The 72,089-nt window shown below is 40.2% G+C and overlaps 2 protein-coding genes across 3 annotated transcripts; one reads left to right on the top strand and one right to left on the bottom strand.

Annotated features, from left to right (window-relative positions):
• Window positions 1–32,045: 32,045 nt before the first annotated feature.
• On the top strand, window positions 32,046–43,375 carry lrpap1 (low density lipoprotein receptor-related protein associated protein 1). Its single transcript, XM_083928699.1, has 8 exons — window positions 32,046–32,280; window positions 32,860–33,004; window positions 36,316–36,446; window positions 38,952–39,072; window positions 40,297–40,452; window positions 41,182–41,264; window positions 42,275–42,451; window positions 43,251–43,375. Exons 1-8 carry the CDS (start codon window positions 32,119–32,121, stop codon window positions 43,317–43,319), a joined length of 1,044 nt encoding a protein of 347 aa, XP_083784825.1. The 5' UTR covers window positions 32,046–32,118; the 3' UTR covers window positions 43,320–43,375.
• A 1,861-nt stretch (window positions 43,376–45,236) lies between these two features.
• On the bottom strand, window positions 45,237–70,686 carry LOC310957915 (protein Dok-7-like). Of its 2 annotated transcripts, none has more exons than XM_083928664.1 (13): window positions 70,613–70,686; window positions 70,463–70,508; window positions 67,956–68,044; window positions 67,389–67,539; window positions 65,437–65,637; window positions 56,779–56,898; window positions 53,828–53,938; window positions 51,371–52,287; window positions 48,085–48,156; window positions 47,072–47,117; window positions 46,446–46,595; window positions 46,151–46,315; window positions 45,237–45,372 (listed from the first exon to the last, which is right to left on the bottom strand). In XM_083928664.1, the coding sequence occupies exons 1-13, from the start codon at window positions 70,664–70,666 to the stop codon at window positions 45,239–45,241; spliced, it is 2,256 nt and encodes a 751-aa protein (XP_083784790.1). In that variant the 5' UTR covers window positions 70,667–70,686; the 3' UTR covers window positions 45,237–45,238. The 2 variants fall into 2 exon arrangements, with proteins under 2 accessions (XP_083784790.1, XP_083784791.1); XM_083928665.1 differs by having other exon boundaries at window positions 45,237–45,369.
• Between the last annotated feature and the right edge of the window lie 1,403 nt (window positions 70,687–72,089).

The raw sequence follows: 72,089 nt of genomic DNA, 5'->3' as shown, positions 1-72,089 counted from the left end.
TTCAGAGAGAGAGCACAGTAACTTCAGTTACGTAACACATTTATTATAGATTTATTTTATTATACCATGATCTTTTCCTAAACCTAACCAAATACCTTTGATGCCTTTCTGCTCGTGTAAAAAGGTTTTTAAAGATCTGTGGTGTGCAATCTTTTCAAATATTTAATACATTAGGGCCACTGTTATAGAAATGTAACTATGACCTCAGTATTGCATTAACAAAAATTTCTCCAGCCTCTCAGTCAAGTTTTAAGTTCTCCTGTCAGCAGAATCTGAGAGCTGACAACAGTGATCCTGATTCAGACAGTTCCTCCATTTTGCCAGCTGGAAGCTTGTGCACGGTCACATTTGGAGCTAGACTACATGTAAAGTTAAGCCCCATTTTACTGCTTGCGGCAATAATTACATTTTTCTGCAGCTGAGAGCCGTGTTCGTGTTTCAAGCGGGAAGAAATTCTTTAACAGGTAAACAAGTCACATGAGTCACAGGACTCTGTTACTAATTGGATTTGGGTAATATTTGGCTGCACCACCACTAAAAGTTAAACTATCCCCAACTTTTAGTTTGGCCGCAGACTACAGCTCACTGAGCTCGGAGTGGCCGCCGTAGTAGATATTGCGTGGACGCTTGTCACAGGCTACACTTAGCCACTGTTGGGTGTGTTTTGGGCATAAATCTAAATTGCTGTTAATGCATCAAAGTGTAGGTCACAAGTATAGACCATTTCACATTCCCGCTCAAATCTTGCCCTGTTTCAAAGCTTTTGCGGTGAAAAAATCTGTCCACAGACAGACGGATAATGGGTACGCTTACATTGACATGAATATCCCGTTTATGATTGGGTTATTGGAGTGTCCAATTTATGAGTTTAATCATGTAAACACAATATCCCGTTTTCAGTTAATCTGGATAGACCCTTATCCTGTTTATGAGAAACCCAAATATGCTACCTGGAGTACTCCAAAAGACTACTGCAGAATAATGCTGCAGACTATCTACACAGCTGCGGCTTCAGCCAAGTGACTAAACGTAACAGAAATACAAACAATTGTCTTGCGGAAACGAAAATGGTTGTATCTTCATCCACCTTCCCTACTTGGTGCTATTGACAGGGGCAGGCTGGCACCAGTGCGCAGGGTGTTATAGTACATAAAACCCCCTCTGTGATAGTGCTACAGTAGGTGTCTCCAGGACCACGTTTTGTCATGGTTTCACACACCCACACAGAATCACAAGATAAAAAAAAACACCGACAATTAATGGAACTATGTAAATTTCACAATGCATTTTAGGATAGGCTACGAGGGTTGTGTTGGAATTCATCTGAAAAAAATACAGTAAATGTGTACCGTTTATTTTTTGTGTAAGCCATCTGTTACTGTACTTTATCTCAATAACATTTGAAACGCACCCTGTGGTGGGTCTGGCTACACGTGCAGCTCTGCCCAACACAAGAAAACTGCAGCAACTACAGCAAGTGAAGCACATGCACGTCCCTGCTGCCTGTCATATACTGTAAATGGACAAAGATCCTTTTTCACAGTTTGTGCATCATTTTTTGACTCATCACTGACTCATCAGTGACCCTCTATTTCTGAGCACAGTAACATGTATTTTACTCGAGCAAAGCTCTCCCTTCTCCAATCACCTCACGGCTTCCTCTTCCTCTGCCTTTTGCAGGCACATTCAAAACTAGAGTGGCACTCCAGAAACATCCAGAATAGTCCTGTGTCTGAGGATGAATACTTTACAGCATGGAGGTTGTTGTTTTTTTTTAAAAGCACCACCTGCAGACCGTTTCCTTTTTTTCTCACTATATAAAGCTGATGGAGTGCACGGCTGCTGAGAAAATTGGATCATGGGGGGAAAATAAACACACTGATGTTTCCCATGAAGAAGCCACATTTGTGCATCGCATTTCTGCAACCAAGCATTTCCTCTGATGAATCCCCGTTTTCTGTTACTGTTTGACCATTTCAGTTTCAAGATGAATGCAGTGAATTCTAAAAATGGGATTGGGTTGATGGATCCTTTTTTCTAGTAATGTCTTTATTTGAATTCCAGATTTCAGCCCCATGATGTGATTATGTTAAGATGCTTTTATTGCATCAGTCTCTGATGCATATGATTACATAGTATGGTCAGAGAACAGTGAGGATGGAAATATACAATACACAGTGGAGCTGTTTGATACGCTGCACATGCAAATTTATTTCCAGGATTACACATGCACACCCACACAAAGGATATTACAGGCCATACATGAAATGACAAAAGGCAATAAAGGAGTGTGACTTGAATGCAAGGTTTCTCGTGGGAAATACACACACACATTTGCATACATAATGAATTACTGTTGAATTCAGCAGAGTTGACAAAACAAGGTAGGGTTGATTGCTGTAAATGAGCAGTGAGGGAAAAGTGTTAAATTAGTTTGCATCATCTATAGCCAGGGGAATTGAATGACAAAGTAGGTAACGACAGGGGAATTTAGTACAAAGAGGAGAGCTGCTCCTTTCCTTCCTGCTCTTTTCTTTTTTTGCCTCTTATTCGCTTCTTGCATTCTGAATCCATTCCTCCGTCTCTCAAAACTTCATCCAATTTTGTTGTTATTTCTGGTTTCATGCTTCTTGAGCTCAGTGTCAGAGATTCATCCATCCATCACTTACAAATGCACAATTCCACACAAAACACATAACTTTAGCGGATCAGCAAATGCTTTCTGTGCACTCAGCAAGAATAAAGTTCAGTAGACACCAGGGAGAGTAGAAGAAGAGAACTATAAGCTGAGAAATGAGAGTCAGAAACATTTGTTTAATATTAAAGATTCCATATTGTAAAAGGTGCGATTTACATGTTTTTTCTAATTATAAAGCAGGTCGAGGTGCTGTATAAATACTGTGATAGTATCAGATATTAATCCACAGAGAAATGCACACAGCCTGTATTCAGAAACTGTCTTTATAAGAGCCCTCAGGACTTCTGTACAGAAGTCTACCTTTATATAAAAGTAGAAAGTGCTGCTACATACATAGTGCTGCTACGTAGGGGTGGAGGGGGGAAATCGATTCTTAGAAAATCGCAATGCGGATGTGGGAGATTCTGAATCAATTCCAAAATTTCCAAAATTGATTATATAAATGTGAATTGATAAAGAATTGTTGAACGCTAAAGGCCGAACTCGTAAATTCGGAAGTGGAGCGTCGTACAATCTGTGGCTTTGCAAGTGACAGAGGCACGGCACAGAAATCCAACATGTGTGACAGATTAACTGTTTTTTTCATTTACTGGCTACAGAAATTAAAATTACTTTAAAGTTATGTTTGAAATTATTTTTTAACGACACATAAGTACAGGGAAAACGTTTTTACATTGCTGAAAAGTTTCGGTTGCAGCTGCAGCTTCCTCAGAGCGTCATCTGCCGTGTGATGACGTGTCGATCTTTATCAGGTGACCTGTCTGACAGAATCTGACAGTTCATAAAAATATGAGTATGGAAATAGCATTCAATGTAGCGTTAGTTAGGTGTAACTGCTCTCTCTCCATTTCATAGCTTTTGCGAATCGCCCATTCATTTTCTTTGGTCATTTTCATATGTGTCATTTCATTTGATAGCCTATTATAATTTTTGTAAATAGGTATATATATTTACATTTTCGTAGTAAATTGAATAACCAAAACCAAGCTGTGTCTGTGAATATTTCATTTTAATTGCAAAGAGTCTTGTGGTCAATGAGACATCAGAACAAGCGTTTTCAGATTGAGATCGATAAGAAAAATTGATAGAAAACTGTTGTTTTTAAATGACAGAGACAAGCTTCTTTAGGTCTTGCAGGTTATTAGGTTACCTCCGGACTCTGTCAACATTTTCTTTTTTTAAGCTATGGTGGTGGTATGGTCTCTCTCTCTCTCTCTCTCTCTCTCTCTCTCTCTCTTTCTCTCTCTCTCTCTCTCTCTCTCTCTCTAACTCTCTCTCTCTCTCTCTCTCTTACACCCCTGTCTCATCTCAGATTTGTGCAGGGCTTGCCTTTGGGGCATAAAATGCACTTGATTCTCCACCTTGTTAAAATCCGATCAAAAGACCTGGGACAGTTTGGCGAGTTCAAGTAGAGGACATGTTCATCATAATGTCTCACTGAAGGACTGCAGCTGTCATCTACTGTACAACTTACCTGACATGACACCTGCCCATAGACCATTTATACAGTCTATGCACCTGCCTCAAGCAAGTACCAGCCAAGCTTTAACAGACTAAAACACTAGACCATTAAAATCAAACCATTAAAAGTACATTCAGAAATCAGCATTAGTTGTTGATGAAATCTGACTTGCGTGTTCACAAAAAATAATCATGTTCAATTGTGATCGTGTGGGTTTTTGTCCACAAGCATAACTCAGCCAGGTAACCATGTTGGGTTGGCAAGCAAAGAGTAGGCTGCCATGTTCTACCTGTATGGCCCGGAGAGAGAGAACAGCAGGTACAGATGGCCAGTGGGAGTACATGGCACCATGCTGCTGATAGAAACAAATGAAAGCATGCGCACAGACCATAGGACATTAAGCTCCCCACAGCAATTTTTCCAGATTAATACTCAATCCCAGCTCTACTGTATAATGACATTGTGCACAGGGATACATCAAGCTAGAGGTAATAAACATGTGAATCACGGTGTCTACCTTTTTAATATAATGTGTAGATTGTGACCGAAGCCGATATGTGTGCTTATGTCTTTACATGCCCTGAATCTTACAACATGCTGAGCTAGCGGCATGAATTTCCTGGTGTAAAATGAAAAATATACATAATATTAAGTGGCAAAGACACACAGAAAGATATAAACTGCTGAATTACAAAAATTATAACGTCATAACACATGTCATTCACATTACATAAAATGATAAAAGAGAATCATAATGATCTCAGTGCTTTATGCACTGAGCTTTTATACACAGGCCGTCTCCGCCCACCCACAGTCATCTCACTCAAGTTGAGTGAACTTTAAAGAATCATCAAAGGGGACGGCATCATCAAAACATACTGTGCAAGGAGCCACGTTACATTCAAGTGTGAAAACTGATGAAGAGAAGACCTTGCCAGGCCTCTAGCCTGCTCATCATCTCTGCTTGAAACTAGAGGCTTGAGGCTGCATTAGGTTATTAGCCTTGGATTGTGGGTAATGTCAGTGCCAGGTTTTTTACACAGCTTAGTATCACCAAGGCATATGATTAATATTCCAATTTCAGGTCATTTTGCATGTTATCACTACACATATTTTGGTTTTGTGTCATTTCACGCCGTTAACTCTCTTCTGCCTTATTTAATGACATAGTATAAAGAGCAAGAAAGTCTGTGTAGGGAGGAGGTCAGGGTGGACGGATGCTGTTCATGTCCAGTGTGAAACCAAAAGTCAAAACTGACTTATTAAGGTTGAATATTTAACCAATATTATCGTACCAATATTTAACATACCTTTATATGACTTCACGTTGTTAACCACATGCTCATAACTGATGAGTTGGTAATAAGAATGGAGAGTTAAATGACACAGGAAAAGTGTAAAATGCATTAACATAACAATGTTGTAATGTCCTTAAAAGTGACATGCTTTTGAAACACCTTCACTTGGGATCATATTGTATGACAAGCAAGGGGAATGCTGCTTTTAAAACTGTCCATCATGAGGCCAACAATATTATACTGTAGTATTCAATGCTAAATTGGTAGAGCACTCTTTAAAGAAACTCATCTTTTAAGTATATAAGTTACTTTCAAGGGTGGAAATCCTACTTGGTGAGAGTGAGCAGACACATAGGGCGCACTCACACTGTCCGTCCGTACCGTGTCCCGTGCTTTAGGGTACTTGTCCACCCTCCCTCTCCCCCCGTGGCCCAGGCCCGTTTGTACTCACACTGCCTGGGCCTCTGCGGAATGCTTCTTGCCTGCCTATACGTCATCACGCCGTAACACGTCACACGCATTCATCGCTTTGACGCAAAACCTCCGAGTTTTTGTGCGTCTTGTCTAACTGTTTTTGAATATATTCATACGACACCTGAGAAAATTCTGGGTATCCCCTCAAATTCTGAGGAATCATTTCTCCTGCACCATCAAGAGCATCCTTACGAGGAACATCACAGCATGGTACCAAACAAAAGCACACCATGCAAAGAGTGGTTTGTTCAGCTGAACATACAAAAAATGGTGCCCTACCATGCCTAATGGATATTTACACCAGGCACTGCAGGAATAAGGCAGAATCATTAAACCTCCCTAACAGCCTTTTCTACCTTCAGGTTACTCGGATCCTACAAAATTAATTGTAAATGAGGCTGTTCCTCTCAGGATAAGTGCATCTAATTACCATTATTAGGGAAAGTAACCCATTGTGCCTTGTGCTAAACAGATTAAAAATGTGTATAAATGCAGGAATAGGGAACGAGTCCTTACCCCAAGTGAAGGAGTTCATGTACCTTGGGATCATGTTCAAGAGTGAGGGGACGATGGAGCGTGAGTTTGGCTGGAGAATCGGAGCAGTGGGGGCGGTGTTACAGTCACTCTACCGCACCGTTATGACGAAAAGAGAGCTGAGCCGGAAGTCAATCTTCGTTCCTACCCTCTCCTGTGGTCATGGAAGCTGGGTCATGACTGAAAAAACGAGGTCGCGGGTACAAGCGGCCGAAATGGGTTTTCTCAGGAGGGTGGCTGGAGTCTCCCTTAGAGATAGGGTGTGAAGTTCAGCCATCCGTGAGGAACTCGGAGTAGAGCTGCTGCTCCTTTGCGTTGAAAGGAGCCAGTTGAGGTGGTTCGGGCATCTAGTAAGGATGCCCCCTGGGCGCCTCCCTAGGGAGGTTTTCCAGGCACGTCCAGCTGGGAGGAGGCCTCGGGGAAGACCCAGGACTAGGTAGAGAAATTATATCTCCACACTGGCCTGGGAACGCCTTGGGATCCCCCAGTTAGAGCTGGTTAATGTGGCCCGGGAAAGAGAAGTTTGGGGTCCCCTGCTAAAGCTGCTGCTCCCGCGACCCGACCCCGGATAAACAGTTGAAGATGAGATGAGATGAGATAAATGCAGGAAATTGTGTTCCCATTGCTGTTTTTGTTTATTTATTTTTTTAAATTTATTTTTTATGTTCTTATTAAGGCCCTCCATCTCTGAGACCAGACCTACATGTTTGGTTATTTGACCAACAAATCATTTAGCTTGCCGGAGGCAAAATCTCTGAATAGCCTCACTATATTCATGTAGCTGAACCGTGAGGACTCCCTTCCTTAATTACCATAATTATTAATTATTTCCAATTGTTTTCCCCTGTGACCATTAAACTGCTTAATCAAAGCGTGGCTGGATAAATTCACTGAATGAATTACTATGGGGGTGACACTTGCTGACTAATTCGACATGGTTGTTTGGCAATGTGAGCTGCCATTTGATTTTGTTGTATTATTAACCCTGATAAGATGTTAATGAGGTCTCCTGTTGTTTGAGTTAAAGATCAGACTGTTTTAATCTGCTTTAGTTGGATCTCTGACATATAATCTGATCACTTTTGGCAGCAGCTACATTCATAGGTAGAGTAATGATACATGTATCTGAATCATGGAAATATATTCACAGTAAACAGTGTAGTTGACGGTGTATGTGATTCAAAAGTCCTAAAAAAAACAGAAGAAAGATAAAGAGACGGCTTTTTTCCACAATATTCAATCACTTAACTATCTCTTGTTAACTTCCTCAATCTGGTACAGTTTTGTACTCCGACCTTTGCCAGAGTACCCTCTCCTCTTTATCAAGTAGCAGGCTGTCTCATATACCGTATATGAGCAGAACACCAAATGGCTTATTTAAAGGTGCCCTAGCCTCTGTGAAAAATTCAGTTCATCTAAATATGAAATAACCTCAAACGTCACCCCCAGTCTTACATCAGTGAGAGTAAGTGCACATCTCCTCTCTCTTTAATCAGCCCTTCACTTTTCTTTCTCGCCTTCTCTGTCACTCTGTTTATTTATGACACTGGGAGATCTTAATGTCTACTACTACTCATTTTGACCAACATGTGGTGGGTGTTTTTTATACTCTACTACTCTATAGTCTCTTTGCATTAACTTATTTATTTACAAAACACTGCAGTAAAAAATGAAAACAAAACTCTGGAAACGGAACACTCAGTTAAGGGCGCTTTCGCACCAGCCTGATTTAGGTCAGTTGAATCAAACAGTGCGTTTCCTTACTTGCTACGGTTCGTTTGTGCAGGTGTGAATGCAGCGATTGTACACTGGTGCGGACCAAGACCTGGTAGAAGAGGTGGTCTCGGTCCGCTTCCAAACGAACTTTGGTGCGGTCCGTTTGTGGTGAGAACGTGATCTGACCTGGGTCCGCACTTAGTGCAGAAAGCACTGCGCATTTTTGGACCAACCCAGCTTCTGTTGGCAGCTACGGGATTTTCGTGATGATTAAGTACCTCCCCTGTCATCACAACAACAGCAACACGCAAACATTACATAGTAATGTAATAACCGAGGACCACCTCCAAAATCAACCCCTGCAGTTTATTCTCCATTGAGACATTACTTGTGGTGGGTGCTCATCACTCTGCCAGCATGGCAATTCTGACCAATTGGAAAGCAGTTCAGACCCCAGACAAATTTGACGAATGAGTGAAGTGCTTTTTTTCCTGTTATTGAGCCGAGGTGCAGTTACATATTGGTTCACTTCAGCACGTCATCAACTGATTCGGACCATATCAAATGAATAGGTGTGAAAGTGAACCAGACCAGCAGGAAAAAAACATGTTTATTTTTGCATCTGGTGCACACCAGGGAAGTCGACTAGAAACAGGTGTGAAAGCGCTCTTCCTTCTCTCAAGAGGCCAACTGTTAACCTTCTGTTGTATAGGCTCTCTCTCTCTCTCTCTCTCTCTCTCTCTCTCTCTCTCTCTCTCTCTCTCTCTCTCTCTCTCTCTCTCTCTCTCTCTCTCTCCCTCTCTGTCTCTCTCTCTCTCTCTCTCTCTCTCTCTATCTCTCTCTCTCTCTCTCTCTCTCTCTCTCTCTCTCTCTCTCTCAAACACATACACTACTCTGAGTTGATCAACCTAACGCAAATCTGCTGTTCTGGAACTGAAAACTCAGAGTTTCCTATCGCAGAGTAGATCAACTCAGAGTTCAGGGTTAGACTCAGAGTTTGTTGAACCTGCTTTGTGAAACAGACCCCTGCTCTGTGAGGCTTAGGCACAGTGTTGCGTGGAGCTCAATGCCAACATCAGTATGCTAACATGCAGGTGTTTCATTTAATAAGTTAAAATCTTGACCTGATGATGTTACTAGATAAAAGTTAAAAATCACCATCTGGGAACCATTAATGTTGAGATATTTCTGCGTGATCTAAAGTGGTGGGCAGACTGACTCACTGAACAACAGACATTGCCCTCCCTGGAGCCAATGCCACTAGCTTGGCAAAATGTTGTGTTTTCTTATACAAAAGCACATATGGTTTTGCCGTATTGGCACAAGATATTGACTGGATCAAAGTATGCCGATAATCAGGGACAATGGTAAGAGTGACTGTTTTGTCAGAATGCAGATAATGCAGCTTCTACTATCTCAGTCAAATTCATATCATAATAGTATTTCTATCTCATTAAACAAGACTTGCATGCATAGTTAAATAAGAAGGTTTATTAAATTATGGTTTGCTACTTCTCTTCTTAGTATTTTCAATATATTTGAGTTTAAAAACCACATCACATCACTATGACCCTAGAGGCTGCTGATCAACAAAGTCTCACAAAGCAATTTATATCAAAGGTGTTTTTTTATCATAAGAATCCAGCAAGAATATGCTGTTCAGTAAAGTGCAATGAATGCAAGGTCTGAACAAGTTTGAAGGTTTTTAAAAAGAATTTTCACTTTTAAAGAAATAAAACACAATAGAAACAAGGTCTATTGTAGGTCTTGTATACTCTATACAAGTGGAATTATTGTTTATTGACAATAATTTGCAAGTTTGTATCCACGGCATGCAATGAGGCCAATGGTGGAGAAAAGTAACAGTAGATACAGGACAGCTAGTGATGTCTTCTAAGAATTTTCCCTTTTAGCTAAGATAGATCAGCGTCTTATCCCTTAAGAGTGCAGGGTCAGGAATGGCTGCTGTTGATGAGGTCCCCAGATCACATCTTATGCTGAGACTATCAAAACAAAGGACTACAACACACTGGGGGGGGGGGGGGGGGCGACTTCATTTTCTGCTCAGGACGCCATTACTCCTCTGTAGTTTTACACTGCAAATATTTGTTTTCTGCAATATTAAACGTCTTCCTAGACAAATAACCAAGTCCAGTTGCTTTTGACAGAAATTGCTTTGAGGATAACGATGACCTGGACAAATGAGAATATTCACAGGCTTCCTGCAATATTAATTTTCTGATTGTCATGTACAGCCCCTTTGAATTAATATATCTATTAAAGAGAGCATTTTGAGTGACATTATTTCAAGTTTGGATGTCTTGCTGGTATTATCTAAATGATTTGATGGCTGCCAAACATTTGTTTTTAGTTGATTTGATGAAATACTGAGCACCACTGAACATTTGCTTTCATAAATATAAATATAAATATAAATATAAATGATTTTAATAAATGTGGGACTTCTGGCAGATATTTGCAGAAGAAGTGACATTAATCATATGAGCCAAGGACACAGAATCTTCACTGTGATTCACTCATCTGTCTGGTGTATATGCCAGTATCAATATATCTTCAGTTATGTGTTTGTCCAAAGGTTTAATGTTGAGGGAATGTATTGTGGGTTCAGTCTTCTTCATCTGCTTTTATTGTAAAACATATCAGTTTGCCTATGCTGTGAGGCAGGACCCAACTGTGTGCTTTTATGTAATTCTCAGAAGGCTTTTCATAGCTTCAGGGCTAACCAATGGCTACATTACAGAGCATCTGTGGCAGAGTCGCAGTGGTGTGTTCATTAGACTCAGCATGTACACTCGCCGAGGTTTAACAAGAAAGAACACAAATGATTACAGACACAGGCTGTGGGTGGAATATTGTCTTGTTAAATATGTAAATGCAGACACACATTGCAGGCTGAACATTTGATTGTATTTCCACAAGAATAACAAATCTAGTTGGTGATAAAGTGCTGCTATAAATACATCTACAGACATTGTTTGATTTTATTTTAGAAAAAAATTAAATATATGTAGTAATTTCATGTATTCACATGTTAAGGGTACTTTTTTTGTTTCACACTATAAACTACACAATAAAGTAAGAGAGCATGCAAAAGACAAATTTAAAAAGGCAGAGATAGTCTTTCATTCCCTAGATTGAGTAAATCTGTCCACAAGGGTGTGCTTTAGTACATGTGACGTAAATGCTGTCATCCTCCCATATCCGCAAGGACCCGTGCAGACCCCTATGCCTAAAATGTGTGACAATAAGCACAGCAAGCCCGCCACTATGCTCCATCTCTTGTTTCACACTCTAGTACAGGTTTCTGATTTCTATTTCTGATTCTGATTCTGATATCATTTGTTCTTAAAGGAATACAAAGTCAGCCAAATGACAACTTTTGGGAGAGATGAAAACAAACAATGTTATGATGCATTACTACCACTACCTGGAATCAGGAAATGCACATCCGTGGAACACGAGACCAATGCAGAAAATATGAATGGGGTGCGTCCACACGACCGATAAGTCTTTATATGTCTGAGCCTTAGAGTGTAATTCAGGCTCAAAATCATCCCATGGTCTTTATCAACACTTAAATACATCAAACAAGCCATTGAGACAGTTTTTTTTTCGTGTCTAAACTATTGATGGAAAAATCCGGTAGAATCGCTAACAGTCTGATGTGGCTAACACTGATTAGATTGGGGTAGTACGGTAAGGGCATTAAAACGGCTTTTTTAACCACTAATACTGCTCAAAATAACATCAAACCTCTGCATTAGCATGATAAGTGTCCCTACACAGAAAATGAAGCATCAATGGGCTCCTTCCTTTTGCATTGTATTTGGAAAATGACTTGAATGGACTTTACTACGAGAGGAGCTGATACCGGGGCCAGTAGGTAAGTCTTTCAAAACACTCTTTTAATAAACTGAGGGTTCACTAAGTACATTGTTGGTGATTCATTTTATGTGTCAGGACTCTTCTCATGCTGCTGCAGAGGTTTGGTGTTATTTTGAGCAGTATTAGTGGTTAAAAAAGCCGTTTTAATGCCTTCACCGGACTGCCCCGAGCTAATCAGTCTTAGCCATGTCCAGCAGTTAGCGACTCTACCGGATATTTCCGTTGATAGTTATTACACGAAAAAAAAAAGTCTTGATGGCTTATTTGATGTGTGTTAGTGCCGAAAAAGACTACGGGATGATTTTACACCAGAATAACACTTTAATGCAGGTTTTCAATTATACTTGTATAGTCTCTAAGGACAAGGAGTGATAACCTGATCTCTCAGACTCAATATTATACAAGTGTTTTCACAAGCTCTGTGTTGCTCCTGATGATGAGTAAAGTTAGCTTTAAAAGTTGGGTATACTGCACAGATACAACTGTACCTTCGAATAAGTCCCTTATCCAACACATGACAGTCTGACTATCCTCTCTTTGAGCAAAGTCAGCCACTGCTGAGCTCTCTTCATTTTTCCCTCCTTTTTTTTCACCCTTGTTGTTTGTCTCTCTCAGTCTCTGTCTCTTTGAAACATTATGTTCAGTGATGGTCCTGCTCCTTATGTATTAAACATACCAGCAACCACTCACTCTAACTTTAGTCTGCTCGCTCTTTGACATCTCCCAAAATATTTTATGAGAACTCGCACACTTTCTATAAAAATGTAATTCTCTCTACACCTTAGCATCTAAATGATAATGTCACCACCGTCAGTAGATGGGTAACTGAAACATTTCTAATGAAACATTCTCAAGAAATAAATCAGGAAATTGAACGGCGTGGGCTTTAGAAAGTTTTTTGTTTTTTTTGCAAACGCAGGCTGCATACAAGCTCAGTAGAGCAGATGGATCAGGTACATGAATACTTTGAGTTTGACTTCAAAATTGAATGTCGTGATATGTTTTTCAATAAGATCTGTGTTCGGACTGAGAGTTGTGAAAGGATTGGATTCCTTTCAAATGCACAACTCTGTCTTGCTGTTTCCATCACTTTCAACTTTACCTCCGCTCTCTCCCTCTTACTGCTATCCAGATACATTTATCATATTCATGTTGAGATTACAACTCAACAGCAATGTATGATTAATTCAGAGAAAGAAAAAGTAAATGCCTTCCATACAATCTCTTCCCCCGATACATCTATCAAAAATTTGATTTCAAATGAAATACCATCCCTTCTTAATACCTGAAAATGCCATGTCCTGTAGCTGTATGACATATGCATAATACTTTGTCTGGTATTATAAAGCTTGATCTTTCCTCTTTTTTAATTCCAAGCCCACCTTGGATCTCACAGTCTTTGGTTCTCAGTGACAGACTTCCCAGAGGCATTTCACAGCTTCTATCCTTTGTTTATCTGGCACCTGGCTGCTCACCAGGACCCAGGGGCTTTCATGCTCTTTTTGAATGCCAAGGGCTGGTGTATGGTAGAGCTCCATTCATTCGCATGCATTAGTAAATGTGATTTTGTACAAGAGATATGTGGTGTACCATGCATTTTAAAATGGTTAAATAAAAATGTAATTTCTTGAATTCTAATGCAATTCTACAACAATCATTTTAACATGGTCTAAACAAACTAAAGTACAATAAGAGACTGTTGCATGAATCCCAAAATGACCATTGGCTTCAAAGGGTAAAATGTCAACAAACTGTTTTGGTGTCTTATGTATTTTTTTAGTGCAATGTGTAAGAACCAAAACAATCAACCAAAGTTCCAATAACATGTCTGAATCCTGACTATTGAAAACCCAGCAGTTTAAGAACGTGTTTCACGTCTGCTTACAACTTGTATTTCGTTCTAAAAGATGACCAACTATGACAGATAACAGTCACGGTTTTTTAGCCAGGGAAACCAGCATATCAACATTATCGGGCTTTAGAGTTTCCCTTTTAAACAGTCTTCGACAACACACGGTGAAAGTCTGCTGCTACTGGTCTCGGCCCCTGCTGTCAGGTTAGGAGCTCTCCATCTCCTGCTTGAGCTCCGCCTGCATGTTTTCCTATGCTGTGCCAGCAGCCGAAGCTCCAGCGAGTGACTGAAAGCACCAGACTGCAGTGGCTCATTGTCCACCGGTCCCCACTGATGAGTCACTGCTCTTGGGCGCCAACACTGACACCCCGCTGCTCAAGGCAGAGTTTCCATTTGACTGACTTTAAACTTCAGAAACTAACCAGTGTAGCATAAGAATGATGGCATCATAGATTATTATGTTTACTGTATGTATATCCACTGTATGTGGTGGAATTAGCAAGGTGGCTAGGCAGCTAGCCTGCCACCCTTGCACAGTAGGTGGAACACGGGTGGGGAAAAATAATACTATTGGAACAGATTTGAATTGCAATTGATAGAATATACACTGTAGCGCAGATCGTAGAGACATTTTAATGGTTCACGATCTAATATCATCATATAGCACACCACGAGCTGGGAACAGATAGAAAAACATGCAACAGTGCTCTATGAATAACTGTTTTATGTTTTTCTATCCTCAGCATTTATCAGACAAAAGACTCATTTATATTCCACAGATACGGCTGATTCTAATTTCAGTCACTACATTGCACGTCAAATATTGTGCAAGGCTTGTGTTTGCTGATGTTATTAGAAAAAACATCTTGCAGGTGCCTTATGCAATTGGAAGCACGCTTAAGAGGAGCATGTAAGATTATTCATCCATCCTTATTAAATTCATAAATGGCTTTTTTTTCTAATTTATGTAATTCTCCAATGGTACGCTTTAAGTAATTCATGAAAGCAAGCATTCAGCCAACTGCAATTAAGAAGGAAATAATGCGAGTTGTTTCCTCTAGGCTACCAGTATCTATAAATTATCCAAATGTGCTAAAAGACCCAGGATGATTTTTTAATTGAAAATCTTTTCCAAAAATCAGCCTTTACCTTGAGGCTTCAGTTTGATTAAATTGATTATCCTTGGATTTACTATTGAGCATTTACCATGATTACATCTTTAATGCAAGAGAAAGTTCACGCTGACAGCAGTGTGAGCAAAGAAATCTAACTATAACTCCATGATGCAACACCCAAAGTGAAAATCCAGGGGGAGGACTCAAGATAATAACACCTGTCTAATGTAATCTTATTATGTTGTGAGGTGTTTTGGTATTTTGTCAAGGTGTTAGGTTGAGTGTTTGAGGGTGTGTGTGCTTAACATGATTTATTAAAGAAGCTTTGATCCATTTCCTCCACAAATCATGTGACCCAGGCTGGAGCAGATCCTGGCAGAGTGCTCTTCAGGAGAGTGTCTGAGCCATGAACAGACTTAGATTTGATTACACACATCTCCTACTCTGTCTCTTTTATTTACAAAGTAGCCGGATATCACCAAACCAAAATGCAAATGTAATTTAGCCTGGAACCTCTCAGTTCATTTTCGATTTCCAAGGGGCTTTCTCAATGGTGCAGACCAAAATGGACGCACTTGGATAGACCTACAACCCATCAAAGCAATGAAACATCATGTGACGTAGCGCTGAGTGATGGACAAATGTAAACCGACTACAGTGTGCAGAGATGAGCTGTGATGGAGTAGTATCAACGTGTGTGTGTGAACGAGCGTTGCTGTTTTAGCCATTAGAATTTAATCATGTGATCTTAGCTTCAAGTTAAACCAGTGAGGCGATTGACTGATATCCTTTTTAAAAGAATGGGTCTGTTTGGCTGCACTCTTAAATACATACCAGTTTCTTTTTTGTTGTACTTCTGAGTTACTCAACAAGGATTTCCTGTATTATAAAACTGCACTTGCTGTTACTATGTTAACTGGTGTTGCCCAATCCGCCATGACTGAAATCTTAAGGATTATAACTTTAAAGACTTCCAGTTCACGTTGGCTCACAAAACCGGAGCATTTATGACATGTTTAGTATTTGGATTGGATTATGTGAGCGTTCATGTAGTTATATATGGAAAACTACCGGTACATACGTGGTGCAGTAAAAGTTATTGTATGTCCAGTCTGTCTACAATAGGAACACAATGATCAACAAAAGCAAGTCCCGACTGCCTGTTTGCCTCAGTTTCTATGCTGGATTCAGGTCAAGACAAGCAGCGGGTTCTGCAAGGTAACAAGAGAAACCAGATTTTAACCTGTTGGGCGTGTGGAGTCAGCCCCGGGCCTCTGCTGGCCTTTGAGTAATAGATTTTTGTGGACAAAGATGCTCTTTCGGGGAAAACGGTCACGCTGAGTTTGTTCGTGCTTGCTTTGTCATAGAAACTCTGAAAACAGCCCTCTGCCCACGGCAGTCAAGGTATTTGGCTCTGGTCAGTGAGCATCTTGGCATTTCGTTATGAGTTAAGTACACACACACACACACACACACACACACACACACACACACACACACACACACACACACACACCAAGCACAAGGCCTCATTTTCACCTTCAAAGGGACACTGTTGAACAAAAATCAACATCTGCTAAATGCTTTTAAAAATAGCCTCTGTCCCTTCATCCATAAAGGTGTCCCATCATAACAACATTTCAAAGCTTCAGATAGTCGTGCATTTCATGACAAATTGCTTCATGCATGAGTGAATTCCAGTCTCATATTAATGGACGAGAACTGAAACACCTGTCAACAGTATACGTATCATCATTCTAACAGTAAACACTGTTTTACTTTTCCATCCCAGGTGACTGTGCTGTGCATTCAACCACTTCAATTGTCTCAGTTAAACAACTTTATTATAATCCTCCTCTATATTCTTGTTATTTAGGATCTTCTTTCAACTTTTACTACTTTCCAGCTCAAATAAAAGTATCTTCTGCAGTAAAGTTGAATAACTAAATCGGTACATCTGCACACTCAAGGATCATGTCAGAGCACAAATGACCGTATTCTTCCTTCTCCCACTCTCCAAATGACAGGTTTATAAGAGGATTCTGCTGCAACAAAAGGGTTATTTAACCGCCCCTTCTGTCTTTCTCTACCCAGTCCACCATCATCAGTCTCATCTCAGCTGATCTATATTGTTTCCTCTCCTCTAAACAAAGCAATACCTCCAGGGAATAAATCTGTAACTGAAGGTTTGCTTTGAAAATTAGCGTCTCTTATTGAATCAAATGAAGCATGGAGAGAGGGGGGAAAGAAAAGGTCAGCAGACTGAGAACATTTAATGAATATTGAATCCACCACACTCTCACACACTCTCTCTCCCCCCCCCCCCTCTCTCTCTCTCTCTCGCGCGCGCTCTCTCTCTCTCTCTCGCACACGCACGCACACACACACACACACACACACACACACACACACACACAAACACACACACACAGGCAAGAGAACAAATGTTTTAATCAGAAGAAATTCCCCTTTATCCCATGAATATGTCTTGAAACATATATACATAAAATCAATAGATAAATGTGCTTTCCCACTCGAATTGGAAAGGGCTAAAAGTAGAATAATAACAACTCTTGTTGAAGTCGAAAGTGGAATTATTGATTTCTTTTGAGACCATAAAGAGTATGTTTTGTGTTTTTTGTATTATTTACTCATTGTTGCCTATACAGGAGAATGATCTGTTTTAGTTGAATGTATCTGCAAACGATTTAAATGTAAGATTTATTTTAGAAAAGATTGTTTTTCAGTGTAAGGAAATAATTATTTTTAGTGTCTTTTACACTACAGTTCATCTTGTCTGGATTAGTTTATTGATGATAAAATGTCCATTAACAATGATATAATAATGACTGAATTAATAGTTTAATAATAATATTAATAATTATTATTATTATAATTACCGGGTGTCTCTGCAGTTCCCCTCAGCTTTACGTAGCGTTATCTTTATGCTCATTGCCAAGGTTTCTCGTCCTGCAACGTTTTGGTTTTGGTTCACTCTCGCTGCTCTCATCGGTGTTGTTTCCAGTCACAGCAGCTGTTTTCAGACAAAAAGCTCTAAAAATCGTGGTGGAGACCAAAAACAGAGAGTGAATATTGCACTTAGAACTTCAGAGATGACCAGAAACACAACAGCAAATTAATTCTTACATTGCTCTGAAAATGTTATATTTACTCTTTGCTGACTCATTCACCTTATGGACCCAAAATCAGATCATGTGACAGTGTTGTGTCATAATTTCTTTGACTGAGTAGAGGTCCACAGGCTTTGAAAACTACTGTTGTCATGTTATAACATAAATAATGTTTATGTTTGAGTGCCGAGGTTGTTTGGCAGTTTCTGGTTACATCATAATCACAGTCATAACTTCATGAATAAAATAACTCACATACAACACATAGTTCCAATAGTTCCAAGATCTCTGATGAGTCAATGTTTTCATTCCTCAGCACATTTGCCCCTTGTCCCAGTTCCCAGTTTGTACATGCCTGATTCCTCTTCTTGATTCCTCTCCTCGTGTCGCAACACTACCTCGAAGGATGTGTATCCTTGCTTACAGCTCCTCCAGAAAGCCTCCTTAATCCTCCAGGATCCTACTTCTCCTTGAGGTGCATTCAAGGAAGTGGGATGTCCTCAAAGATGAAGCGCTGAGAACGATTTCCGGGAAACAAGCCAGCGGATTGTAGCCTCGTAGCCTACACTATGTTTCCATCTTGAGTCTGACATTCCCTGTGCTCTACTTGATTTCCAAAGGGAAAGGGATTTGATATCCATTAACTAATCACTTCCAAGTTGGCGAACTTGAATAGGGGTAAAATAATTAAATCATGTGACTCTTCTAGACTTTTCCAATATGTTATCGGCACGTATGAGTCAGATTCAGATCATGCAATGAGTCATTTCGTAGAGGTTGTGACGCTCCAAACTATTTATTCAGTATTTTACAGCCTCATCAGCAACCATAGAAAGTCCTAGATTGTAGCATTGAACTAGACAACAAAGTAGGCTACGAAGTAGTCTACAAAGTAGGCAACAGAGTGGGCAACAAAGTAGGCTACGAAGTAGGTAATAAAGTAGGCTACTAAGTAGGCTACAAAGTAGGCTACGAAGTACGCAACAAAGTAGGAGCACAGTGAAGCCTATGATGTAAGCATGTTTAACTAAATTGGATGTGATGGACCAGTGAGTGCTGTCTATGTAAACACACACCTACGCTGGTGTTATTTGCCGACCGGTTAGTCATCAGTCCCCCCCGAGCATTAGCTTGCCTGTGTTTTAACCAAAAAACCACAGTTCCGTGTCATGATGGCAGACGAATCAGACAGTTCTGTGGAGTGGGCAGATTTGGATTCTAATGTCTGGATCCAGGCAAGGAGATTGAGGAGCTGTGAAAAAAACTAAAAGGGACGGCTTAAGTCTCCATCCACATACATTTAAACAGGACTGCACGGTGGTGTAGTGGTTAGCACTGTCGCCTCACAGCCAGAAGGTTCCAGGTTTGCATCCTGGCCTGGGCCTTTCTGTGTGGAGTCTGCATGTTCTCCCCGTGTCTGCGTGGGTTTCCTCCGGTTTCCCCACACAATCCAAAGACATGCACGTGTTAGGTTAATTGATGACTCTACAAAATTGCCATTAGGTGTGAATGGTTGCCCTGCGATAGACTGGCGTCCTGTCCAGGGTGGACCCCCGCCTCCAGCTCCCCCGGCCCCGACCCCGGGATAAGCGGTGGAAGGTGAATGAATGAATAAATGTTGACACTGAGGTAAAGCTGTGAAAATATTCTTAAATAAACATATTTTTTTCCGCTAGTTTTTTTTACTACTGTTTTGGGGGGGATGGGTTTTTTACGGTGGCTTAATTAGATTTATCTGCAGTTTAGCCCCCATCCACAGCAGTACATTAGCTTCTTTGTTGGTAATCCTGTCCATGGATAGGTACCTCATATAACTCTACTTCAAAACATCCGAACTATCCCTTAAACTTCATGTTATCCTTGAAATGTAATTAAATTACCATTAATGTCCACTGTGCACAGAGAATAAGACAGTCAGTAAGCTGAATGCATTTCACCACCACAAAAGCATTAAGTGGAGGAGACATGACTACAACAGGCCATACTTTGACATTTAAATAGCACAATGTAACATAATGCCAGGCTGGCCTTGTAGCTGTCCATATCCATCTCACCTCAAATGTTTTGCTTATTTACCTTTACTAAAACTTTGCCTATGACCTTTACTAAATGGTTTTATGTCCATTGCCTTAACTTTTCTTTCTTAACTCTTACTCCACTTTAATCTTTGTGATCACCTGAACTTAACCACTAACAGAAGTCCTTTATCTAATCAATGTTATTGTCAGTCACGTAGCCTAATCAATTTCTGAGAAACAATCTTCACATTACCTGTGTTGATAGCAATTAAGTTTGTTTCCGTATTTGAGCTGCTTCCATGTCAAAGAAGGTACATTTTAATTCACTTGTTACAATACAATGTCAAATGTAGTGCTAAGAAATTGACATTTGGAATGTGAGAAATATATTGATGAATGGATTGATAAATACATAAAACAAATAACTCAATTAGAGAAAAAAAATTAAAGGTCCTATACTGAAAAAAATTAAGATTTCCATCTCTTTTTTTTTTTTTTTTACTATAAAGCAGGTTGAGGTGCTATATAAATACAGTCAAAGTGTCATAATCCTCAATCCACAGAAAACTACACACAGCCGTGTATTCTGAAACTGTGCCTTTAAAAGAGCGGTCAGGACTTCTGTAAGGTTGTGATGTCACAACTGGGCTAGTAAGACCTGCCCCTGTAATAAGGCTAAGGCGGTAGACCCCATAGGACCCCATGGGATCTCAGCTCCCGAAAAATGTACATTGATGTCTATTAAGATGGAACAGTTATGCTGCTTTCTTCCACCGTGACTTTAAAGTGGTTTTACACAACATCTTTTGCAGTTAGTGTACACAGCTTGGTTAGAACAGTTTAGGGCTAACCACATTGCCACACCAACTCAGTGAGCAAGGCGGGGCAGCTGTCTTGTATTAATTAATTAGAAGCAACAAATCCCTTGTGCAAAGCCTGATGGGATTATGGGCTTCTGGGTTTTATGTGTGAATAGTGAGGTAATAGTTAGTAATGTAAAAATAGCTGAAAGATAGGAATGTAGAGCTGGAGCTGTCAGAGAAATTCAAAAAGGAGAAGTATATTTAGAATCAATGTGTCTGCTGGTGTGGGTGAAATGAGTGATTCTCTTCGACGGCAGTCAAGCTGGGTGTAAGGCACACTGCACATGATATTACTCATGCTATTAGGGACAAATCAACCATAGCCACTCGCCATTAAAAATGAATTGCCTTTCCATGTCAGGAAGTTTTATAATAGAAATCATGTAGCTGAAAGACTGACAGGAAATCTGGGTCGCCAACTTTGTAAAAGAACAAAAGTACTTGCAGTGCGGCTGAAAAAATGTCATCATACCCCATAATAATACAGTAGTCATATTTGTAATAGCATACTGCATGAGAATGGCTGCATAATATTAAAGTAATGTACTATGTGCTGATCTTCAATGTCAGATGTCATTTATCACTTAGATTAGCGTTCAAAGCACATTTTTATTATTGTTGACCCAGACTTAAACATCGTATATATTTTGTGTTTTCATTTCTTGACATTAGCCATGTAGGTTTTATATAATGTAAATCCTTGAATGAATTATTTTAAGCCCCTCACAAATCGACAAAATCATATCACTTGGCTTTTGGCAAAAAAAAAAATACCCAACTCAATTTCACGCTAACGTTCCAGGCTGGAAACTGCATCAAAGATGTCAGAAGTTTAAAAGCCCCCACTGCTGACGGACAGAAAAATGAATTGATCATTTTGAAATGCTCAAAAATGAGGACAGGCAAACCTGCACACATCAGGGACAACTCCTTACTGCAGGGATGCGAAAATAGAAACTCTTGTTTTTAAACTCTAAAATCAGCACATTTTATTCAAGCATTACTTGCATACATTTTGTAAAGCATCTAAGGCATCATTAGAAGCAGCATAGCATTGCTTAGGTCAGCTCTATTGAATGATTATTATTATAGCTAGAAAGCTATTGCTAACAACAAGCAACTATATAAATTAATAATAAAATGATCAGTAACATAAACATAAGGTGATGATGACACAAATGTGAGAATCCAATTCACAGTTATTGAAATATGTAATGGTCCAAAATGTAAAGTGTTACAGGTGTACAGAATCCCTACTTCATCCATACTGTGGCCCCTGGCACTACATCAGCTTAGCTGCAGCTGCCTCCCAGGATGGCTCTGTCCCCTGCTGAGCTGTACTGACAGAGCAGGAATGGTCTGTCCAACAGCATTTCGAACATGAGCCAGCTCAGTGACATATTAGGACTAGATGTGGCTTATAGAACAGAGACTATAGCTGCAGTAAAGGTCAACTAAGTTTTTTCTCTTCTTTTTTAAGAGACTTCTGAGATATCTTCCTCATCTTTTTCAAAGGTCCTGGCTGGGCTGCTGCAGAGAGAGACAGATGAAAGAGATTGACTTTAAAATAACACAAAAAATATGCATCTGCAGTGTCGTATTATGTAACATCATATACCTGCAAAAAACATCCCTTACTTTTTGCTATAGTTCTGTAACTGACATAAAGTCCATATAATGCTAAATTAACTTTAACCAAATATGTTTAGCAAGTCCTCTAACCTGATAGACCACAGGTTGTTTGTTTATGCAACAAAACTATTTGGTTAGGTTTAGGAAAAAGATTGTGTTCTGGGTTCAATTAAGTGCATTCGTTACATCACTTCAGTTACAAATGTAACATGGTTACATAGCGTAATATACATAAAGCAACGGCTCTTATCACTAGTCCTAACTGTGAGCTCAACACCAGAGAGAGTAAGCTGGGGTAGTTCTGCTTACCAGGTAGCAAGCCTGTTGCTTGATTAGTGTTAGTTTATCTCTACGACACAGAGCCAGTGCTGATCTCAGCTCTTGTGAGTGGCAAACTCTGTTGTGTTACTTCAGTTGAGTCTAGGGGTGACCCCAATTAGTCGACTATTTGATGATTCGCTCGGAGGAGCCTGATTCACTGCGAATCTCATAGTCTAATTGTCGCAAAATGCGCAAAATGTGGTAATGAAACAATGGATTATTCCATTCTGGCTCTGGGGTGCTGAATGTCTGATTTTACATATAGATGTAGGCTTTAAATCTATCTGGGCCCAGAAATAGAACAGTCTGCTCCTGTTTAATCATCAGCATCATTTCATTTGAATATTTTCCCATTTGTTGTTTTTCATTAGAGACGTTCAATCCGACACAGTCTGACACAGCACTGTGAAAGTGAAACTATGGTTCTAAATATACCGTCAGCTATTGTCAAAGAAAGATACAAACAAAACACATTTATGTTATAACAACAATACTTTTAATAAGATAATCCTATCAGAAATCAGAAATCAGAAATCACATCTCTCAGTAACCCACTGCCTGACACGTATGACCACGCAGCGGTGGGCTCACGTGCACCCCTGCTGTCTGCTTCATGTCCAAAAAAACAACTGATTTGACCAATAATCAGATTCGACTATGAAAATTTTTCCCGGTTGTGAAAGATGAAAGACTGAAAGAAATCCGAAAATTGAATATAGGGAAAAAGGAAAACGGCACATATAGTTGCACACCCTACGACTCGGACAGGCTAAAGCCAGAACAAGCATACACCCATATTTCTGGTATTTTGATTGGTGAAATAGCTGCATTCATCCAGCTATAGTACACACCCACACACAGTGAAATATCACTGGTGGATAGGTGAACCAAAGGTGTTCTTGTAAGTGTTACTGTAATCATCTATGTTATATGTTATTTAACGATGGATTTATATGTGTATTTATTATTTATAATGCGTGTGATAAAGCAGATCTGTTTGTCTGTCAGCCACAGCTATTGCTAACATTATTAGCAGCGCTGCAACTAACAACTGTTTAGTACTACTCTACGGTACACAGTTGTCACTCTTGCTCCTTAGAGGTAGTTGGTAACTTGTCATTAAATAAAACTTTATTATAAAAATATTCATCAGGAACTTGTGGCAGCCTGTCACGGTCACTGATGACCAGTGATGCCACTCACACGTTAGCCTACTTAGTAACTCTACTCTAATCTGACTCCTTTTTTTCAGTAACCAGTAGGCTAGTCTAACACGTTACTATTTCCAAATCAGTAGTCAGATTAAAGTCACTTATCTAAGTCCCCTTTTGTTACTGCCCGTGACAGACCCACCTCTTCATTGGGTATGTTCCTGAGCTGAGTGAGTTGTATGGACCTTTTCAAAGATATAAACATAAACACTCTAAATCTGTCCTAGTTTATATCCTGTTGCAGTGTGTGTGAATGGCATCAACTGACGGGAAGTGAACAAGGACCAAGGCTGTTGCCTAGCAATGGAATTCCATTAAACATGTTTATACGCTCTGACCAGACGTCTTCCTCCAGTCACATTAGCAGGGTTCAAATGTTTAAAGCTAAACAATCTTTAGAATAATATTAATAAAGTGAATAACAATAAGTCAGAGTCAGTCAAACTGAACTCTACCTCGAACAGCAGACTGTCTGTGGGGACAGGGGGAAGTGAGCCTACGGAGTAGGAAACCCCCTGCTGCCAGACGCTCACAGCTGCCCCAGTAAACATCATCTCAGCTCAGACCCTTTCACCAGATTCACAAACAACATGATTTTCAAGCCGCATCTCATATCTACGGTAGCAGATATGATTGTGTAAGTGCGCAGTATGTGGGGGGATTAGCCCACTAGCAGCCACTCTTGTCACAGCTCTCTGGGAGTAGTATCTAGAATCGATTGCTCTTCCTTGGATCCCCGGATGTCTACATTGAATTTCATTCATTGTATTTTGCAGCTGAATTTGGCAGATCAAAATCTGAAATTCTGATTCAAAATACAAATCTGAATTTGGTATACTGAAATGTTTAACCTTGAATTTCTTTGCCTTTAACGACACATTCTTTAAACTTGAATTTGTCGATATTAAAAAATAAAGAGTTAAATTCAGAGTCAAAACACTCAGATACATATTTCCAGTGCATAAATATTCAGTGCTAAAAATTCAACAGCTTTTTTATTTCAAAATCCGATGACAGATTTACTTCCATACTTCTATCATACTATAAAGTTAATGGGCTTCCCGTTAGCTAGTTAGTTAGCTATTGAGTAATGATACACATACAGACAGTAGCACCGTGGCTTTAAAATCAACACATATGGCACAACAGCTAGCTTCTCTCACTCCAGTTCAAACAGTGGACAGTGGTTGATTGACAACCTAACATTAGCTAGCTATAATAAAAAAAAGTCAGCTAACTCCTCCCTAACAACATAAAGAGTGATTTGTGATTCAGTGCAGCAAAAATTAAGACTGGTGATGATGATGATTATAATGTGTTGGTATTGAGTGGTAAAAATAAACAAATGGGTAACACATCATTGTTTGAGCTCTTCACGCTAGCTACTGCGAAGCTTCAGGTGAGCGGGGAAGGTGGGAGAGAGAAATGGGATTGTACCATGACGGGGGTAGGGGGTGTCCGTTTAATTTCGATGGTTAAAATATTGAGTTTTAGCCAAGTACTGTCTATGGTTTTGACCATTTTAAACTTGTCAAACAAAGGCTGAAAAAAATATATACTACTCTTTATTTATTTATTTAGGGCTTCAGCGACCCTAAAAACTGACTAGACATGCCATTGTGATAAGTGTAGATAAAATCTACGAATTTCCCAAAATTAAAGGAGTGGCTTACACATTTTTTGACTTGTGAACCCTACGAAAAAGACCATTTTTAATAGGGTCCCTTGTCACGTTTAAGATGTGTTTGAGTTGTTAATAGTTCTTCTAGCACATTACCCCTCTAGATTTCATTTAGACAAAAATTCCAGAGAATTAAAACAAATTAGTTTTTTCTTTCCTGCCTTATAAGTCATCTCACAACCCACAGATTTATCTTATGAGCCTTTGGAGGGGGCTCATTGTTTGAAACCACTGGACTATAGTTCCACATCAACAGTTAAAATCCTTTTATACATGAGAATTAATAATCGAATAATTCAATATACTACTATATTAGTCACAGTAGGCCATTTTTTCTGTAGTTTAAGGACATTGAGCTAAAAATAATTTTTACTTGTAATGGAGTAATTATACATTGTAATGATCTTCTCCCACTTCTGCATTTTATATATAATGTCCAACACTCTGCCAAAACATGGAAAGAATATTTAGTGTTTGTAGCTCAGTAGTCAGGGCGCACATCTTGTTTGTCCAAGGTGACTATTAAAAGCGAAAACATAATTTGAAATAAATGTCAAGGGGAAATCATTTCTATATGTCAGCAAACATTTTGGTGTATCTTCAGTCATGAAATATGTATTCTTTTTACTGCAAAATGTAGGCATTCTGCTATTGAACACAGCTAAAACTGTTCCCATCACTGTAGACAGGATAATAAAATAGCTCTTAGAAGGTTTTGAAATGCTGAAAGTTTTATTAATGAGAAGCTAGGTCGGGCCAAGCTAGACTCTTAAGTTAATGTAATGTCTGCTCCTTTTGTTCCCTGCAGTTCAATTAGCACAAGTAATAAGATGATCAAGGCATGCTTATTGCAATCACTTGGTCTTAATGACTGTGTTTGTTCATGGCCAATGATTGAATATATCCTTTATTTCATTATGACTCTCCCTAACACCCACAGGACAATAACCTGCTGACAGAACACCCGCTATTTCAATCTCTGTGTTTCTTTTTCCTTCTTGGTTTCTTTCATTTGCACTTTCTTGCTTTCTTTCACTGTCTTTGGCTCTGTGTCTCACTTCTCTCATACACCACCTCTATTTCTCTCTTTCCACCTAATGGGAACCGAAGGGAGGCAAAAGAAGAAGAAGAATTCCTTTATAAAATGATGCTGTCATCAAACGTAGTTTATGTAAGTCATGGTACTGTGGGCTGTTTGCTGTGCTGCAGTCTCCCACAGGCCTCATATCTCTCCTTCCTGACTTCTCACTCCAGAGACTCACGCTGGCAGACATATTTTTGCAGGTTCAACCCAATCACATTTACCCTCTATTCTCTTTGTGATCCTTGACATTACAGTGGAATCCCATTGATTTTATGTACAAATATGCCAAGGATATCTTTAATAAGACTACAGAGAATCAGCAATGTTTTTCAGCAAAAACATAGTTAGACCTTTGGTGAAAAGAGGTTTAACTTAATCATAATAGCTATGACAGGAAGAGACTGTCCTCCCGCTGAAAAATGACCCATAAATTGTTTCAATAATAATGTGGCTGCTGGCTGTAAAATATGATGGTTGCTCTTTACACTTAACCTGACTTCCTCCTTTGCTCCAAGTCCACAGAGGGAGGATGCCCGGGTGGATGGATGGGTTAAACACAGGACTCTGAGCAAGGAGACCGTTGTCATATGTGAAGCCGAAAGTCAATGTCGACTTTTTAAACTTGATTATTTACTTGTAAGTTAACTTAAGTACATACGTAAGTTAACTTGAAAGTTGAAATACCTAACTATGTCACACAATGTAAGTTAAAGAGGCTCTATTATGCTAGTTTTCAGGGTCATATTTGTATTTTTCCATCATCTACAATAGGTTTACATGGTTCGATCTTCAAAAAATATTGCTGCAGCACTTCTGTGCGCAACGCTCTGTCTGAGCTTCTGCTTGGAAGTGACTGTGTGACATAAAGTTACTGAATGCTTGTTGAGAAGTCATTGTGAGGATTTTTCAGGCAAAAATCCAAATAACAAAATCCTTAAAAATAAAGTTAATCTGCTGGGTGTCCAGCTCCTCTGATCATGGGAGTACATGACTGTTGGTCCTGGCAGCCAACAACACAGAGCAGGTAGCTAACAGGTTTAACTTCGTAATTAAGTAGTTCTGTTGCATAAACCGAATAAAATCACTACAAAGTTAACCATGTGTTTAAAACTGCGACCATTACATTTCGGTAAGGATGTGTTGATCTGCTGCTAACCGTAGGGGCACTAATTTAGGAAACCACTGCTGCAGGGAATGTTAGAATTGCCCTCATTACCTGGATAAAAAAAACTGTGGATTATTGCTTTTAGAAGTGTTAATGCATAAGCTAATAAATAAATAAAATAAAAAGCTAATATTAGGCTTTAAATGATCTTGGTCACACGACAACAACGCTGCCACCATTAGCTTTCAGTGGATTTTATGAGTTTGGCATGGTGACGTTTGACAACCTCTGTCTCATTTTTAGGAAACATAAAAGCTTAAAAATTCACAAGTGGGATATTTACTGACATATTCTATGCCTTAGAAAAACGAACAAACGTGGAAACTTAATAAAATCCCTTGACTTTGAGACAGGGAGCCTGGAAGTGCATTCTTACAGCACTTTTAGAGGGAAGGAACAACGACCTGTGTTCAATATTAAAATGTCAAATGAATGACAAGAAAGAAAAATATTTGGAGGCAAGTCTTATGTTCAATCATTCCCTTTATATCCATTCATTTATTCATGAGGTCACTCGCTCACATTTCAACAATGCCCTTTCATTGTGCATCCGTAGTGCTACCGTCGTGCGTGTGCATGCATGTTCACGGAGATGCTGCATGTGTGTCAGTGGCTTAGACAGATTCAGACAGACAGTCTCAGTTGTTTCCTGACAAAATATCAGCATCTTTGAAGTTTGTGCTAACCTTTTGGTTTCAAGCCAGCCGCCTGTCCTTATAGGCAGACACATTCATTAAGCGAGACTCAAGAAAAAGCAGATCTCTGACAGACTTATTTTGCTCGTTAAAACAAAAACCTGTTGGTGCAGTAAATAGAGATGGATCACAACAAAGGACGAACCGGAAACAGGGGAAATACAGGAGCTGGAAAAGATCAAGGGAGTTTCATACTGCAAGTTAGTGGTCCAGTTTATGGTGCATCCTTATATGCAAATGAACACCACTGATAACTGATCAAAGTACCGGTTCTTCTTTAGAAGTCAGGATTGAACTTATGTTAGCCCACTGACACAATAAATTGATTTAGTAGACAGCTTGATGTAAGTAATCAGAACAAATCTTCACAATGCTCAAAGTCGACTGCTAAGTCTGTAATATTATTAGATACAATGTTAATTCAACAGTGGTGAAAGACGTACTCAAATCTTTTACTTACGGAGAAGTAGAAATACCACAGTGTAGAAATATACAATAAACATTCTACTTCAGAGAAGTTCACATACACAAAAATAAAATTAGGCATTAAACAAAATGGACTATTTCAGAATATTGTATATTATTGCAGTATTTAATGCATTCATGTGTACATCAATTTAATGTTGCAGCAAGGTGGGCCTAATTACTTTACATACTGCTGGAGAATTTGTGAATTTCACTCTCTTTTTTGAAGTCTTGCTCTTGTGCCTTGATGGACTCTGAATTGTCTTGGATTCGGCTATTGAGAACTTGTCAAGTTGTTCCTGGCTGCAGATTCAGGATCAGTTTTACAGAACGTTGCATTGATTCGTTGACTCAGACTCGACCGGACCAGGTCTTGGAATCGATTAAGTTGTTTTTTACTACAGCCATAAAAAGGTAGTAAACATTAAGTAGGAGAAAATGGAAAGTACAAGTACCTCAAAAAAGTACCAGTAAGGTTACAGTACCTGATTACATTTATTTAATTAATTTCCTGTCATATGTTGAATTTTCATATTAGCATTAGTTCAGGTATCTAAGAATTATTTTTTGTAATTCATTTTCCAAGCACTATTTTAACATCATCATTCAATGAGGACACAATGACACCTCTTATTCCCTGCTCTTTTTGTTATGTTTCTTCTAATTTTGTTGATCAAATACTGTAAGATAATTGTTTTACAACAATCATTGTATGTCACTATATGACTAAGCGTCAAAGTAATGCCGGTGTTGTGTCAAGTAGTGTTTTTGTTTGTTAGGTTGGTTTTTACATGAAGTATAGTTTCCTGAATGAATGCTCACCTCACCTGTATTATAATTTATAAACTCTTTTGTATTGTTGAAAACAGTGAGCTCTGAGGATGCGTCATTGCAGAAAGCAGCCAGACACACGCACTTCATACAATACACTTGATTGATGATTTGTGTTTTTGTCTTTTCAGATGATTCAATTGACTTTCAATTGTTGGTTTTCAAACTGTACAGAATTTACGGTCAAATCCGTTCTTTTGCCACCAGTTGTAATTGTATTCTTATGGTCAGGTAAAAAATCAAGGGGTTCTGTGACTTTTTATTTCTTTAAACTACTGTGATTTGTTTTGGTCTTTTGTTGAGCAGATGTGATTTGCCGCTTGATTCACACAAGTCCAATATTCATCCTCTATCTCTATCCCTCTCTCTCTCTATCTATCTATCTCTGTCTCTCTTTCAATTCAATTCACTTTTGGCTGAATGAGATTTATCGACATTAAAGTTCTAAAATAATAATGTCAAGGCGAGGGAGTACAGTATAATGGCTTTCTGTCTGACTGACTGTCAGTCTGTCTCACTTTCCCTTCTCTTCCTCCCAGTTTAATATAACTTAACTGAATCCAGTTCAGTTATTGCGGTGCATTGTCATGAAAGCTGCATAAACAATTTTGTCAAGTAGGCCAGTTCAGTCGATCAATAATAAAAAAAACGTGTTTGTGTGTGTGTGTGTGTGTGTGTGTGTGTGTGTGTGTGTGTATGTATCTGTGTGTGTGTGTGTATATATGTATCTGTATGTATCTGTGTGAATCTGTGTGTATCTGTGTGTGTGTGTGTGTGTGTGTGTGTGTGTGTGTGTGTGTGTGTGTGTGTGTGTGTGTGTGTGTGTGTGCGTGTGTGTGTGTGTGTGTGTGTTGTTCAAACATCCTTAAAACAGCTTGAGGAATGGTGCAACCAACAAACATCTGGTAGGACGAGCACCTTAAATCAAATATATACATAATGAAAACATATTTTACACTTGTCCACTGGACAGCCAACTGTTTTTATCTCAACTTAGCTCAAATTAAACAACCAGTGCAAACTAAACAACAATGCAGGCAACAGACTAAAATATAAATTCAGTATTATTACATCAGAGGTCTCCTTCAATAAAATATGTGCATGTGTATAGGCTATGTAGAATTAGAAAATATACTGTATATAAATGATAGCATAAGAAAAATTAAACTAATAAATAAAAAACACAACATAAAATACAGTGCGTGGGATTTACATACAAAAGTCATCTTTAAAACATTCGGTATTATTTTTATTTATGTATTTACTAAAGCATGAGGATTTGTTAAAATTTCTATAGTACACTTACATATACCACTTCCACTTTTCTTTTATGCAAAATAACAAATATCAGACTTGCAAAAATATTTGTTAGATGAATTAGCTTAATATGAACTTTCTTAGTTAAGTGTGTCTGTGGGAATATCTTTAGGCTATAATATATCTATGGAATATACTAACATTTAATAAAACTCAAAAATATGTTTACCTCTGTCTATTTTGATGATTTTACTGTTATTACAAACTCCCACCTCCCAAGGAGAACTCCCGGAAGTATCTTTAATCAACAATGGATGTATAATATTACCCCCAGACTGTGTAAAAAAGTTAATAACGGACACACAGTTTTGTATTGTAGCGCACTGATGTGAGCAGCATCCAGTCATGTGCAGGCGTGGAGGCTTTCTATTTGCTCAGAGTTCTGCAGCCTTCGTTGCCAGGTAACCGCGCAGAGCGGCATTTCAGGAATTGTAGTTCAAATAGGGTCGTATCCGCTTTACTGATAACGCAACAACTGAGGCAACAAACTACATATCCCAGAGTGGTGACGGTGCCGCCCATTTTGAGCACATGACTAGCGGTGCTCAGTGAGACACAACAACAGAAGCATTTGTAGTGTCGTACGGCTAATGTTTTGCCTAGCTAGTGTTTTTTCTGTCGTTTGTTGTGCATAAATATATTTTTTTAAATGAAGCTGCAGTGTTTGGTCGTTGCTCTGTGCTTCGGCGCGAGTGTAATGGCTGGGAAGTACTCTCGTGAATCCAACGAGCCCAAACCGAGTGGCAGTGATGGACAGGCAGTGGAGTTCAGGATAGCTAAGCTGAACCAGGTTTGGGAGAAAGCTAAAAGGGTACGTATGCGACACAAACTACTATCTGCGCGGTTAACCTCAGTGGCAGCACTTCCACACCAGCAAACACTGTTGGCTTTGGGTCAGTGAACCGATAGCTACTCTCAGTTTTGATACTGCAGTTTTCCCAGGACAGTGAAGTTACAGTCGGAGTATCCAGAAGCCTAAATGAAGATACAGCCTTAGTTAAGCAGGCGTTCAACTGGGAAAGTGGTTAGTCTTTGTTCATTGTGATGGGGTTAGGGTTTTGCAGTCAAGAAGTTTGCAGTTTTCTAACTTAAGTATAATATTATATCAGTGCAGACTATGGGAATTGGAAATGGGTTTTAAACTTTGTGTAGCATGATTCCAGCTCCACCTAAATAGTTAGTTTCTCTAGTAACTGAGATTTTTCCCTTTTATTTATCAAATAACCTAAAAATAACAATTCTTCCAAAGGCACCATTTGCAGCTGTCATACAATGTGTTTGCTCTGTCACTGTATCATTCTCCCTTTGCTGTCTGGTTTTCCACGCCCTTTTCTGTCTTTCTCCCACTTTGTATCTAAAGTTATGTTTTCTCTTGTTTTGGATTTGGTAGATGCAGTTGTCACCAGTGCGACAGGCTGAGCTGCACAGCGACCTGAAGATCCAGGAGAAAGATGAGTTGCAGTGGAAGAAGGTGAAGATGGAGGGGCTGGATGAAAACGGGGAGAAAGAGGCACAGCTCCGACGTAACTTCAACGGTGAGACAGCTCTGTCGGCTGGTGCAGTCACAGGATAGGTTAAATATTTCCCCACTTTTTCAGCCAGTGAGTTAATAGACAGAGATAAACTGGAGATCAAAATTAGAGAATAATAAATACTTGATTTATTCTGAAATACTATTATTTTTTTATCGTCCAGAATTTAATAGAATATCAGCTGTGGCGATACCACGGCTGTCCTAGCATGTTTTTTTTAAATAACCAAGTCACTTCCATAAAACCCTTTATTTTTCTGAAAAAAGCAGTAGGCAAAATTTGAGAACACTTTCAGATACCTCCCAGTTATTGGTATTGATCTGGCACTTGGTGACAATTTACTAAATTGTTGGACACACCCTATTTATCTGCAGCTCTCCTGGTTACTTTGCAAGATGGCAATGAAAGGTGAATGAAACCCTGAGACAGCAGGTTGTCCAGATGAAGGCCTAAGGGATGACCTTCTCAGCCATCAGAGAGAGGTTGGGCATTCCAAGTCTGCGGTTTCAAAAATATTGAAACTTTACAAGGCCACGGATTCATGCAATCGCTCAAAAAGGTCGGTTGTCCACGTAAAACAAGTGCACGAGAGGACAGGATGATGTGAAGACTCTCAATGGGGAATCGGTTCAACACTGCAGCTGGAGTTGCTCGCCAGCTCAGTGCTGAACAGGGCAAGGAGCTGTCTCTGCACACAGTGTCTCGTCGTTTAAGACAATTTGGACTGAAAGCCTACTCTGCAGTGACCAAACCTCTCATCAGCAGAAATAATAAAAAGGCTAAACTTTACTTTGCAGAGGAGCAGGTTGTGTGGACAGAGGAGAACTGGTCCAGAGTTACTTCAGTGATGAGAGTCACTCAGATTTGTTTCTGATGGGAAAACATTATGTTCAGTGTAGGACCGAGGAAAAACTGAAGCCAAAGTGTGTAAAGAAGTCAGTTCAATTTGGAGGAGGAAGTGTCATGGTTTGGGGATGTTTTTGCAGCAGGAGTTGGGCCTCTTGTACAGCTACATGGCAGGGTGAATGCAAATGTTTATGTGAACCTTCTTCGGCAACATGCAATACCTTAACTGCAATTGTCTCCCAATCAGCCTGTAATTTTCATGCAAGACAATGTCCCCGTCACAATGTAAATCAGGTGAAGCATTTCCTTGAAGTTAAGAATATTGAAACAATGAAATGACCAGCCCAGAGATCTAAACCACATAGAGAATCTCTGGAAAATCAGTGGCAACAAAGTAATGTCTAATAAACCCACTACAGTTACTGAACTGTGGAAGAGACTGAAGAAGAATGGACCAAGATCAAACCAGAGCAGTGTGAGAAACTAGTGATGTCCTGTGGGCGCAGATGTGCTGAAGTCATTCAAAGCAAGGGCCTCTATACTCCCTGTTCCTTTTTCAATCCTATAGTCACAAGAGAACATTGTTTAAATCTTCTCTTCTGACACAGTGATTACTGTTCTCTAATTTTGCTCACAGTTTCACAAAACAAAGCTTTTTGATTAAGTGCCTTGGTTATTAAAGAAAACAACAGCATGCTAGTACAGCAGTGGTATAGCCACAGCGGATATTCTATCAAATTCTAAACAATAAAAAATGACTGAATTTCAGAATAAATAAAGTATTTATAATTTTTTCTCTAATTTTGATCTCCAGTGTATAGCTAATAATAGATCACATGTTTTGTAGTTTTCATAAACTCTGCACTTTGGCTGGTAGAACTACTTCCAACTGCATCAGCCAAGAATTAATAGAATTCATCCTCCCTATCCATGTTAGTCTGTTGCCAACATCTCTTCACAAACTCTCCTTTTGGAATGAAGCCTGTAGCTGAATCCATACTGAAACGAAAAGTCACGAAAGTATGTCCCTGCAGTTTGCTCTAAGATGCTAAAAAGACAAAACTGGCATATTCTGACATTCTAATGTTTAATCTAGTCCTGATTAAGTCCAGAGCTTGTGTATGTATGTGTGTGTGATCTTCATCTCAGTACCTGGCAGGCAATAACCAATCCATACACACCAGTCTGTTGTTGTAGCATTCTGACCCCAGCGGCCCTGTGGCTGCTCAGGCAGCGCTGGTCTCCTTTCCTTCCTCACTCCCCAGTGGCTGAGTGACCTTCCAGCTCCAGGCAGAGCAGCAGCATCACTCTCTGCTCCTTTGTAGCTAAATATAAATCTTTAAGGAGATCCTCAAGTCATTATCTCCAAACTGAATAAAGTTCTCCTTGAGTCATTCTAATTGGCCTCAAAAATATTTTCCGACGCTCCATATTTTTTTTTCATATAACTTTTCTTTGATGCTCTCAGTTTGATATGCCTAGAGACAAACCCTGACACCGTACTTGTTGTAAATTGGTTGGTCTGGGAACATACGCTTGTTTTACTGTTTGCACTCATTGCAGGTTACCTGGTTTAAGAGCTTCAGCTGAACCCAATAAATGTGAATTATATGAGCCCAACAGTACTGCTGAGATCATCTACAAGTTCTTTGATCATGTTTATGAGGATTTCAAATGAGCTCTCTGCACGTGGACACTCTCCTAATGAAATATGGCTGGTTAATAAGTGACACTGGTGGGTTACCAACAGGTTAAGATGGTGCTGAATCAGCGGCTGCAATAATAGTTCACTAGAGCAAGAAAATGAGGGCAGAGCTTCCTGAGAGCTAAGTTCAACTTTGTATTGTAAATGTAGCAGTTGGAAATGTTGAGAGCGGACGGAACAGCAAATGTATTATTCAGTAGCTGCTCACTATATTTTGCAAAAAAAGAAATACCAAACATGTGGCAACCTCATCACTTATGTTTGGGTTTTTGGATGCATTTGATTAAAATGAATGAAATGAGCATTCTCTTCTTGTCACATTCTCATACTTAGAAGCCTTCCAGGTTAAGGGCAGCACGTCAAAAGCACATGGATATCACCTACTTTTTTGGCTACTTGTGTCAACCAAAAAGTGAAGTCAGTTTGTTTTGATAAGCTCGTGTCAGATTCCTGACTCTTTCTTGGCCAGCTCAGATTATTTTGATTCATCTTCATCAGAGATGCTACTCCCTGTGCTGTTCTTTTTCAAATGTGTGGTGACCTCGGGATTAAGGAATTGCTGTCAAGGGTTGTGGGTGTTTGAAATGTTTTATAGTCTTTCTTAAATGATGAAAGTAGAATATGATTTAATCATTTGAAATTCTAATTGTCAAACTATTTAGTTGTTACTCAGTCCTTACAGGCTCATGTCAGGAGCCAGGATAATTTATCGCAGCAGTTTTTAAGATTTTTAGTGAAAAGTCGACTGTTGTGTGTTCTGTAGTGATCCTGGCCAAGTTTGGAATGGATGGGAAAAGAGACACTCGACCAATGGAGAGCAACTCCCTGAAGGACCATGAAACCAAAGAGGGAGACATATTTGATGATCCCAGGCTGGACAAACTCTGGAACAAGGTGTGTACAGTGCTGTGAAAAAGTATTTGCCCCCTTACAGATTTCTTTGTGCGTGCGTGTGAGAAAAAGGGACGGAGAGAGGGAGGGTCGAGCAAGCATTACAATGAATGAGAGTGAGCTGTAATTGCGAACAAAGCAGTGAATCAGAGAAATAAAACGTTATTTTCGCCGTTTCATCACTGCTAGAAAGGCTTTTGTAGCAAGTATCTCACTACCTCTGTTCTCATTTATATTTTATAATGCTAAAATTTATATACAGCAAAAAACCCTGAAAAGTCAATGGTTAGAACGGAGTTCAGAGATGCGTTGGTATGGAGATGATCCACAGTCTCGCCTCATCTCACTGGTGTGAACTTGCAAGTTTCAGAACATCATCCCAACAGTCAAACATGGTGGTGGTAGTTTTGATGGTCTGGGGCTGCTTCGCTGCTTCAGGACCTGGATAACTTGCTGTCATTGATGGAACCAGGAAATCTGCTCTCTACCAGAAAATCCTGAAGGATGTCCTGCTATCTGTGACTTTAAGCCCAAGCACTCTTGGGTTATTCAACAGGACAATGATGTGAAGCACAGCAGCAAGTCCACCTCTGAACGGCTCTTAAAACCTAAAATGGTTTTGGCTTAGTCAAAGTCTGGACTTAAATCTGATTGTGATGCTGTGACATGACCTTAAACCGGCCGTTCATGCTCAAAAACCCTTCAATGTGGCTGTGGCAATTAAAACAATTCTGCCGCAAATGTGGGCCAAAATTCCTCCACAGCGATGTGAAAGACTCATTGCCAATTGCTAACGCTTGATTGCAATTGTTGCTGCCAAGGGTGGCACAACCAATTATTAGGCTTAGGGGGCAATTACTTTTTCACATAGGGCCAGGTTGGTTTGGGTAGCTTTTTATCCCTTAATAAATTAAATTATTATTGAAATACTGCATTTTGTATTTACTCAGGTTATCTTTCTCTGATATTAAAATGTGTTTGATGATCTGAAACAAGTGTGAAAAAAAGCAAGAACAGAAGAAATCTGTAAGGGGCCAAATCCTTTTTCACAGCACTGTTTGTGTGTACAGGAAGGAGGAAGAGAAAATATGTTTTGGAAATGGTCCTTTGATTGTATGCCCTCTATGTTTGTAGTAGCATTATGCAACCTTGATGGCTCCCAGTTGCTTCTAGTGAATGAAATCTACCACAAAAACATGGCCCTCAAATCAGTTTTAAAAGACTGCACCAGATACTATTCAAGGCTCTCACCCCGCAGCACCTGTAGTGTTTTAATGCATTACATTTCTAAATGACATTTCTAACTGCACAAAAACTTTTTGACGGGAAGCATGCAGCTAGTCAGGAAAATACAATCAGAGGAATGCTTTACTGTAGCTCTTTCAGAATATTCCAAATTCCCAAAACCCAATTCAAGTCTAAAGTTGCTTAAGGACCAGAGTAGAAAAGTTATATTGTTCTATTTTAAGTACAACTTTATACCAATTGTGTTTGGAAAAAAAAGCAATGAAAATGAGAGATGTCTGACCATTGGACATTATATTATTTAAATGTAAGAGCTGTGTTAAAATTGCTATATATGTATATGTTAAAGAAATACTTCTCCAGCAATATGACCATTTGTAGGGGCGGCCCCATGTAAAGAGGCTGAAGGTCCTCAAGGCAGGTTCGACTCTCCTTTGCTGCATGTCTCCCCCCTCTCTCTCACCCCATTTCCTGTCTGTCCTATCTAATAAAAGGCTTGAAAACTGCAAAAAAAAAAAAAAGTCTTAAAAAATAAAAAGTTCTTCCTTGAATTCATGAAGAAAATCATGTTTTTGTTGCATACCTCCACAGTCAAAAAAGGCATAAACAGTAGAAGCATGTGTGTTGTAAATAATAAGCCTTTAGCAAACACGCATGTGTTTTGGAAGTACCAAGCATACGATTGAAAACGATTATACTGCAGGACTTGTGTGAGAGTTTGTTAGCAGACGTTGATGATAGCAGATGATATTGTTTTGCTCTTGGTAAATGTGGTCCCCTATTCCTTCAAAGCATCAAGACTTTTCTCTGTTTTTTGACTCTCTGTTCAAAGCATGTGACGAAAACCAAAGTATTCTTAACCAATTCAAGGCAACACTCAGTGAGTAATTGATATATTACAAATGGTCGCATTGTAGGTGAAGTATTCCTTTAAAATCTTTATTCTAAATGCAGGTGCAAATGATAAAATCTTAATCTCTAAAAACTTTGGATGATATTTTACTTTGAATATTTGATATAGCCTTATGCAATATATTCATTGTAAAATGGCGCTATGGTCTTCTTGTGACCGTGCTTGATTTTGAAATGTGATTATTATAGACATTGCTGTATTTCATGCAATCGAGTAACGGAATTGTACCATACCAAGCAGTAATCAGATTTATAACAACACTAACTGTCTTTCTTCTCCATCCAAAATATGTCTAACCCAGCTCCTTTTGACTAACTCCAATCTGCCTCCTATGACTGTTCCTCCTCCAGGCCCAGAGCTCAGGGAAGTTCTCCAATGAGGAGTTACTGAGTCTGAAAAGGGAGTTCCAGCATCACAAGGAAAAGACCCACGAGTACAACATCCTCGTGGATACTGTCAGCAGGACTGAGGGTGAGCTATGTGAATCTGTCCCTCTGCTCTGCTGCCGTGCAGAGGTGTCACACCACCTGCACTTAGTTTTATGAGCCTGGTTTATGAACCTTTAAGCCCTGTCCTCCTCTTTTCCACTCAATGCTTTGCTTTGTATGCATAATTATGGTGCTGATCCCAGGTGAGGTTGGCTCCTAAACCCATACCAGAATAATTTAATAATGATAATAATTTTAATAAGTTTAAAATTTACATCTGCAAATAAAACTTGGAGAAATTGCATAGAAATAAGGCCAGATTAATATCAAAAGTAAATGAATGCAAAGATAAACACCTTCTTGTCCTCTTTCAGTCTTATTTGGTTATTTGTATCAGTTCTGCTGTCGGGCTGGTCAATCTTCCAAAAATCCATCTCCAGTCCGTATTGCTCCGTCTGTCTGTTCAGTCTCATGGTCATGTATGCGGGTGGAAGGTATCAGACTGCACATGCTTCCACCCACCACTCCGTGCTCTACCAGTGCTCATCACATCACATCAAGCTGCAAGTTTTAAGCCGAGCTGACAGGCCCCACTGTGTTCCAGATAGATGCAGGGAGGACAGGCATGTCTCCTTCAGACGTGACTGACACTTTGCAGCCGCTTTGTGCCAGCGCTTCACAGCATGACGTTTGGTGAATGTACCGGCGGTGTTTTCTGCTTGTCTGATGCGTTTAAATATCGAGCCAATCGCATGTTGCCTTGAGGGTAGTCTCCGTACACCTCCACAACACCACCTCCATCCACGCACACATACGCTGCCTTCCCCAGTCTTCATTTCATGTTATTTTATTTTGATCCAAATGTCAACTGTTGTCTGCATTTTACCTCTTCACATCTTCCTCGACTGTCACATGCAGGTAATTCATAACCACACTGTCCTATTAAAGATTATGCTCATAGGCTCCTCAAAGTTCTCATGGAAAAATACATGGGATAAATGAAGAAAAAGCCAGTCCTGTGAAACATAATATATGTCAAATGTTTTATATTTTATTTTATAGCTACTACTAAACTCTCCTCATCAAATGCTGTTTTTCTATGTCTCATTCATTGCTTTAATTTCCTCTGTATTCTTCCTTTCTTCTCTATTCTTCATGGCTTCTTTTTTCATCCCCCCATAATTTCCTCTACTCTACTTTTCTGCCTTTGCTCCCATCCAATTCAACTCCTAACCTTCCTGTGTCCCTCTCCTGTACTCCTCGGCAGAAATACACAAGAATGTGATCTCTCCCCTGGAGGGCGACGTCAAAGAGCATGTGCTGCACCAGAAGCACACGGACCTGAAACTGAAAATGAGAGATCTTAACCAGGGCTTTGAGCGCCTCCGTAAGCTCAGCCATGAGGGCTTCACCGAAGACAGCGGTGAGGGGGAGAAAACACACACACACACACACACTCTCACACTCTCACACGCAGCTGGTCTCTTTATGCAGTCTTACTCTGCGTTTATCTCATCAACTTAATCACTGGGATTTGTAATCATAACAACACATTTGGCAAGCGTTGATATGCTAACGGCTTTGTGCATTTAGGTTTTAGTCCACATCGCTGCATCAATCCAGTGACATAAACCAACTTGTCAATGTGCTGGTGGTTTAATTTTCTTATGGTTTAGTCTTTTATTTCCTCATATTCTGCTGCTTCTGGTCAAGTGTACTGCAGCTTGTGTGTGTGTGTGTGTGTGTGGGGGGGGGGGGGGGGGGGGGGTATCAGTTGTGCAGGTTTCAGTGGGAGTCTGTTTAGATGAAGGTGACGTACCTGCTCCGGATTCATACTTAACCTCCCCTCCAGGTTCTTTCTCACTCAGCAACTTTTTCTCATCCTCCCCTCACTGTCGGCGTCCTCTTGCACTGAACAGTCTCAGTCTCATCCTCCCTATTTTCTCTGTCGGGTTCTGTTATACATGCAGCTTTCAAGTACTTATTGATTTGTGAAATGAGACAGAGATGTGACTGCAAGCACTCACCTCCTTTTGCTCCTCTTCAAAGCTCCCTGTCCCCTTTTGAGTGTGCAGGTATTGGTGAGGCTCCAATCTGTCTCCTTGGACTGTTTATCTCTTCATCTTTGTCTCTGTCGGTTCTCCCTATGTAGAGTTTAGGGAGCCCCGTGTGATCGAACTGTGGGAAGCTGCCAAGAGAGCCAACCTCAGCGAAGACGAGCTGGACTCTCTCAAGGTAACTCTTCTTTTGGACACTTGTGTTTTTTTCGATTTGTTTCTAGATAACTCTTTTTGTTAGGGATGAACAATACAGAATTTATTCAGGCAATGCTGATGCCTGCTACTCATAGCCGAAACAGATGGAAAAAACAACAATAATTTCACATTTTTGTATTTTAAAAGGAAGTTCATAACCTGTAGTTTATGCACACCTGCATAAGGGTAAGAAAGATGGATGATTTAATATCCCATAGACCTCGCCAAATCAAAGAGACATCACTATTAGCACAACAACAACAGTTCTGACTCTCCAAGTGTTGGACCTTTATACAGCATTTTGCCTCAGAATTCAAATGAAACAAATCTGTCAAATCAAACATGTCAATATATACTCAATACGTGTTTATAACCAACTTTTAAGATGTAATCGCCACCTACTGTATCGGAGTATCTACAGTGTGTAGCGCATAAGTGAGCAAAAGCAATTTGGCTTTGTATTATCAGATTATAATTTAAAAGGCTATAATGTAAATTTCCCATTATCGGCTGATTACATATCAGTGCTGATGTATATAATGCATCCCTACTTGCTGCAGTCTAACTTTTAATACAGCTCTTAGAAACTTTTTGTACTCTTTTAGTTACAAGTGTATTAACTGTTGTAGTGTACTTGGTAGCTAAGTACTACTTGTGTATAGTAAACCATAAATTCCAAAGTGCACATTATTATGATTTTTATGCATTACACATTTGAAATGAAAGTATTCCACTCTCATTCTTTGCCCTTTGTCCCATGAACAGAGAATTACAGTTAACTGTATTTAAAAAAAAAAAAAAAAAGATATCTGGCTTCAAGATCAGATGTGTCAGAGGGAAACATTCATCTAGAATTTTTTCTGTTACATTTTCGCTCTAGTCACTACTTGAGATGCATACCAGCTCCCTTGTGCAGCTGTGCATGTAATTGAAGGTGAATTGAAGTTCCACCCCTCTGTGTTCGCTGCCCTCGTTTCCTTGTTCACTTAGGAGGAGCTGCGTCACTTTGAGACTAAGGTGGAGAAGCACAGCCATTACCAGGAGCAGCTGGAGCTTTCCCACCAGAAGTTGCGACACGTGGAGTCTTTAGGAGATAAAGAGCACATCAAGAGGAACCAGGAAAAGTACAACACACTGGCTGAGAAGACCAGGGAGATGGGTTACAAGGTAAGGAGGGATAAACAGTCTGCTCTCACTCTACATTCTATCATCAAAGTACTGTCCAGTGATTGAGTGCTCGCCTGCTGTAGAAACTAATACTGTTGTAAAAAGGGCTACGGATAAAACATCGCTGAAGGGCTGAGAAAAACAAGCTAGAAAGAAATGAGACAAAGATTAACAACACATGATGTTGTTTTTGTTGCAGAAGAGCAGTTTCTCATTTCCAGTTCAAGAACTGTCTTTTATTTGACTATAAAGCAGGTGGAGGTGCTATCTAAATACTGTGAGAGTATCAAAAGGCTCAATCCACAAAGAAATGCACACAATATTCAGAAACCTGCCTTTTAAAAAACTGTCAGGACTTCTCTACGGTTCTAGAGGAAAACCAAAATACAAGTATGACCCTGAAAATTGGTGCTAACATGGGACCTTACTTCCTTAGTTCCACATATTGTCATCAGAAAAAAATGCATGTAAAATCTGTGTTAAAATATGCCATCTACAATTATATGTATGCCATAAAAGTTTAGAAACATTACAAATCCAGTATAAATGAAATCAAGCCAAGAGGGGATACAGATTACCTTTATATAAAGTGAATATTGCAGAAATAACCAGACTGAGCCACAGTTTACCATGAAAACAACCAAAACGTTGGCTAGTAAACTACACAACTGTGATTATTTTTGTCAAAGCAGAGCATGTTTGGTTTTAAATTTCTCGGCTACCACACAAACGTAATTATAGATCTCGAGGAATTTGCAGTTAAACACTAATATGCATGTCTCTCATTGTTTGATTTCAGATGAAGAAACATATGCAGGACTTGTCCAACAAGATCTCCCGTGACGGACTTGAGCACAATGAACTCTGAGAGGCTCGGATCATGAAGGTTGAAAGAACTGAAATATTTCCCTCTGCAGCCACACACAACCTACTGTATGTTTTGTTCCCACATTCCCCCATCAACTACTGTTAAAAGAGAAAATCAGTGTTTTCTACTTTTCTAGTGTTATTAGACATTTGTTGTTTTGTTCTTTTAAATCGCTGAATCAATGAATTGAATTTGGTATATGAGTATATGGTATATGAGTGATTTCTTATGAATCAGCTAGGCTTATTGGGATAAGAAACTGGTCAGACACACATGATCAGTCACGATCAGTCACAATGCAGATAAAATAATGGTAGAGTAGTTAACATAATACAGTACTGTGGTACTACATTTATTTGTACAACTAATGGCAGACAGGGGTCGGGCTGAAAATATGGCAGTACTCATATTTTTAAAGTCTGTGGGGGTGGTTGGTGAGGGATAGGCCGCAGCAGTATTGTCACTATAAACCAGATGATGTTGTTCAGATGTTTCAGGTCCTGGAGAACAGCTAACCAGCTGAATGCTTACTCATCTTGTAGAAATATTGGCACATTGCTGGCCAGACCATTTGTCAACACCCATCTGGCATTTGCTGTGCAGGTAATAAATGCTACATCAGATAGGCTGTAATTACTGTTGTAACTCATACCTTAAATCTGCTGCAATATTGTGGTGTTACGATCATTGTCTAATCAATTTGCTGCTTTGCAGATTCAGGTAGAAAGCACTGAAACCCAGAAACCTGAAAATGTAACAGCAATATTAAATCAGTAAGTTATAGGTGCCAACAACATACAAACAGTAATATTTTAAAATATAGTTTAATATTTTTATTGCCTTGGCTTGAATAAAAGTAGCTACTATTTACAAATCCTGCAGAGGAAAGCAGTCCATGTAGCGACATGAACTGGATATTTTCGGTAGTAGTTTTTCTCATGTCGTTTCTCAAGACGCTCCGGTGGGGAACTGGCTCTATAAAAATAAATTGGCGCCAAATGTTTGATAATTTTTCCTGATGATATCAAGAGGGAGGTGAGAAATTGGAACACACTGCGTTTCCATTCATCAGTTCCGACCAGTAATCGATGTCTTATTGATTGCTGTGATGAATAATGTTCCTGGCTTGCTGATTGCTAGTCATGGCCTGCTTGGGCCACACGGGCCGGGATTAATATGGTTTGCCCCCGAGATATGACTCTAAGATGCTTATTTCAATTTCAAAAGTGCTCTCAAACTCTGATGTGGAATGATAGCCAAGCAAACTGGGACTCTTTAACAGTCAGTGGAGGTGTCAGTGTGCGAGGGGGGCTTGATCTCACTGATCTCTCACCTCTTGGTAAGAGAGGAACAACAAACAGAGTCATGACCAAACAGTCTGAAAAAAGTAAATCTAGCTGGGATTTAAAAGAAATTCCATCTGAACACATTACAGCTCAAGCGTACCTGCTGTATATCGCTGTCTCCTGTCAATGATACCAGCGGTGAACATTAGTGTTTGTTGCCACCCCCTCACATTTAAAGCATTTAAACAGTATATACCGATGCTCAACCTGAGAGAAGCTTAAAACAGGCCCACCTCAGCAGACATAAGTGCCATGCAGAAAAAAATCAATATCTTCAAGAGAAATTCAGGAAAGCACTCGTCTCAGTACAAGAATTTGAGAACTTTGACACTTTTACAGAATACAAAACACAAAACACATCCGAGATGGCAGCTGCATAAGAGACTGCCTATTTTCCTCTTATTCTCACTGGAATGAACTGTTGTGGGAATTTCTGTGCACTGACACAACTGTGGGTGTGTTTTCAGTACAACAATGATTGGTATGATCAACTGCAATAAAGCACTTGAGCATATTCTGAGAGATGGAGAGAATCAGCAATGAAAACTACTTTTGAAGTGTCGAGTTGCAGAGTCAGTTTGGCGGCCCTCGCCGCCTGCTCTCCAGCTGAGTCAGTCTGTCCTCCCTGCCTTGAACATGCTCCACCCCCACTCTCTGAGCTGTTTCCATGGCAGTGATGTTGAGGTGGGCGTAGCTGATGGAGCCTTCTTGTGGTCGGGAAATCAGTGGTGAGGGGGAAGAAAAGAGAATACATTTGTGTTTCTACTTTGTCATGTGTTCTGTATCTTAAAACTGTCACATGCAGAAAAACCATGCAGTGACCTGTCAATCTCTGAAATGCAGTGTTCAGTTACTTTGACCCTGTTGTAACCTCTTCATTGGCCGTGCTGGAATATAGGTCTAAACCAATACAATCACTTTACAATTCACAGCCTAGAATTTTAATTAATAAGACTGATTCAATTATTATTGTCACTTTTGTAAATTCCTTCATTTTCACAGGTCATAAATTAGTACTAAAATGGCATCATGTCTGTCTTCATGAATAAATTGTTTCTTTCCATTCATTCAGTGTACTGATTTGTCCCTACTTGATATAAATTGCGAATAATTTAAATATAGCTGATTGATAGTCAGCACAGTCCTTGAGCAACCACCGCTGGGAGGGTAGGAGGTGCATACGAAATACAGATAAATGACATTTGAGCCTAATTAAAAACACTGTTGGCATATCTCAGTTCTGTTTCCCTAAGCCCTTCCTTTGTTTCTACCCCCCATAGATCTTTAAATGTACACTGTGTACCTTAAACTATAATGCTGTGTATGCTAATGAAGCATTGGGCTCATGGTTGGCAAAGACGTGGGATAAAATGCTGATAATGCCATTCCCTCACAATTCCAATAGAAAGAAAAGCAGCAGCAGGAGAAGTCAGATATCTAAAGTGGCCGTATAAGGCTCAGCAGACCCAGGGAGAACACAAATACCTCTGACAGCACTGTATGGACTGGAAACTGGAGCTGAGCCGGGCCCCTGCAGGTGCAGCTCCATGTAGAGGAGCTCTCTGTTAGCTCTTGCTGGCAGGGGTCTAATGGGGACGTTAACATAATTAACAGTGCTGTCACCAGCTTCGTGGGCAGACTGGAACATACCTGAGGGAAAAAGGAGAGCTGTTAAACTGGCTGCCTGTTCAATCCAGCACCAGCAGGATTAAGACACAAGAGTTATATCTGGAAAGAATCAGATATGACACTTCAGTCATCAGAAATGTGATTTTCTTACCACAGCCTGACGTTGGCCTTTGCATGCTTAGTGCAACAGGTGGAGGTGGGGTTGGAGGAGCAGAGGGTGACAGAGATGACACCAACCTCTTCAGACCTGTAAACTTGTCACCAGCTTCATCCTGCTCCTCTCTCACACACAGAGGAGGATCTGGGAACAAAGAATTTAGATCATTCATTAACAACAATGTGAAACTACTACATTGCAGGAAGGTTCTTTTTAAAGCTTACTTAAGTAAAATATGTATTAGTGTAAGTCGTATCATCAAAATGTACTCAATATCAGAAGTAAAAGTACGTATTATTCAACAAAAGGGTCCCGGTCAGTGCTTAATAAATATATACAGTCTTGTTTTTTCATTTGTTAGCAGCACATACAGCTCAAACATACTGTAGGTATATTATATATTAAGAATAAGAATATGAGGACAATTTTAGTACAAACATTCAGGTTTCATGAAATAAAGTTCCATGATTGTTTAATAAACAAGTGATTTAAGTAGAGAATTCAGTTCAAGGAGAAAAGGTGAATCAAATGAAATGTTTACCTCTGAAATGTAGCAGAGTAAAAGTAAAGATAAAAATAAAATGGAAATACTTAAAGTACCCAGACATTCACGTACACACCTTTTGTGTCTGCAGGAGGCGGCGGGCCTGATGGTGAGTTGGCGACCTAGAAAATAAATGACAAAAACACTATTTGAGATTTTATCTTGAAGCAGTTCTACGGCTTATTTATTTTCAATGTATTGTTTTAGAAATTAAGCTTGATTTATGATTTTTTCCTGTTTGATCTAAAGCAACACTATGTAACTTCCGCTGAACTGTAGCCACAGCTGGTAATTGCAGGAGAATGGCACGTTGATTTTGCCTTCATTTCCCAAGATTCCCTTGCTTTAAAGGCCCCATATTCTGCTCATTTTCAGGCTCATACTTGTATTGTTTCTACTAGAACATATTTACACGCTTGAATGTTCAAAAACACATTATTCTCATACTGTCTGTCTGAATATCCCTTTATTCACCCTCTGTCTGAAACGCTCCGTTTTAGCACCTGTCTCTTTAAGACCCCCTCCTGAAAAAGCCCAGTCTGCTCTGATTGGTCAGTGTTTCCTGGTCTTCCACGTCATTGCAGCTTGAAAATGACTGTTAACGGCACTATAGATGCCCTTTCTGCCTATGTATATAGTTTAGTTGTGACATCACAACCTTACAGAAGTCCTGACGGCTCATTTACAGTCACAGTTTCTCTGTGGATTGAGCGTTTTGGTAATTTCACAGAATTTTTACACCATAGCACCTCAAACTGCTTTATAAATAAAATCACATTTTTTTAAATAATTTAAAGTTTCACCATGTTTATCTGCCAAAAGATAGAAAGTAACAAGCAGTGAGAGGAGCCTTTAAGTCAGCACATGTTCTCATAATGTCAGTTACACAGCATCCAGCCAACACTGATAACGACTGATCAAACCGGACAAATGGAGGCCGTAACAGCAAAACTTATGAGTGCAATGAAAAAAGATGTGTAAGTAGAAAGATTGTGTATCTGCTTTGAAATGTAACATAGTCTTGGTTTAAGTACACAAAAGCTTGTTTTATGGCTCCAGAACACTTGGATGGGACAGATAAAATCTTACCTGAGTCAGGCATCTGTTCCTTGCTGACCGCCACTGCTCTGGTGTAATGTAGTTGTCTAAGCCATGACTGCACTGGAGACACAAGAGATGTTATCGTCGAGTCAGGGTTAATTTGTTTTTCACTGCAACATTCAACATTGTTACCGGCTACAAGGAAAAACAACAGCAAGCGTCAGTGGTGAGAAATAAGGTATGGAGAGGAGAGATACGAGCAGCTGCACACAGAGGCTTTGAAAAGGATTGATAAGGAGAAAGAAGGAAGTTTGAGGGCGTGAGGTGGAGAGAAAAGGCGATTCAGAGCTGACATTTTCAGAGGTGGTTGATAAGAGGGGAAAAAAGGGTGGCTGGCTCCCACATCTCTGACAACGCGTCCCAATTTACCATTACCATGACACAGCGGCTTATAACGCATCAGGTTCAAACTTCAAGAATATCAGCCATTAAAACACGTGTATGAAGGATGTAGTTTTTGCCACATTGAACTGCTGACACTTCAGAGTCGAGGAAAGATGAATAAAGAAAAAAAATGTGTGTTTCAGACAACAGGATTCTCTCCGCTCCAAGGGTTTCATCACTACTCATCAACTTTCTTAGTGCCCTTTCTCTCTCTCTCTCTCTCTCTCTCTCTGTCTCTCTCTATAGTATAGACATGATGTATAATCAACACACACACACACAATCCTACACAAGCTGTCAGATATCACAAGACATGCTGCTTCCTCTCCTGCTCTGATGATAATTTACTCACTACAAGGGGGAAGTGCTTTTTCACAACCCATCAAAAAATGAATTAGACATAATGTGGAGAAGTCTCCTCCGAGGGCTTTTGTGGTTTCAGAAAAAAGTATCAAATGGGAAAACAGTGGCTCTAGACAGGTTTGTGATGGAAACCCATACCTTACTTTTCCACAGCTATTACTTCTTTATAATGGCAGCTCAGTGGCTCAGCCGGTGGCGCTGTCACCTCAAAGCAAGGACCTGGCTTTGATTCACACTTCTGTCTGGTGTTTTGAATCTCCTCACCATGTTTACACGCCCTGTGGTTGGACCAAAGACATGCAAAGCCACTTGGACTGGAGACTAAATTGCCCGGAAGAAATTGAGGAGGCCTGCTGTGACTGCAGGAGGTACGCTGTAGAACAGTATGAGCCGGTCTATGGTCTTAAAAAGAAAGCTAACAAATGGTTGAGGGTTTTTTTTTCTCAGCCCTCTGGTGTGATTGCAGGGGTTTATGAAGTCAGTGATTACAAAATTGCAAGTATGTTCTATACAGAAATGAATATGTTTATGTTTCTTTCCTCCTGCTTTTCTGCTCTGGCAAACGCTGCAGTGTTTTCAACTTTCCCATGAGCCTTTAAGGCATTGACTATGAATCGTAATTACAAGGGCAGCCACCCAAGTGAGTCATTAGGTTGAACTGCAAGTACTGTAGCAGAGTGTATGTGAAGAGGTCGGATAATTGCCGCTTAAACTGCTGGTGCATCAGTCACAAACACAGGGGCAAAAGTTAAAATTACAAAAAGGCCAAACAAAGGAAAACCTCATTAGAAAAGTAAAAGTGCAACAAGACTGACCTCAATGAGATATAAACTAAAAAAATGAATATCGCAAGCCTCAACATGAAAGTTCTTTTTTTATAGAAAGGTGTATGTACAGTAGATAACAGTTTACAGTTCAATTTAGCCTTGGTATTTATTAAAAAGCTTTGTATAGATAGAAAATTGACTGAATACACATGTTAGGCTCTGTTAGGTTAAGTCAAAATGCAGGCTTCCTGTAGTTTCTTTATTATTTTTGAAAGGTAATTTGATTTTTGTCTGCTGGTTGCTCTGTCCACCTCTTTGGTCTAGACTGAAATAGGTCTAAACAACTATTGGATGGATTGCCATGAAATTTGCTCCAGATATCAAATTTGGTCCATGGTGCCAAGAAGATGAATCCTACTGACTACTATGATCCCTTAACTTTTCATCTAGGGCCTAACAGTGTTCGATCGATCTGTGGAGCCTCTATGTATTTGGAATTTGGGGACTATAACTGCATGTAAATTAAAACTGCGTGACAATTCACAGGTTTTCCGATTGATAACTTTGAAATTCCTCTTTTTTTGCCCTGATGAAGGTCTTGGGGAGTAAAAATGCGGCGTAAAATCACCCAATGGTCTTTTTCGACACTTGCACACATCAAATAAGCCATCGAGACAGTTTTTTTGTGTATAAACTATTAACAGAGAAATCCGGCAGAGTCGCTAACAGCCAGATGCGGCTAACACAGATTAGCTTGGGGCAGCACAGTGAAGACTCCACGTTCACGAACTATATTGTTGGTGCTTCGTTTTATGTGTAAGGACTCTTTTTATGCTGCTGCAGAGATTTGGTGTTATTTTGAGCAGTATTAGTTGTTAGAAAAAACATTTTAATGCCTTCAACGTACTGCCCCGAGCTAATCAGTGTTAGCCACGTCCGGCTGTTAGCGACTTTTAGCGACTCTCTGGGATATCTCCGTTAATAGTTTATACACAAAAAAACTGTTTTGATGGCTTATTTGATCTGTGCAAGTGTCGACAAAGACCGTGGGATGATTTTACGCTGGAATTTCACTTTAAGCTCGACTTGATTATCCATACTTGTACCAAAGACTGGACCTAAATGTGCAGAGCCTCGTCAAACAAATCTAGCATACTATAACAACACAAGTACAACACGTCCCCAGGGCTGAGAGTACCTCGCAAGTCTGTTTCTGTACAACATGAACTTGAACTGTGTTGCTTGGTGAGACCACGGGTGTCACTTGTTCTCATCCTAGGAGCTCTTCCTGTCTTATTAGCACAAAGGATAGTTGCAAAAGATTCCATTTATCAATACAAGAGGGGAAATAGCACTATGGGCTTAATACATGTGAGCAGAAACATGAAGGAGGATTTAGCATCTGTGGGAATAAATCCAAGAGCTGGAGTCACTGATTGGCATGAAATATTTGTTTCATTTCATTAAGACTCCCAAAGAGAACTTGAGAACTCGGAGAATTTCTCTATAGTGCTGTTTTACATTTTTTGGATTATATTATATTAGAGTGTGATTAACCAAATGCCCTCAGAGTTAGACTCTAGTATTATGTAAATGTTTTAAAAAGCATATTTGCTCTGGTCCCACTGATACGGCCTGTGTAGAATATATACAGAGGGGTTTAAATTTCACACGCACATTATCTGACACTCCCCTAATATGCCAGATTCTGCTTAGCTGGTTGACTGGTTTATTGATGGATTGACAGAGCGTGAGCGTACCAGTGCCTGTGTATCTCCACAAACCGAGCCTCCAGGCAGCAGCAGGGGTCTAGGGGTGGACCTCCCCTCACTGTCCACAGAGGGCGCCGTTTCACTGCCCCAGGAGTGGGAGCGCTGCATCCCGGCCTGATGCTGAGCCCTGGGATCTGTGGGGCTTTCGCTCAACCTTTGTCCCCGACTGCCCTCTCCCTCCCCACTGCTCCTGCTGTCCCTTCCCAGCTCAGATGGGCCCTCTTGGACAGAGGTATCCCTCAGGGACAGGGTCTGGAGCAGACTCCTTGGGGTGTCGTACCGCAGTCTGAGCAGGCTGGGGATTTGATACTCCTCACTGTCCTGGGACGCACGAGAGCAAGATCTAGAGACACAAGGGCAAGAGGAGGAGGTAGCAAAGCTGTGCTCTGGGGTAAGTGTGGACTGAAAAGGGGAAGGAGGAGAATGAGGAGGAGGAGTGGGGGGAGGAACAGCAGGAGGTGAAGAAGGAGGAGGAGGTGGAGCAGGTAGGCTGGCCACAGATCCAAACTCCCCCTCCCCTCCCTGGCTGGCCATGTCCAGACTCCCCGTACAGGAGGAGAAGCTCCCTGAGTAAGATGACTGACTGCCTGTCGCTATCCCGATCCCACTGTCTAACGAGCTCTGCCGGCCGCTGTCATGGAGACCACGAGTGGGGGGCTGGGCGGAGGATGGACGAGTCCCGGAGCTTCCCATCACAGCAGCATAGAGCCGGTCATCTGAACTGTTCAAAGCTTTGAGCGTGGAGGAGCTTGACGCCGTCTCGTTGGAGGGGTGCGGTCTTGTTGACGGCTCAACCCAAAATGGAAGTCTGCTTCCATAGCTTGTATCTGATTGGCTGGAGGAGGAGCTGGAGATGCTGCTTCGGTCATCCCCGGCAACAGATGTACTATAGCTGTAAGTGGAAGCTGAAGAGGGCGAGAGAGCCGCAAAGTTTAAGTGAGACACTACAGGTAAAACTATTCTTTTCTCCATGCACTGGTCAATTCAGAGATTTTGGGCTATTTTGCTTTGTCAATTTCCGTCTGTAGATATTGTTGAAATATTTTTTTGTTGAGTATAAGAATGTGGTGGGGCTATGATGTCTGTGTGTGTGTCTGTGTGTGTGTGTGTGTATTTAGATGATAATAATTTCATTTGGAAATTCATTTATCAGTAGTATTTACTTAATCCTACTACTTTAAGGAGATGTGAGACTTTGTGTTTACGTGAAATGTATTTATTGAATTTGTGTATAGTTTTATTGTTCATTTAATTTTATTGTTATTTTGTTTTGTGTGTTTTAATCCTTTTTTAAAAAAAATACATGTCTGAAATAAAGAATAAGGAAAGAATAGATTATTAGAAAGAAGAATAGATTTATTCTGCATTTACCCCAAATATTTGTATTTGCCTCATTTGCATAATTAAACATAACATTTCAGAAAACTCATAATGCAAAACACAACTGTTGTCATGTAAGTAATCAGCCGGAGAAGGTTCACAGTGATATCTATTAATTAAAATGTTTAAACTTTTAACTTTAGTATCCCCCTTTAAACTGCTACAGTATGAAGATTTAACAATTAATATATAAATCATGGCTTGAAAGGTTTTGTATGTAGTTTTACCCTAAAATGTATATACACAAAAGCCATTCCTCTCAATCCTCACTTCTGAAGCACTAAAAGAGTGTGGTGGTGTTTGTATCTGGAGAGACCTCACTCTCTGCCTGGATTTTTGTTTACTTAGAATTTTGGGAGGGACAGGGACATTTATGAGTCAGCAACCCCACGTGGGTGTTTAACCACCAGCCAATAACAGCATGCGTGCAGGGTGAGAAGCCCGCTGATTCACAACTTCCACTTTGTGGTGCCCCTCCCCTTCAGCGTCAGATACTAAAGTACAGAACACAAGGCAGACACAGGCCGAGATAATGAAGCCTCTGTATTCAGTCATAATCAAACAGTGCAGCACTTTCTAGCAGGACTCTGGCGAGGTATGTGTGTGTTTATTTGTACTTTAAATGTAACTCCTGTGAAATAATAATAATAAATAATAATAAAACACAAAACAGTGTTTTATTCCTCTGATTCACTACTGTATTTTGTAATTTGGCTCTGGATACAAAATATCATCACCCTCTAAAATCAGTTTTCAATTAGCTGATATGATTTGCAGGCCTTTATATGCAGTGAAGGCAAAAATCATGCAGTTGGTTTTCTCCAATCTCTCTCTGAGCTTTCAAGATAGTCAGCAAAAATGAATCATGGCACCTTTGACTCTCTGAAAGCCACATTTCTGACTCATACATATGTAATTATGACAAAAACTTTCCCAGAACGGCCTCATAAATATAAATCATAGCATTTAAAGTGATAAACTACATCAGCATCTGAAGGTCCTGAGATGATGCATTGCAGAGGGGTCATGAGTTATATATTAACAGAGTTAACAGTATAAACGTACCTGTGCTGCTCGCGAGGCTGCATTGAGACAACATGCTGAGTCTCTTCTCCAGCTCTGACGCCTCCTGGCTGATGCGTTCCTCTGCTAACACTGGGTCAGCGTTGGGATCCGCTGTTTGTACAGTACATACAGACATGCACAAAGTAAGTGTGTAAGTAAAAAGAATGAAGACAAGATAATCTTTTCTGAATGATTAAAGGGGAACTATGTCCATTTTCATTATTCATATATGTTATACCCATGGTATAGGGAAGTTCAACTGACAACAACTAATATTTTTTAACTGTCTTAGACATGAATGAGTTTTGAAAATGGCTGTTTTTTCCTTATTTTGATTTTCTTAAAACAATTTCTCTACTTTTACTACAACTACTGTCCAAATTGTTTTCCTCGTCACATTTCAAGGTAAAAGTTTAACAGTTAAGAACTGAACTTCTTACCGCATTTTTAGGATCAATAGTCATGGTTGTACTTCAGAACAGTCCCAAATTACGAGCAGTTAACTTGTCCCAAATCCTGAATTGTGTCCTGTTTGTCCCGAAATAAGACTTAACCCGAGTTTTGATTAGTTATATCCTAACAAAGCATGAAATGTTAATGGTTTTATTTTCGTGTTGCCCACAGACAGAATTATGGCTGTTGAAGTGTTTCTCTTAGCTGTGTACAGCTAAGTGCAGCAAATTGATAAACAACAATGCATGGTGGTGACACATAGCTATGACGCTGCTGAATTAAAACATTTATGGAAGGAAATTGAACCATCCATCACTGACAGGGAGCTTGGGGTTCCAGGACCTGATGAACATCCAGCCAAAAAGGAAAACATTAGTGCTGGTACCAGGAGGAGTGGGGATGGAAATACCTGTGGATCATCACTGCCTTATGAGATCAAAACAAAGCGTTTTGCCAAGTCTGCAAGAAAGAATCTGCCATTTTGCAAGGAGGGGAGACAGATGTCCCTGTTACATACAACCCTGTCATTGTGTTTCTTTCTCCTCATGACGGACAAATGACCTGATTTTTTACCTTCACAGGCTCTATTGTTTCTGTAAATTCTCACCTGGTCACCCTAGTTTGTGCTCTGTAGGTTATAATCCAAATAGTCTTTGGAGTGAATGACTCCACTGCAGTTTTGATGGTGTGTATGTAGATACAAATAGAAATATTTCAAGGTCACATTTGACTACTGATTAATGCCATTAGGTGGGAAACCATGCTAGGAATATTAGGAATGCACATCTCACAAAACCAGGCCAGAAGACTCTTTTGTATAACACAAAGGGAAATATTAAGGCGGACGATGTAAGAGTGCTACTGTATTCATCAGCCTCCTCTTTAAGATTTAAGATGTCTGCCGTGAATGTGTCTCCAACGCTTAAACCCGGTTGTAAATTTAACATCTCCCAGGAGAATATAGGCGCCTCAACTATCTGTTGGAACATCAATTTAGTGTAAAACCCTGCCAATTACACAGTTAATGCCTGCTATATATACTGTGTGTGTGTGTGTGTGTGTGTGTGTGTGTGTGTGTGTGTGTGTGTGTGTGTGTGTGTGTGTGTGTGTGTGTGTGTGTGTGTGTGTGTGTGTGTGTGTGTGTGTGTGTGTGTGCGTGCCAGTGTATCAGGGTGTTTGTGTGTATAGGTGTCAACAACCTAACCCCTGGATCTCTGCCTCTGGACTGCAGCAGCTAATGCTAACGTGCAGGTGCCAAGTTTCTTCACTATGCTATGTGAAGTGTCAACTAACATTTGCTTACGTGGCTGATCTACGCTAATTATAGCTGCTTCACAGCCCTGAATGTCGTGGGGTTACAGTGGGCCTCAGAGCGGACTCAGGCAGGTTGGCTGACACTAGAATAAATGTTGCAGGGAGGCTAAAGTTTAAAGCTAAATGCTGTCTTTTCATATCAATCTGACTGATTCTGACCCAACTCCCTCCACCAAAACAGCAACAGAATGTCCCCTGTCAGTGTTGTTGTTGTTGTTGTTTTCATGCTGCAGAACTTCAGCTAAACTAAAGAACACATCAGAGAGTTTAGAGATACCGACATGCCTCCTTAAGCCTTAGTCGTATTGATTAGAAGTGTGCTTACAGAGGGAGCCGTCGATTTTCTGTTTGCCCATTAAAGGCTGAAAATGAATCAGCGTGCTCCAGTCCTCTCTTTTCCCTTTGAGCTATTGATGTGTTAAAGCAGACACGCTTCTGCAGGACAAAACTGCAAGTCGAGAACTCCCTGACAAGTTAGATATAAATCATTCTACTGAGACAGGGAAAAAATGCATCAGTAATTTGGAAATAGATTGGAAAACTGGATTCAGGTCAAAATAGTCATCATTATACTTTTAAATGATGACTGACTCTACAAAAAATGTTAGAACAGTTTGATCTTCGCAGTCTGAAAATGGAGAATTGAATGACTTATCTTACTGTAGATGTCTCAATGTTGAATTATCAAAGTTTATCTTCACGTAAAGTGCATGTCAGAAACCAAAAGCAAATCCTGAGGCGTGGGTGTTTATGGTATCACGTGACGTCTTTCTGATCATCACTCAACCCTACGACTACCTATTTGTGGTCTCAGAAATGCCTTTGAAATTAGCAGTACGTTACAATAGCACACAAGTCACACACAAGGGCATGACCCCTTAACCCACACAGCGACCCTTGGGGAGATAAGCATGTGGTGTTTCCGTTCGCATGGCGCCTGACACAAATGCTAAACCTGCACACTAAACAGGCAGTAAACCTTTATTATGGAAGTCACGGAGTCGCATTCCACCATGACTGATTGTTTTAGCTCAGAACAGGGGGTCTGGTTTGCCAATATTTCTGTAATTATTATTACTGATTAATACTAACAATCCTCTTTATATTGTGCATATTTATGTGTGCAGGAATATTGTGTTTGTACAGTATCTTTCGAAAAAGCTTGTATGCATGCGTGTGTTCACCTGGCAGGGCGGGTCGCAGGCCATGAGGGGTCCTGCTAGGAGTGATGCCCCTGACAATGCAGTCAAACAAGAAACTGATCTGCTCTCCTTCTGAACAGGACAAGAAGAAAACACCAGCCCCTGGAAGATGGATGGGGAGAGAGATACACAGCACTGTCGATGAATGAGCTACATACATGTATGATGGACGACTCGGGGGGGAAAAAACTGAGAAAAATTAAATCAGTAAATTAATGAAGCAGTCATGATCAGTATCAAATGGCAGATGTATGACAATAAATTGTAGCAGATGGAGAAAAACCATCCATCATCTTCAACCACTTGTCATTGACAGGTCGTGGGGGGCCGGAGCTGATCCCAGCAGACATGTGAGGTGGGGTACACCCTGGACAGGACACTAGTCTATCACAGGGCACATAGAGACAAACAGATACAGACAACCATACTCCCATTCACACCTGTGGGCACTTTAGAGTCAGTGCTAACCACCACACCAGCGTGGCGCCCTGAAGGGTGAACATTTAGAGTAAAATTGCATTTTTGAGCTTTTTTTTTTTTTTCAGTGAAGTTCAGAGGGCCGTTGAAAAGACAGTTGTTCTTTGAGGCAGCCCCCCCCCCCCCCCCCCCCTTCATTCTCCTATCAACTATCAAGCCCACACAGATCTCAGTCTGAGAAAACACAAGGAAAGCAAAAAAAAAAAAAATCATGAAACGAAACATCACAATCTTCTGCCGAGATATTGAAAAGTCAGCCACAAAGTACGCCCTTACTCTAGGGTGGATAACAAAAAAACAATTCTTTGTTCTTATTGAATGGAGTTTGCAGCTAATACAAAAGGAAACTGCTGAGAAAGAAGAGTAGAAAATTGAGTATGTCAGCAAAGTTCCTCTGCCTTAAATGTCATATCAAGCAACTGATTTTATAAACTGCTGTTGTTTTATCAAAGAGCTGAAATGTGTCTCAGCAATACGTAGTATTCATGAAACAATTATAAAGAAATCGCCACAACATTTAAAACCTGGGTGAAGGATCTCTCTATGAAACTACAGAAGGCTGCATTTTACTTGTTTTAATAGTTTTTTATGAAGTTAGGAAGTATGAATTCAATGCTATTAAAATGTGCTTTCAGAGCACCATTTATTTCTTCTAGCTGAATAATTGAAAAGAGTTTCTCGCTTGAACTCTCGCTGAGCATTAGATGTAATGGAAACCTATTAGCGTCATTAGCTGTAATGTAGTATTTTCTTGAGTCAGTGGAAATGCTCGAGCTGCTTATCGACTCACCAGCTCAGTCAGACTTTCACAACAGGAGAAGATTCAGTATGAAAATACCATCACGGTTTATATTAGTTTAAAGCTATTAGCTGACATGATGCTTGTTTTAAAGCCAGGGTTTTATATAGTGACAGTTTCTGCCCTAAAACTAAAGCTTTTAAATCCAAATCGAGGGACTTTTGAGAAGTTGATAAAGCACAAACCATGAACGAAATCACAAAAGTTTACATCCAAACTGTCCAGACTTACATAATATATGAAACAAAGACTTTGAAGGAAGTAAATTAAAAACCTATTAAGTGTATTTTTGTTAGAAACGTGGATGCTTCACTCACATATTCACAGAAGATTAGTGTCATCAATCCCCTTCTGTTTCTGAGTGATGCCGTTAAAGAGCGGACAGAAACATTATGATGTCACTGTGATGTTGACCTTTGACCTTTTAGATATAAAACATCATCACTTCATCATTTTAGCCTGTTAGACAAAGTCACGGGAACTTTGACTTTTGCCCGAGATAGTGTTCACGAGAACGGGACGGCTGGAGGCATAAAAATACTGTCTATTTAAGCTGTGGTTTGAATAGCATTTAATTAGACAGTCTTTACTTAACACCTTAAAAAGGGACGGATCAGATCATTTGAAGTGGGGTTGTGTGAGGTACTCCTCTGTAATCAGAGTATTACCCACAGAAGACGGAGGTCGACGTGTCCCCAGTTTAGAGAAGCAGACAGGAGGACAGACAAGGAAACAATGTACTGCTGTGGACGGTGGCACACAAAAGAAATATTTCACCGCTGCCTTAATCAGTTTGTTTTATTGTGTGACTTCGATGTTTTAGTTCGGATGCACCAAAGTCACACAATGACACAAACAAATTAACTGATCAAGGCAACACTAGACCAGCAACTCCCATGTTTTACGAGGTAATATTTTGTTTTTTTGGTCAATGGAGTCTGGTGGCTTTTAAGAAAGCATAGATGACTTAATAGCCTTGATACAATATAGCTGACTGCCATCTGATATAGATAATACACTGACTATGTACCTCATAAAACCCCTCTTCAAAAATCATCCCTTAAAAATAACCACCATCAGTTAAATTACGGCACCGAAGGCTCCAGGCTCTATAGGGTATGAAGTCCCAGACTGTCTCTACCAACTCTGAGGGGAATATCTGGCTCTCCAGCTACTAAATGCTCCACCATGTTTAGCAGCTAGCTCGTCACTAACTTTGTGTGTCGTCGTGGTAGCTACAGAGTTACATTTACACTGCTCAATACACTTGTTATCTCGTTTCTATGAGAGCCGACGGTAAAAAGCTCAGTGGAGCCGAGGGGAACTGCAGACTCTGGAGATAATTCTTTATTATGAGCGACCCCTTTCACATTACACATAGTCATTTATTTTGTTTGAACAGGGACAATGCAAAATAGATTTATTGCCCCAGATGTGGCTGAGAGCTCCTTTCCATCTGTCCATTTATCGTGACCATAAAGAAGATTGATCAGTCAAAGCTGTCTATAGATTCAGCTTCCACTGCCTACCCCATGCTAAGAAATGGTCTTGTTTGTTGATATGTCTGTTATTACACAGTGTTGTGAAGACAGGAGTGTGGCTACTTTCTCTGTTTTATCTGGACAAGACATATGTTAGCATTAGAAAGAAAATCATTTGGATTTAATAAATTATTTCTCAATTTTCTGTAATTTGGTATGCCATTGTTTCGTTATATAATCATCATATTTTTTAAATCCGTTATGAATACTGAGAGGCCTTGTTGGACCTGGTCCTTATTTATTTCTCACAAATCCACAGCTGAGCTCAGCTGCATGACAGCTCATCTTTAAAGAGGCAGATAGGGACAACAGATGTAAATTCACTGCTCGCTAACTCAATAAGTGCAATTACTTTTAATTGTGTGCGGCCTCTGCAAAAATAAACAATAAAAAAATAGTAAATTATATTGAATAAAGGAAGAAGCAGCATTTCTGTCCGACAGGAAAAACACATTTCTGGCTGCTTGCGACCGATGTTCATCTTATTTGTTTACACAGGCGACTTCCATCCAGGTAACATTTCTATAAACTATCCTGCAACTTTCTACCATAATTATAATGCCATATAAACTGTAGGAGTACTAGAGTAGTGAGTGACAGGCAGGTGGACAACTGTTTTGTCTTAAAGTTTCACCACTCATCCAAGGGGCCTTCTAACAACAGGTGGAGAGTCAGGGACATTTGAACCTCTGTGGGTCGTTCACACCTCAATGTCACATGACATTAGAGTAGTTGAAGTTGCCTTTTACTTTGTATTTCTGAAAGCTTCTGTTCTGGATGAATATGGACAGAGTATAATAATGCTCTGATGCTTAATGCTGCTGTATAATACCAAATAAATGTTATAACACCAATAACCTACACCAAAAAAAAAACTCACACGCACATTAACATATTCATGTACTACAATATCAAGTGTGCGTGTTTGTTTATGCCCGCTGAGGGACATGGAAAGATGCTGCCATTGCTTTTATCTAGATCACAAGGCTTGATGGCCATCCAACCTATGCAGAGGATCATGTGCGTGCGTGGGTGCGTGGGTGAATGGGTGAATGGGTGCGTGGGTGCGTGGGTGCGTGGGTGCGTGGGTGCGTGGGTGCGTGCGTGCATGCGTGCATGCGTGCGTGCCTGCGTGCCTGTGTGCCTGCGTGCCTGCGTGCCTGCATGCCTGGTGTGGTACAGGGTCAGCAGGAACGCATGGACCTGATAAGCCAGAATATGTCCGTCAAGCTATGACACAGCTCTACTCCAAACAACATCGATTACAGAACACCTTGGCCTCTATCTGGAGGCACACATCCAACATCCATAAACTGATTACTGCCAAGTAAAAGGCTTTGCACGGCACGACTGCCCACTGTCCCGCAGGTTGGTTGTCAGGGAGAGTGTGCGAGTGTGTCCATGGCAGTTAAAGAAATCTTGCCCTGTCGCTGTGGCGTACGTTTTAAACTTTGCAGCCAGAAGTCGTCTCGTTCAATGCACAACTGACTTTTAAATTGCAGCTGCAGCATAGAGCACAGTGGCAGTCAAGGGTAAAATATTTTTATGCAGCAGCATTAGATGACAGAGGGACCCGCTTACTGATATGCTTGAGCAAAAAGGGCCCAAGGGAAATTAAGGAGCTGAAAAGGCAAAAGAGTTTTTCTATATGGCATTGGTTCAACCTACAGTGCTTAAAAAAAATGCAACCTTATATTAAAGCTACAGTCTCTGCACTGATCATGGCCTGATGTCTGTTTAGTTTTTATTTCATATATAAACAATATAAAACAAATAGTGATAACACATAAAAGTACATGTGTGGGAGCAGCAGAAACCTGTACGGACGTATATATCAAACCCCGGCCAAAAGACATTTGAATAAGAAAATACAACACAAAAAATCAAAACAATAAAAAAATAATCAGAATTATAAAAACACATAAAAAACAATCAAACACATTTGTTTAAATCTTTTACAAGACAATCTAGACAACAAGGGTAGGGCATATATGTGGGGTTAAAGTTAAAATAGCAAAGAGTCATACTGAAGATATAAACAAGAATACTTTTTGCCTTTGACAGCAGAGCATTTCGTAGTCTCTTTTTGTACACAAACAATGAGACAGAAGAGTCTAATGAATGAATGTTTTCATGCCATAAGAGAACTCCACGATATTTAATGAAAAACTGTCTGCAATAAGATTCATACAGAGGGAGATTAAAGTGAAATTCTGGGGTGAAATCAGTAGTAGGTAAGCCAGTAGGTAAGTCTTTCAAAAAACTCCGATGTCACTAACTAAGTTGTTGGTGCTTCGGTTAATGTCTAAGGACTCTTATCATGCTACTGCAGAGTCAAAAAATGACTCAAAGGCTTATTTGATGAGTGTATTTGCCTAAAATAGAGCCTTGAATGATTCTACACCGGAATTTCACTTCAATGTTTTCAGCTTTGGTAGTATTGTAGTTATGGGATTTTAAATTTGGAGAAAAGAACATCTAAAACCGTAAAGTAAATCTGTAATCTTATAACTCACTTTAAAAACAAATGTGAGGTTTGTAGAATAGTATTATCGAAAATAGACAACAACTGCATTTGATAAAAGAGCGGTGCATTTGGTACAACAGCTTTAGAGAAGGTCACTAATCTACCAAACTTTTTCGGCAGTAGCAAGATTTTTACGGATATGTTGGAAATCTACTCGCCCACACAATGTTGCAATATTTTAAATATGGATAAATCCAACTGTAATATATTTTAACAAATTGTTAATATGTTCGTCTATTTTGTACTTCTCAAGCATACTAAGGCAGTGTGTCTTACTAAAGAACTCATTTTACTGTTCCAGGGCCTGTGTCCACACCTGTGTGTGTTTTTTTTCTTGGACCATCACAACAAAGACAGAAAAGCCCAGTGGGGGCAGATTGGCAGGACACTGAATGTTGCTGCAGAGTGTTGTGCTTTTATCACCTGTGCATTGTTAGCTTGTTGTTAGCTGTGTAGTCAACCCCCTGTTAACATAGCATTAAGCTAGCTACCGAGTTAAATGCATCTCGTCGTCGTAGAAACAAACCCACAGGCAGAGCTGTGTAGTGCTGGGATGAAGCTCTTCACAGCCATAAAAAAACACCATGTGGACACAGGCCCTCAAGCTTCTTCACGTGTTTGCATGACTTACAGGTACCCATACTTTATCATGGTATTAGCAATACATGTGCACATAAAAGCAGCTGCAAGTTCTCAGACAGAACTCCAGGACAGAATCGAGCGTGCTAATACAGCATATTAGCCATGTTGCAATGCATTTGCTTGTGCACAGAAACACTGAACTGTTTCTGGGCCGTGTCAAGGATAACAGATTGAAATGTTTGCAATTAATTTTTGATAATGTACGATTGGTAGAAATAAGTCAGGACATGACTGTAGGCAGACAAGTTGTGTGATTCCCCAAAGAAAGTCTACTTTGTGCGAAATCAGACTACGCTCCTTAAAATGGAAGCTAAGCACTGGTATGTTTCACATGTTCCCCAATACAAATAAACATGTACAAATGTAAACCAACACTCGGCTAACCTTGCACTTATGCAAGGAATGTCACTCGATTTTACTCTTACATCTTTCTCTTTCTGTCAGCCATGCCAAGAAGGCCTCTCTCTACTGCCGCGGTGGCTGCTGGGTAATATTAAAATGAGGGGAAGGAGAACACTGTGATTAGCGGTCCAGCCAGCAGGCGCCATGTGATTGGCTGAGTGACCACTACAGGGGAGGCTAGTATTTATAGATGTTGTTCATCAGAACACTGAAACCAGAGCCTGTGGCCCTCATGGTTATTCCTGTAGGAGCCATGAGACTGTTTGCACACACACACACACACACACACACACATTCACTTAGACGCACACAGTCACTTAGACGCATACAGGAACTTTCTCTTACAAGCCTCTAAAACAAAATGTCAGTGAGGTGATTCTCACAGCAGAGCTCAAATAAAATATGTATGTTTTATATATATTTATCCTTGGGTATCTTAATAAAAAACGGGCAGCTTAAGTTTCCCTACAATAAACACTTTAAACTCTGTCCCGTTTAACACTTATCTTGCTGTACACGTGTTTCACTCACATATCTCCACCCAAATACATAAAACTGCCTCTCATTCTTCACATTCATGCCCATATCAACTGGACATTCAGATGATACCTAAACCCTGGCAAACACACACACACGCACACGCACACGCACACGCACACACACACACACACACACACACACACACACACACACACACACACACACACACACACACACACACACACACACACACACACACACACACACTGTAGTGGACTCATTGCATTGAAAGTCATCTTATGTGGATGAAGTTACTCTATAAACACCTGCAATAAGGTTTTTTATGTGAAGATTTTCGTGTTAAATGACAGATCTCTCTGTAAACACTTAGAGAAATGACAAGGAGCATTTCTTTATCTGAGCCATTCAACTCAATTTAGCTGCAGTGGCTGTATATCAAATGGACAAAGTTACTGGTCCAGTGAGTTCTTGGTTGGTTAGACTTTGAAGTTCACCCGCTCTCACACTGAACATCTGTCTCTGGTGGTTGAATGCTTTCTGATCCCCTGACAGGAGGGCGAAACTCTGAGAAAAAGGTCCAGAGGAACAACAGCAGGGATTTATCAATACACACTTAGGCTGCTGATATTTCAGAGCTCTAGACTATAACTTTACAAACCTCAGTCAGAAAGAGGATCAATGAGTCAGGCAGATTAGACTAACATACACAACTAAACAACCCCTCTGCCCCTGCATGGAGAGGGGCAAAGGTAGAAGTATTTTGATTATTTTGCTAACAAGGGGGGTGGCATCCCCCTCATATCATCGGTTTCTTTTAGGTATGGTCTTCAATTTATACAGCTCTATGCAGTAAAATGCACCCAAAACACAAATACACATGTAAAAAGAGCAGCAGTGTTTGCCTAGGAAGTTTGAGTCACACTGCTTACGAAAAATGCAGCAGGAATTGTCACTGGTGCTTTTGATGATGTGTCGAATATCGGTGTCAAATGGAAACAAATAAAGAAGCTCTTTTATTCTGAGGAACAAAATATCACATTAACCATCATTCTGATTTGGTCAGTTACACAAAAAGAAAGACAGATACACCACCAACGGGTCCATGCCTGTGTTCCCACAGCCCTATGTTCCCACAGTCCTATGTTCCCACAGTCCTATGTTCCCACAGCCCTATGTTCCCAAAGCCCTATGTTCCCAAATTCCTATGTTCCCAAATTCCTATGTTCCCACAGGCCTATGTTCCCAAAGCCCTATGTTCCCAAATTCCTATGTTCCCAAATTCCTATGTTCCCACAGGCCTATGTTCCCAAAGCCCTATGTTCCCAAAGTCCTATGTTCCCACAGTCCTATGCTCCCACAGACCTATATTCCCAAAGCCCTATGTTCCCACAGCCTTATATTCCCACAGCCCTATGTTCCCAAAGCCCTATGTTCCCATAGCCCTATGTTCCCACAGTCCTATATTCCCACATTTGACATTTATCACACTGTGTAACGAATTGGGAATGTTTTTTAACCCTAACCCCTAAGCCTAATACATAGGGCAGAAATTTTGAAAATTAATCTTATAATGTGGGGACATAGGGCTGTAGGAACATAGCAATGACCCCCCACCAACAACAGAGCCAGGGATATGAAACGCTACACATCAGCTGTTAGTATTAGTATTTAAGTGTTGACCTTTTTGGACACAGCCCCCAGTGTCTGAATACACACAGCAGTAAAACTTTCTCAGTCAAAGAGTTACTTACAGTATCCGCAGCGAGTCCCCCCCTCGAACACGAAGCCATTTGTCACGGCGCCGTATCGACGCAACGCAGACAACTTCCAGTGTCCAATGACGACAGGAGGGACGCCTCTGGTAAGGACCAGTATGTTGTTGCACAGGTGGAGGGAGGCGGGGCCGCTTTCCAGTTTGGTACCTGGCTCGACGTTGACACTGAACCTGTGGACTGAAGGAGAGAAAAAGGAGCAGAGTGTGTGTGGTGTTCCATGCTCTGACGTAATGACTTAAAGGTAACTGATGTATCATAAAGCACATAAATCACACTACAAATGAGGTGGAACACAAAAACAAACTAAGAGGCATATCCCACACACTAACAAGCATACGAACACACATGTAGAGTGTAACGACGTCTGTGGTAATGATGATGAAGCACTTCTTTAAGCTCTGCTGGCTGCAGTTTGTCATGGATCAGTTTGTGCAGATGGCGCTTTTTCAGTGCCAAGGTCTGCCTCTGCCTCTCCCAGCCAAATACACGCTATCACATGTAGTCCTGTATGTGCTGTGGAACAGACTGAAGGGCTCTGCCTGAGCACCTCTATGTGCAGTCTAGCTTGCAGGGAGCTAAACATTCAAACACGTAGCTGAGGGCAACATAGAGCGGGCCTGTTTACCGATCATAAGCAAGTGTTTTTCTAACATAAAGAAATGATGTAAAACCAAAGGCTGCCTCGAAGGTAGGGAATCAGTGTGCTTTGAAAGAGTAAAGCATATTGTTGGGTACAGAAAGCTGTAGGAATGTAAAAGAGGAAATAAAGATAATGGTGGATACTGTAAAGCAGCGGGTATTACATTGGAAGATAAAATATTGAAAGTGTTGTGGGTTTTAATTCAACGGTCAAGAATACAAGAGCGAATAGAGCAGCTGTTATTAGGCTGGAAAATAATCTCTGACATGAGCTCTGAATATTAGCGAAACTGCAGTTTGGGGGTTTCAAGGAGAGATAGAATAATGTAACATTCACATAGTGACGGAGGAAAGGATGACTTGAGGATAATGTGATTAAGGGGGTAGGGTGAAGGCTTAAAAATATCCTGCAGGTGAGGTTTTAGAAAGAGGAGGAAGAAAAATGGCCTGTTCCGAAATGTTCATAAACAAGTACTGACAGTAGTGCACAAAAGATTACATCACAGCCCGGCTATAAAGTTTAGCAAGTATTCAAATTCAAGATAATAGAGAGGACATTTTTTTAATAAGACACATTATAAAAGGAAAGCTTGGGCAGTAAAATGTTATTTATGATGGGTCTGTTAAATACTTATTTGAGACTATACTTAGAAGAGAGCAGGTGGAGGACTTCAAATGGAAGAATTTAGCGGCGTAATAAGCAGCTGAAAAAAGGCTTGATAACTTGTTATTGTGCAGGGGAAGCTTAACTACAGAGGAGGGAGAAACAATGAAATGCTTCTCTTAAATTAACTTCAGATGCAGTATTTCTTTAAAGACATGTTTGCTTCTGATCACAACATGCTACACTTTGAATAATACTAAATACATCTCATAAGTTGTATAATGGCATATTATTCATCCATACAAAATGGGATTCAGTATCCTTTGACATTCCTTATTGATCCTTTTCACCTCGAGCAAACAACTTTCCCACCGAAAAGAAAGTTGTGAAGTTGAGACAGCAGATTGTGCAGATAGAGAAGGACCAGAGTGATGGAGGACAGATTTTTTATCTGGCTTTACTCTTTTATAAATGTGTTATGGCCAACAACAACTGGGTCATGGAGCGCCTGATGCTAATCAACCACTCTTTGGCAGAAAATAGCGCCCACAAAAAGCATCTTTATGTATCTTGGATCCTTGATCCACATAAAAATGCTTTGATGCTTGTTATCCATCTGTAAATTAAAGAATCCTTCGCACAACACATCGGGGCTTTGACATCCACACAAGGCCTAACCACTGACCTTCTCCCAGGCTGTAGCGGATACGGGCATCCCAGGCCAGCAGGGCGTCTCGGCTGTTGAAGCCCAGGACGATTGTCTGTGCCAGACAGAGGATGGAGAGGGTGTAGGACACGCCGTCATACCCGGGCCCTGGCTCCACGCCACAGATCCCCTGGGTGTAAAGGGTCAATTGAGTGACTTATAACTAAGATTGTATAACTTATGCTCTCTTTTATTCTGTATTCATTTTTATTATAAAAAGGGAAATAGTCAATCAAAAAGAGCTCTGTCTCTCCTGATGAGGTCAGGTATATTCATCAGGCGTGGATACTCTTCCATTTAAAGGAAGTGTTCCTCTTTGTAGTCACATGCTCTTGCCGTTTTGTTCTATTGTAGTTTTTTGACCAGTGCTCCTATCACTTGAGCAGTTGTGACCCACCTCAAGTCCTTTTACATCCTTGCACACTACTAGGTCTACCCCCTGTTCATGTGACAGCAGTAGAAAGCCTTAGATAGGGGATGCAACAACACTAAAGAAGTGTAATAAAAACCGCCACTGCTGTGAGATCAGAAGCAGCGAGCCTTTACCTCCAGTGTCACATTGCGCCTCTCCTTGTGGCCGCTGCTCTTTTCCTTCCCTTTCTTCTTCTCCTTATACACCAGCAGAGACAGGCAGTCTGAAGCAGAGACACACAGGGTGAGGAGCTTAAAAGTCAATTTTGCGATTAAGGGCCGAATGCAGAATAACAACAGTCACTTTTTTGTAATCTCCGCTGCATGCCTGACTGTAACAGCTGTCATAACACACCCTAAAAACAATGAAGTGATCCATTGGCACAGCTGATGATGAAAGCCAAGACACAAATACACACACATGAACACACACACAGAGCAGAGTACCCTACATATACCCACTCACTTCAAGGGCACAGCAGTAGGCTACGGCTTGAGACACATGTTTATGTATGCCGAGGGGCACACTGTCTGTCCTCACAGCGTCTCAACTGAAACCCAATTCTGTTCTGAGACCTGCTGCTTTCATTTTCTGCCAAGCTTGCAGAGAGAAACCTCTGTCACACTGTGGCAATGTCACAGTTTTTACTGTTTTTCCTCCAAGTGGTACTAAAACCCTTAAAATTTGATTTAATATACAGATTTTTAATTTGAAGGGGCAGCCATCACTAATCTGTGCACCCTTTAAAGGTGAATTTGGTCAATGAAATACAATCAATCAGTTCAGCAAGCATTTCCTGAAAATATAGCAAGGCGTGAAAATGTAAGAAAATGCATTCAATAGGAAATTGAATAAAAGCCAAAAAACACAGATAATGATAAAGTCCTCACTGATAATAATGATGATAATAATAATAATAATAATAATAATAATAATATTAATAATGTAATAGATTATTTGTCATTTTCCAGGGAAATGTGTTGCAAAACTCATCATCTATAACACTGTCAGTTTCATGTGAACCTACACTGAAGACACCAACATTTCACAGTGTTCCATGTTTGGAAATGTAAACTTAGCTTTATGTAAAATTTGAAATTAACAACAGATGGAAAGTAGTAGACTGCGTTGTTGTAAAGCAAATATGCATTAAACTAAAATCCCTATCAATGAGAAATGAGCCCGCCTATGCCGATGCTGATGGGGCAATGCGAGAGATGAAGGTAAAGCTCTTTTCGATCTCAAATGTTTCTTTCTCATCTGAGTCAAGAGTGATTCTTATACTCGCCTGATCTCATCAAACGTCTGCTTTCAGGGTTTGACAGGGTTTGAAATCCAATTTGAAATAAACAAGAAAAAGGTAGCTCTCCATACTTATTAAGTTGGCTAGCCTACTTAAAAGTTGAATATCTAGAATGAGCAGAACAGCGCCATCTAGTGTCTCAAGATGGCAGTCGCAGCAACAGAAAATAATTCCACCACTCAGGTTGCCAGGTTGGTCAGACCTGGCCCAGTAGCCTACAGGAGACCAGAGTCTGTTTGAGCCTGTTTGAACACGACCCCTCCGGCAAATCGCACAATAAAAAACAAGTATTGCAGAGGATTTTGACTGACAGTTACCGTTACTGTTAGCCGTTACCGTTAGCCATTACAGCAAAGTAAACGATCAAGGAGAAACGTAGCCATTTGGGCGTGGGTTTTAATGCCGTTGCACTCCTTTATCTTAGTCCATGGAGTGAATGCTTGGCCTATATTGACTCTGGGTTTTGCCCGTCTCCGGTCACTCAGCTGCTGGCACAAATAAGCAGCTGCAGGACTGGTAAACTTATTTCACCCAGTGCCAGCCTACAGTAGCTGCACCCAACAACAGATAAGTTGTTTTAAAAAGCAACGTAATTGTCATTTTACCTCTTTCTTATGGATGAAAAAGGTGTCTAACATTAGAGGTGATCTAATTGTTCACATGTTCGGCCGTTGTGTCTGTTTTGTTTGGACAGAGCCTTTGGACCGGAAATCCTATTTTGAAAGGGTGTTACATCAACTTAACAGCGGATTGGCTGGTACAATGTAAACAGAACGTGACAGAAAGTCATTGTCAAACCCATATAAAATATTTAAACATTAACTCAGACTAAATGTATTTTTTTATGGAAAAGCAATACTTTAATTCTGTTTCCACGCCCCGTGGGTGTATTTTTTTTTTTTTATCAAGCTTTTAATAAAGATTCTACATATTCAACCTTTAATGTTCATCTAAATGTTTTTCTTAAATACCCACCTGAAAATATCGGTTTAAAAAAATGTTATTTGCATTCTCAGTAAGGAGATTTTCTAACATTGTTGTGTTTCATTACCTTTTCCATCAAGTTAAGTTCCAATTTTATGCCATTTAAATGTAAGTGATCGCATGATTGGACCGTGTTACAGCGTGACATCCCCACGCGGATGTGTCGCGTTATGTGCTCCCGTGGCGCACAGCCAACAGAGCAATTGACAAACTGAGATCAGTTGAACTGCAGAAAATCAGATGAGATTAGCGCGGAATGATACGGATGAATGGACTATTTCCCTGTCGCTGTATAACTGTGCGCACACATTCTGGGATCATACTGTAAGGTGATAAAAGTTGTTTGCCACATACCTGCGACCGGAGAGGGCTTCCGAAGAACGACGCACCGACTCTTCCACTGCGGAAAAGTTTGTAAAGAATCAATAAATGACAAAGTATATTCCTGCAGTCGGTACTTAGGTATGGAGAGATATTTTCAAGAACAAAAAACAAGCAATTAACCCTTTTTCCATCTCTGAACTTGACTTGTCCCTCCGCGACAACCGTATCCGTCATCTTCTGTCATGGTTCCGAGCAGCTGTGTGTGTGTGTGTGTGTGTGTGTGTGTGTGTGTGTGTGTGTGTGTGTGTGTGTGTGTGTGTGTGTGTGTGTGTGTGTGTGTGTGTGTGTGTGTGTGTGTGTGTGTCCACAGAGAGAGGGGAGGAGGTCACTTTTCAAAATAGCCTTTACTTTACAGTCCGAGCCCCGCCGGCAGACTGCACTCTCTCCCCGACAGTCAGACCACCGGGGCGGGGAGAGACAGCAGTTTTCCCCCGCGGGGTCCTGCCAAGTTAGTACAGTTGTCATCATGCGTCAAGTGATTGTTTACAATGGAGCTAATTCGATTAAAAGCGCATAACTCGCGCACCTTTCACTTAACTCCCGAAGCTGGCTGTGAGCCGGGTGTTAGACAGGGATTTGAATGGTGATCAGTGCAGCCTCGGCTCTGTCTGTGCAGAGCCAGTTTAATCTGGGAAAGTAGGGCCAATGAAGGATGTGAAATGAGCTAATTAACTTCAAATCCGCAAAGATAAATAAATGATTATACAAGATTACTAGTCAAGAAAATATTTTGTGTGGACATATGAGCATATGTCTACTAAATAGCCTATGCACAACCTGAGGGCTAAAGGGGGAATACAGCAGTCTTACTGGTTTTACCCATTCATTGTTGTCTTGCAGCAATAAGGTCCAGTGTAACATACAGCACTGCATTGCTCTTGACTGAGGAGTGGCATTACTTCAGGGCCTCTACAGGGGAATGACAGGTGCCTTGAATGAACCAGCTGCTGCCATGGACACTTATCTCAGTCTGTCCTTCCATCCTGAGCAATGTCTCAGGGCTCCTGTTTCAAAAATGTAATTGTTATTCAGGTGGTTGACAATTTTAAACAGTTTATGAAAAAATAACTTGTACTGACTTTAATACTGTCACACTTTTATTTTGAGGGTCATTACCTATTTTGCACATGGAGATGAGCTCACTCACCACGGCTTTACTATTCAGTTTGTGAAGACAGCTGTTTCATGTCTTCAGTGGCTCTGGAGAAGTCTGAGAAAATAACCCTGATGACATTATCTTGGGTTGGTCTAGAAGTCTGCACATTTTTAAAGGAATACTTGGCCCCACAGAGTGTTGCATTGAATTCATGGTGAAGACTCTATTGTTGCAGGCCTTCACAGTACTCATCTTTGCGACTCTGGACATGCAGTGTGCCCGTGTAAGCGGAAGTATCGTAAATAGTAAGGCTTAAATAGTAAGTTCCCCGTTGCTTAAGCCAGGTGGGGATTCAACTCACTGTGCACTAAATCACCTCAAAACATCATCTCTATCACTTCAATAGAAAGAGAAGCATATGTATATTTGATGGCATTGATAATCATACCATCAGGATTTCTAAGTACCCTGGTAGTATATCGCAATACCTTGATACCGCCA

The sequence above is a fragment of the Echiichthys vipera genome (genome assembly GCF_963691815.1).
Source record: "Echiichthys vipera genome assembly, chromosome: 2".
In the NCBI taxonomy this organism is placed as follows: Eukaryota; Metazoa; Chordata; class Actinopteri; order Perciformes; family Trachinidae; genus Echiichthys; species Echiichthys vipera.
This window is presented reverse-complemented; position numbering and strand designations above follow the sequence as displayed.

Bases quoted from the DNA above. Each gene is read 5' to 3' on its own strand.
- lrpap1 (XM_083928699.1), top strand. From the start codon at position 32,119: ATGAAGCTGCAGTGTTTGGTCGTTGCTCTGTGCTTCGGCGCGAGTGTA. The intron at 33,005-36,315 runs GTGAGACAGCTC...TGTGTTCTGTAG, and splicing joins GCTCCGACGTAACTTCAACG to TGATCCTGGCCAAGTTTGGA. The intron at 39,073-40,296 runs GTGAGCTATGTG...ACTCCTCGGCAG, and splicing joins TACTGTCAGCAGGACTGAGG to AAATACACAAGAATGTGATC.
- LOC310957915 (XM_083928664.1), bottom strand. From the start codon at position 70,666: ATGACGGATACGGTTGTCGCGGAGGGACAAGTCAAGTTCAGAGATGGA. The intron at 65,638-67,388 runs GTCAGTGGTTAG...TCTCTCCTTCAG, and splicing joins CCGCTACAGCCTGGGAGAAG to TCCACAGGTTCAGTGTCAAC. The intron at 56,899-65,436 runs GTAAGTAACTCT...TCCATCTTCCAG, and splicing joins GGGGACTCGCTGCGGATACT to GGGCTGGTGTTTTCTTCTTG.